At 31.7% G+C, this 72,089-nt stretch overlaps 1 long non-coding RNA gene across 2 annotated transcripts; it reads left to right on the plus strand.

Moving 5' to 3' along the window:
- Positions 1-30,924: 30,924 nt before the first annotated feature.
- On the plus strand, positions 30,925-55,367 carry LOC140685532 (uncharacterized). 2 transcript variants are annotated; one of them, XR_012058788.1, is made up of 5 exons: positions 30,925-30,978; positions 38,793-38,874; positions 41,482-41,589; positions 51,234-51,360; positions 55,147-55,367. It is a non-coding gene; the product is annotated as an uncharacterized lncRNA (long non-coding RNA). The 2 variants fall into 2 exon arrangements; XR_012058787.1 differs by having other exon boundaries at positions 30,929-30,978; positions 38,773-38,874.
- The last annotated feature ends 16,722 nt before the right edge of the window (positions 55,368-72,089 follow it).

Here is a 72,089-nt window from a genome sequence, read left to right on the forward strand (position 1 = left end):
TTTAATCAAACTATTGTTAAAATACTATATAATATATATATAGAAATGTTTTTCTGTTGCATCTCTGAGGGGCCTCTATTAATACGGCATTAGTAGAGAAACTAAAACAATATAGCATCTTGAGGAAGCTTTGAAGCATCAGGCTACTCTAGATTCAGAAAACAGCACTGTGGAAAGTCCTGAAAATAGTGTGGGAAGATGGAACAAAAGAAAACCTAATGAGGAAGAAAGCTGAGGGTTAAAATAATTATAGAATAATAGAAGTACAGCAATTTATGTGGGAGTGCAGTTAAGGAGTCTATTAAGTCTGTGACCTTAACTCTCAGCTATTCTGAAATTAAATGAAAGAAAGTATTTTATTTTCCTTATTGGTAAAATGAATGCATTGGACCAGTCGACCTCAAAGCATTCTTGTAACTTGAATTTTTTATGCTTCCAGGAATTGAAGTTAGTGATTATTAATTATCACATAATAAAGGGAAATGGTAAAGGATGACAAATATCAGAAACTACTTTGGCATTATTTCTGAGAAAAGTGCATATTCATCCCTCATGGTGCACTGAATAACATCAACTTCAAAAAAACCTTCAGAAGTTATGTGACTCAGACCTGTAATTCATTATTTAATGTCTGGAAATATCATTCCACTTGTAAATGCCTCACTGCTCCCAATGAATTATACATATCTTAGGTAAGGATTGCATTTTTCTTATAGCTTGGTTTGCTATCAAGAAATGTTTATTGATTAGTCAGTCACACACATGTTTTTTTCATTAATCTGACTTTCTCCCTCCACAACAGATATAGATTATGGATATCTAGATATTGGCACAGATATTGAGAGAGAGAGTCAAACTAATGGCTAATGAAAAATAATGGCCTTATGTTGGAAAAAGTGGGAGACAGTAATGCTACTATTTTAGGTAGTAAAGGCAAATTACATAATTTAAAGTTCAAACCACACTGCCAGATGGGCTTGTTTATCCCCAATTAATCTGAGGGGCACGCTACTACTACTCCTGAAGTTTAACTAATTGATTCAAAGCCTATTTTATTCCCTCAGTAAAACAGGGAATTGTATTATTTCAAATCAAATTCATAATTATTGCACAAACTTAAATAAATATGCTTTCACTGTATTTTTATTTTATGTGGGGCACCCTGTCTCCTTAAGCATCCAACAAATATATGCATATACTCTATTTCACTATCAGAAATGCATCAAAACAGTTAAAATAAGTGAGTCACTATTGTCATTGAGCAAAGGTGTGAGTGAAAGGAGTACTGGGAGAATTTTTGCTGGAATTGGGATTGGATTTGGGAATATCAACTTGCTCTACTGCTGTGGTTCTAGGAAGAAGAGCCTCCTTATTGACAGGAGTGAATTTGAAGATGAAAATACAATTCCAATATTTGCTACTGTTGGCAAATGTTAATTCTGAAAGGATTTCACTTTTATGACAAGTTACATGTAGTTAAGAGTCAGGAAATAATATCTAATGTTAATGCCAATTTAAAACTTTCTTTCTTCATATCAGCAAATTAGACTGTTTCGCTTTCATTGCATTTGTGTGTTCACTGGAATAGCAACTTTAATTTCTGTCAAGAACCTTTCCTTTCCATTCCTAACTTGGCTAACTATTTGGCATAAAATGCCTAGCTTTCAGCCTGTCTTGGCTTTCTACATGCCTTCTTCACTAAGATTAATCATTTCTAGCTTTTTTATTTAAAGTGAGAAGCATACTACTCTTCCTTTTACTTGAACATCGAGAAGTCATTTTAGGGTTATTAGTTGGCCTTATTTCAATATTTTTGTGTCTCAGGGAATAGTGATGTCCAAGGAGAGACAGAAAGACATGATAAGGGCCATTTGGTAGTGCTGTCAGAACATACACATTTATTGATTAAGTTTGCTATCTTACATGGGGGTGGTTCATGGCACCTCTGAAAATTACAATAATAACATCAAAGATCACTGTTTACAGGTCATAACAAATATAATAATGATGAAAAGTTTGAAACTCTGTAAGAATTACCAAAACATGGCACAAAGACATGATGTGAGCAAATATCGTTGGAAAAATGGTGTCCATAGAGTTGCTTGGCTCAGAGTTGCAACAAACCTTCACTTTGTAAAAAAACAATTTGTGAAGCACGACAAAGTGAAGCTCCAGAAACCATGATATGTGTGTACTTAATTTTATTATATTAAGTTTTTGTGTCTTTAAAACTTTCTAAACATTTGACATTTTCCTATTACTGTAACTTTTCCTATTATACAAATTATTAAAACATACTACTGTGGGAGTGGAGGAGGGGAGAATTGGATGAAAGCAATCAAAAAGTACCACAAACTTGCAGTCATAGGATAAAAAAGCACTAGGGATGCAATGTACAACATGAAAAATATAATTAACACTGCTGTATGTTATATGTGAAAGTTGTTAAAAGAGTAAATCCTAGAATTCTCATCACACACACAAATCTATTTATTTAATTTTGTATCTATATGAGATGGAGTCCAGTCTGTCTAAAAGTGAATTGAGAGCTCATATTATTTTTGAGAATCCAAAGATTACATTAGGTGGACATTATGTAACAGTCAAATACAACTTCAAGGTCTAAGTACCTATGAAACCCACATAGACCATAAGAAATTTTATCCCAATGCAGCATTATGTCATCTCTTCCATTTTTAGCTCCCTCAAATATGTCCCGATCACACACCCATCATATGGCAGATGGATGGAGAAAGAGAAAAACTACCAGGGAAGTTTAAAAGATTCAGTGTGCTTTTCTACCAACTTAAAGATAGTTGTTTTTTTATTTTCCTTTTCTGTTTTTTCTTGTGAATTCTCCTTGTCTTATGATAGTTATCATTCAGTTTCAAAAAATAAAGATGTTATTTTGTAGAGATATCAGTGTCAAAGATATGAATTGGATTGTTCCTTTCCCCAGCAATTAAGATGCATATATTATACAGGGGGAAATACCAAATCATTCCATGATCTTAAAGTAGTGACCCTAATTAATGCTAGACTGAATCATCAAAGGCAGACGGTGGGCTTACACAATGTCTCAATTTTTGTAAAATGGGGAAGAGAGAGAAAAATAGCAAACAGTTATCATCTGGGCATTGACATATGGCTCCTTTTTTGGATTGCGAATGTTGGCACCAGGAAGTTTATGGTTTTATTAAGATAATTAGCCTCAATCATTCTTTCCCAAGATTTAAAAAGTGGTATATTTCTGTATTTTTATAATTAAAAAGAAAATAGCATTTTTCTATTTTAGGTTTGTATTTTAAAATAACAGTTACTTGCCTCTGATTAGCAAGAATTATTAGTTTTCACTTATCAGTTTTTTTGAATATTAATGAGGTAAAATTGTGTTTAACAGACGAACCTAATGTAATCAGTAGAAAAGGAGTTTGGCATTTCTAAAACAAGAAAACATTTTAAATTTATGTTTCTGTAGGTTATTTCACTGTATTTGTAAAGATAGGTGACAGTATATGAATTGAGGAAGAGAATATTGGGTGATCTTGACATGTACTTTGAAGATAATGATACATCCATAATTTATAATTATAGAGATCTTAAATTATAATTACATGTAAAAGACTTTTTTACTATAATTTTCTGAAAACCATTCTAAGCTTGAAAATACACAATCATTTTCATTTTAAAGCCAGCTCTTTAAAGATTATTCTAGAAATACAATTTACTTAAGTAGTATTGAATGTAATTTATAAAAATATACAAATGATGAAATTAAGAGAATGAACAAAGACCCAATTTTGGAATTATAACCTCAGTAACTTAATAAAATTCAATTTATCCAATAATTAATGTAATGATAAGGGAATATCTTGAACTTAGGGGGTTTTTTGTGTGTTTTGTTTTGTTTTATTTTATTTTTAAGCCCTGTTTATTGGATTTTAAATCATCTGATATAAAAAGTTCCTCCCTCGAATAGTCCCCTAGACAAGATGTTATCTGTTTCTAACAAAGGGGCCCTTTATACTGAGCCTAGTCAAGACACATGGGAAACTGAGCAAGACAGCAATATGGTATCACTCTATGTTAGTATTCCTTAAGCATTTGTTCACCTTTTATTCAATGGAAAAAATTTTTATATTTAAATTTTCTACTTTTTACATTCAAAATATGAGATTTATTTAATGTATGCATATTAACTTCTGTTTCTTCCCCCAGTGTCTTCCACCAAGCCTTTCTGTGATAGATTAAATATGACCACATTTTTTTTTGCAGGAAGTGGAATCTATTTTTCAGTTGTTTGAATCTGAGTTGCTTGGAACATTAGAATGAGGCAAAAATGATCTGTGTGACTTCTAAGCTTCAGTTCACTTGCAGTTTCCATGCTCACCGTCTGGAACACAGTTACCCCAAGAAGAAGCCCAGCTAGCCTTCTTGAGGATGATGACCTTCATGCAGTGAGAAATCACATGGAAAGAGAAGCCCAGCCATCCCATCCATTCCAGCTCTCTCAGCTGACACCTTGGACATATGAATGAGGTCATCCAGGACCAGCTGACCCCAGCACAAGTGAGTATAGTCAACTCCATGTGCAGCAGAAGTGAGCCATCCCAGATGAGCCCTGCCCAAGTTAATAATTTACAGAATGATGAGCAAATAGATAACTGTAATTTAAAGCCACTAAGTTTTGTATCTGCTATGTAAAAACAGCTGAGACACATCCCATTTGACATATGAGGCTAAAATTAAGCAGCCCAAACCTATTAATTCTCACATGAAATCAAGAGAATTGGAGTAAGGTAGGACTTGACCAAACACGACTAGAAACAGAATCACTCATTCTTTTTCATTGCTGACATCACCTAGCTCCTGACATGACAACTCTGATTCTTTGGATTTCAATTCCATGCATCTTACCTCTCCCAGGACAGCCAAGGAACTGGGCAATTCTCTCACTCACCAATGATTACTAACATGCCAGGACTCTGCTGGATGATGGTATACAACAGTGAACAAATACATACACTCTTGTCTTTACGGAACTTATCATGTAGTGGAGACTTCCTTGGACAGCTAATTATAAAGTTAATTATTTGATCACAAGTATGGTAAGTTCTGAAAAGGAAGAAAGCAGAGAATTATCTATATATGTACCTACCAGGAGTCTGACCAGACTTGGGAAATCATGGAAGGCTTTTATGGGGAACTGATCTGCAAGGTAAGATCTTAGGAATAAGCAGAATTTATGTGAAAAAAAAAGGAGGGGAAATTGTGCACAAGGTCCTGAAACAGGAAAGGGAAGTGACACATCAAAGGAACAGAAAGCCAATGTGGCAGGATTGCAGAGAGCTAGGGAGCATATAGGTGAGACAAAATTAAACTTTACACTGAGCACAAGCATTTCTTTTTGTAACTCTCTACAACTCTTTTTATAACAGTGTAACTCTGGCTTCAGGGCACATATGAGGGTAGAAGTTAAGTTTTAAATTATATGAACAGTTTAGAACAGTTCTAAAGATTCTAAAATTCTAGTTAAGAATTAATATGAAATTGACAGCTTTTCTATGGAAATCCTGTGTTATCTCATGCAATCATTTCTGTTGTCTTATGATAATGCATTAATCAGTAGCAGCTGTTCCAGGATAAAGACAGAACTACAATTTTAGTTTTCCTTTTACAAGAAAATGCTAACAATATACACAACTAATACTGCATAATGTATGCTTATTAATTCATCATCCAAAATTTAATTCATTAAGTAAAATTATCAGTCATATTAATTACATAGGGAAGAATATTCACAGCTCAAAAAGTTTCTAAACATGCAAAAGCTTTGGCTTTTTCTTAATGTTTCTACACTGAATTGACCATTCTACTTCACTTTTAAAAACTGGGTTTTTTTCCCCTTATCCATCTGTAAATGTAGTAAAATTGTAGTTGACTTTCTAGTGTGTTTAACTCATGCTTTGAGACTTTGATAGTCTAGGAAAATCTATGTCCTTTCCTCTTCAAAGATCTGAACATAATCACATAAAGTACCTCTGTTAGATTGTGAATGGATTAGAATATTTTCAAATACAGAGATGCTAAGAAAGAAACCTGGAAATCAAAATGAGAATGTCTTTGATTCCTTCTTTACTATTTCAACAAAATATGTTGTTTCTCCCTCATCCTTCTATTCTGCCTTCCCTTCCCTTCCCTCCACTCTCTTCTCTCTTCTGGTTCCTCCTCCTCCTCTCCCTCCTTGTCCTCTTCTTCTTCCTTGTTTTCCTACTCCCCACCTCCTTCTTCTGCCCTCCTTCTTTTTCTTCCACTATGTCTTCTCTAAATCAATATAGATCAAAGTTTCTAAACTCTAGCACTAGTGAAATTTTGGGCTGTATAATTCTTCATTGTGGAGCTGCCCTATGCATTGTAAAATTTCTAGCAGCATTTCTGGCCTCTACTCACTAAATGGCAGGAACATGTCTCCTGCAATAACAATCAAAATTACCTTCAGAACTGCCATTGATATAGATGCTTAATTAGCTTTGGCTTTATTGAAAGATCTTGGTAGAATATTTTGCACTTCTATATGAATTTATTATTTTAAGATGTTAACTAACTGCTAAATGCAAGTCAAAGTGCTAGATTCTTTGTGTGACAAACTGTTCCTTGGATGATCATCTGGTTTGAAAATTGTTAAGATTATATTGAAAGCTGTAGAAAAGATATAAGGATAAGTATCATTTAAGAAATACAGAAATTTAAAACTGTACTTGATTCAATCATACCTACGAATAGAAGTTTAGACCTTTGTTCAGCTGCCCCTTGAACAATTTTAGTTGTATGTGTGACCAGCATCCCAAAGTCTTTAATGTATCAGAATTACAAATAACACTTTTTTCTTCTACATCCTTGTTTTCCTTCTTGTGTCAGTTAACTATTTCTAAACATCTGTGGCATTATAATCATTTCTTAAATTGGTTCTCTCTTTTGTTTTCCAGAACATATTGGTAGAAAATATATTTTTTTCTCTGTAGAGACTTTCATAATCTTCTTTGTGTTCAATCTTTGGTCTGCATTAACTATTTGACTAACTTGATTATTGCACTTGTCAATTTTCTGGAACACAGACAGAATAAAAGATACTATTTTTTGACATAAAAAATAGCAAGAAGATAAGTATAGAGAGATACCGGCTAAGAATTTATATAATGTTGCAGGGGAAAAAAAGGAACTTTTCAGGAAGCAGAATTGAGACAGTGGGTAACAGTGACAGGGGAGGTCATTCATATGTCAAGTATAGAACAATATGTGATAATCTGTACCAGAATTCAAGAAGGATTATGTTACTCATATATAACATGAAAATATTTTCAATCATAATTATGCATAATAGAGATTTGTTCCTGCCCCTATATATTAAAAGGTTAATTTTTTATCTTTTCTAGGATAATATTTATCATTTGTAAGATCATTAGCCAGGATCCTAATTCTTTCTCTTTCCTAATTTCATAAAAAAAACAAAAAGACAAAATCCTCATTAAATTCCTGCCTTTATATAATTTGATGGAATCCAACCAAAAGCAAAAAACAAACCAAAAAAATCCAAAATAAAACCTGGACAACAACACTGTTTTTAGTGACACAGCAACATACCTGGAAGGAACATTTGTGAAGGATAAAATAAAACCCTGCTAACATCAGTGAATTGAGAGGGTTACAAAGAGACCATTAAGGAGGGAAAAAAATAAAGCTTTTTGGTGATGTCTTTCCATAGCAGAAAAAAGCACATAACAAGCAGAAAGCCAAAGCAGTAAAACTGGGAGGAAAAAAAGGATGATCTATTGAAAGATATATAAGAGGACGACCCTAAAGGATTGAAGAAATAACTTTCTTTGAACTGGATTTATTGTTCAGAGCAAGAAAGGAACATAGAAATGTGTAATTCATATCTTCAAAAAGATTAAAAAGAATAGTTTCCTTGAGAAAATAGAACTAGCCTTCACATGCAAGGACACATCTATAATAAAAAACTATTAAATATTGTCTAAAAGCAAAGTCGCCAAATTAAATGTTGAGACATGTGCTCATTACAGAAGAATGTCATAAATCAAATCAAGCAGGACCATAAAACTGAAAGGAAGCACATATACAACCACAAACAAATAAACAAGGACACACACATCCCCTATTCATAAACATACATGCATGCATATACAAATGAATACACACACATACACAGGCCCACACACACATAAACACACATATACAAAAATCCACACATGTATATGGACATATCAGATCCACAGGCACACATCACATGCTCATGTGTATACATATGCACACACAAACACATTTCACACATACCACATGTGCATACACAAATATATACATACAAACCACACACACCCCCCTACATGACCAAACAACACACAACCACACATGATCACATAATATACAGAAATACACACATAAAGTGAGATTGTAACACCAATATTTAAAATAGTCTTTAAGAAGCAAAAATCACTGCATTAAAGAAAACAGATATATATTTTTCATTACACTTTTACTGAGATATAATTGACATACACCACTGTACAAGAAGTTTAAGGCGTACAGCATAATGATTGACTCACATGTGCCATGAAAAGATTACCACAATAAGTTTAGTGAAGATCCCCTATCTCATACAGATACAAAATAAAAGAAAAAGAAAGTTAATATTTCCTCCTAATGAACACTCTTAGGATTTAAACTCTTTAGAACTTAAATAACATATATCAATGTTAGTTATATTTATCATGTTGTATGTTATATCCTTGGTACTTATTTATAACTGGAAGTTCGCACATTTTTACTACCTTCATCCAATTCCCCCTTCCTTCTTCTGCTTCTAACAACAAATTCAATCTTTACTTTCATGAGTTTGTTTGTTTCTTTCTTTTTGAAGTATAAGTGAGCTACAAAACTATGTTAGTTCCTGGTGCACAACATAGTGATTTGATATTTCTATACATTACAAAAGGATCACTAAGATAAGCCTAAATACCATAGTCACCACACAAAGAGATGATATTATTATTGACTATATTCATCACACAGTACATACTAGTGACTTATTTATTTTGTAACTGGAAGTTTGTACCTTTTAATCTCCCTCACTATTTCACTGCTTACTCACCCACCTCCCATGGGCAACCACCTGTTTGTTCTTGGTATTTATGACTCTGTGTCAGTTTTGTCACGCTTGTTCATTTGTTTTGTTTTTTAGATTCCACATACAAGTGAAATCAGTTTTTATCTTTCTCTGTCTGACTTATTTCACTTAGCATAATATCCTCTAGGGTCCATCCATGTTGCTGCAAATGGCAAGACTTCATTCTTTTTTCTGACTGAGTAATGTTCCATTTTGTATATATTTATTATAATTACTATTATATATATCATAAAAATAAAATAGCAGACTCCTCAAAGATAAATTTAATAATCTCTGATAATTATCTCTAATCAAAATACATTAAAATTAAAAATGGAAACATAAATACAAAATTTGATTTTTAAAAACCAACCACTTGGAAGTAACCTAAAATTTTGCTACTAACATTTAGGAGAAAGAGATCATCAAATGCATATTTCTGGTTTAATTTTAAAAATTAAAGAGGTCTCATTAATGGAGTAGTTAACCCTTTAACGTGCTCAAATACATATGATTTTGTAATCATTTTTGTTTAGATCTAAGACCATTTTCCTGAGGAGTATTTCTAGAATTTACTCATGGAGATGACACACCAGGCCATACATCAGACGACCTTCCTACGTACCCACCCTTGACTATAGCTTAGTTTAGACTCCTCTTTCTGAAGACAAGCAGCGATGATATAACATAGATCATCTGATAATACTTATGATAATACTGCACAAAGCCAGCCCCCTTAAAACATTATCATACATAAATTAAAATACTTTGACCCTAATAGTCTGACCATTTGTTTTCCTGAATTAAATGCTCAGTCATTAGCCTGTAAGAAACAAATGCTTTATTCTTACAGTATCTGAAGAACTATGAAGTAAAATTTTTGACACAGTATGCATAATTTCCAAGGCTGCCTTACATCAATGCTCTCCTGAGAGCATGGTGAGGACGGGGTGTAATAAGAAGGGATGAGAGGATTGGGTGAGGAAAGATACATGATTGTCATTGATATGAGGAGACAGTCCTATTGCAAATCATTACTATACTCTGAGCCATATTTCCCATTATACTTTAGCTGCTATTAATACTTTTCTCCGGGTTACTTATCTCTGCATGCAGATGGAAGAGTTTCTCAACTGTGTGTATATGCTTGCTTGTGTATTTTATTGTGTATCTGATGATTCCATAACTTTTTTTTTTCTGATTATCGTTTCTTCCAGCACTCCACTGTGGACACTTGTTTCCCCATACATTTTGAGATGTTTATTGTGTGATCATGTGTGATCAAACTTTATCTGTGGCAATTCTTGGAAAAAAGAAGTCCTCTAAAGAGAACTTTGTTTGCTTTACTAGGTACCTGGCTTACTAACAATCAAGGAATGTTTTGTAATAACTCCTTTCCTCCAGGATTGTTGGATCTCTGGTTATTTTATATTTGGATAGCAAACTCACATGTGTGCAGCTGTAAGTTTTTTAAGTTTTGTTTTGCTTTCCCCTACTTTCCAACTACTTGCTGTTTGAGACAGGTGATTTCTTGTGGTATCTCCCTGTAGGTTCAGCTTTATTCTAGTTTATGTTTTAACTAAGGATTTAGGTTTTGGATTTTGCAGCTTTATGGTTTCATCTCTTTTCATTATCTCCACATGGGAAGGGCCCTGCATCCTGCAAATTGAAAATAACTGTAGATTTCAGAGATTTTCAGTTATCCACAAGACAACTGGCAGCTTCTGAGATGCTTACTTTTCTGGATTTCAAGTTCTGTATATTTGGTGTCAGTGTCACTCTTATTTATTTCTTGTTCAGTGATATAAAGAGTCATTTTCCTACATATTTCATATTTTGCCACAGAACAGTTATTTGGACTTTCTCATTCATTGTCTTCATGCAGTGGGCCATCCTTACTTTCTATATCTAGCATGGCTGGGATGTTTTCCAGATTCTTAGTCAAAAAAGTCCATAAATTAATTCAGAAAATGTCATGCCTCATTTTAAAAAATTTTAATAGTCTATTAAGATTCAACTGTTTTATTTTAATTCTTTGCATAGGGACCCATGAAGATCAAAACATCGGACTTTAATGTCTAATGATATCCTTTCAGCTCTTGCAACATATAGATTGAGTCAATTTTTTAAAAGACTTTGCATATAAGTGCAAATTATGTTAGCTCAAACACAGGACAGAAGTAATTAAGTGCAGCCACACTGAGTGTGCTTTTGAGGACTCTTAAAGTTTACCCTCACTTTCATTCCATACTTTTTCCATGGAATATCTTCAGGGTTTTTATTCTTTTCCTACAGGAAACAGGAGAATTACTTAGAATAGTTGCAGTTATGTTTATATGGTCAATTCTCTTCTCTTTAAAAATCTTTTGATTGCTTCAGCTGTATGTTTATATAAAGAGTTGGTTTATATATTTATATAATTGTTTTGCCTGGGACTCTCTCCTTATCTCAATAAATGGTTCCACTATCTACTTGTTTACAAAACAAAAATGGGCAGCATTTTTTAATGCATCAAATATCTGCAGCTATCTACAAGATCCAAAAATAAGCTTTGCTGATTTTATTTATTTAATTTATTTTATTTATTCCAAATATATACTATTTTAGGAATCCTTATTTAATTGTTCTGGAGTGTGGCTCAAATATTTTTATTTTCATTTAAGTTATACAGAAGTATAACACTGATTTAGAACTCCTGGTATGGAAAACGTTATTCACTCACAGTTTAAATGTCACCTTGTCTATTAATTCTAAATGTAATCCACTTTATTTAATTGTTCCCAACAGCCAACTGGATACCTTAGGAGAACTTTGAATAAAACAATTCCAAATACAACACATCAACTCCTCTATCCCACCCCCCACATATTGAAAATTGTGTTTTCTACCTCTTATTGGTTGAACTAGAAGCTTACCAGTTAACAAATTTGCATTATAAGACAAAAAGAAACATGTCTCAGAGAGTTTAAATATCTTAGGCAGTGCCCATAGATAGTAAGTCAAAGGGCTAAAACTGACTTTCAAAGTCTATAGACTTCAAGATTAGGCTTTTCTTCCCAAGTCTAAGATAATCTGTGAAGTAACTGAAAGATGATGACTTTATTATGTATTTTTTTTTCCATTCAAATTCTTAGATTGTGGTTTAAGTGCCTATTTGTTTTAAAAGTTAAAGAGTCAACCAACTCCAGCAGATACAGTTCACTGACTATAGGATGAATGGGATATTTGAAGCTTTATCTAGTGCCCAAGTATTTAATTGAATAAATTAACTTTTTCCTGTTGAACTAATTTAGAGGTAAGCACTAGTATTTACTGTAACTCAAACCAAGAAGTTAAGAGATAGATAGAGATTATTAGCTAGAGAGACAGAGACAGAGTGAAAGGAAGAGCAGATTAAATCAACTGGCAGTAAAACATTTCACTGATTTACCAGTTCTCATCTAGATCTCCTTTCCAGACACCTGCCTCACTACTCAGTAATTCAATGTTTTGAATGACGTTATCCAAATAATTTGTTGATATTTTAAAATTACTTAGAGTGATTCTGTTGCTGAAGTGTTTTTGTTTGTAACAGAGAAAAAAATAATAGTGCGTGACCTTTATGCCAGCATAGTGGTGATCCAATGGAAACATGCTGCTTTTATTTTTCTACATTAAATGAAAGAAAAGAGGGGGGGATATAAGTTACCTAAATAAATATGATAACTTCAAAACAATTATAGAACACTATGGGGGACTTAACTAATGAATTTGTAATTATTAGACCATAACATTTTAATTAAGGTTATAATTTGAAAACATGGTTGGTTATTCACAGGGGTCTTTAAACTTTTTTCTTATTATAATTTAATTAATTAACCCAAAATAACATTTAAGATTCCTTTAGCAAATCAGACTAGTAATTTGAAGGAAAATAATATTATCAATGGGATCATGAGTCAACACAAAATACTATAAAAAGTACTAGTGTAGAATTCTATTAGAGTTGAAATATATCCTAATATTATGCACTAAATATGGAATACCATTCTGAAAAGAAAAGTTTTATTCTTAATCAAGTTAAAAATAATCAACTTCACTGTATTTTTACTTCTATTTAAACAAGTGTTTTCTCTCTTATTCTCTCCCACTTATTTTCATTGAATGTCTTTAGAGCTATTATTATCCATTTTGATTTGGAGAGTTCAGATTTTGGAAAAGCATGAAATTTTTGGTTTGTTTGTCCACTAAATTCCAATTATTTGTAGAATGTTCTTCATTTGTTGGTATATCCATGGAGCACATGCAAATGTAAGTAAGCAAACAAACAATAAAAAAGCTATGAGTTTAGAGTTCAATAAAAGTTGACTCCATATAAGATTTTTTTTCTGGTATATTAAAGTTCTGGGACAGGAATTTAGTTGGTACTGGGAGCTGGAAAGTTGAAACATGGCAGAGGATGAAGGAAGATGTTAGTTCAAATCATTTGAATCTCAACAGGCAGAATGTCCTCTTATCTATAATAAAGGCAAGGACCAGTAAAGTCAAGTCTTCATCATTTATTTTTCCCCTTGGCAAACTACTTCAGGACTATCATAGACATAAATTCATGGCTATGTAGACAAGACCTAGTTTACTTGTTAAACATAATTCTACTTTTGTTCACTTGCTTTAAACACAGATGACTGAAATATCAATTATGTTTTGCAAGTTAAAATAAATAGTACTTTCTCTGAAATTGTTCACTTTTGTTTAAAAACATTATACTTGCTTTATTTTTAAAATCCATTTATCACTTATTAGTTATATAATATTGTATATAACTCAGACTCATTTCAAAATCCATTCAAAAGGAAAGAACTAAATACCAGCTGAAATTACATTTTGCAATATTTCACTTCCAATAATTTTTTATTTCTCCACACTTGAAGAGGTTCAGATTAGAAATGACAACCCAATGCATATTAGAGTGGATTATTAACTGAAATCTGAAGAATATATAATGAATTTTGATTTCTTAATGGCTTTGTGTCTTCTTTTGAAAAAAGAATTTTAAAAGTGACTACAGGATAAAACATTAAGAATTAACCTCTACAATGACAGATAAATTGGCTACAAAGAAATGTGTGTGTGCTACTATATGTGTTGTTTGTATGCAATTGTTTTGGATTTATACTCCGTTTTCCATCTTTTTACCTTCTTGAGTGGAAGGACATGGCATACAAGTAGAAACTATTCAGTAAAAACCCACAAAGGTATAAATCATTTTAGATATATTCATATAGTCCTCACAGCAATTAGGCTAGTGGGTAGATTAGTGTTCCCTATATTTTTCAAATCTATATGGTCTATAAATAAATAGCATTTAGAATGAGTATAAACAATAATTGCACATATTTGTATAACATAAGTGGGCCTTATAGAGAGGTATTTTAAAATACTTCTTTTAAAGGCTAAATTTGTAGGTAAAATGACAGTGCTGAACATAGACTTAGTGAAGGTTACCCTTCTATGAAGTATATCCCAAATATCAAACAGAATTCCTCAAATTAGAATTTCATAGGGCTTAACAAGTGAACATCCACCCCGACACTCCACACACAGAGCAGTGCTATCAACAGTGAGTGAAGTTTTTTGTGAATTAAGACCAGGTTCAATTAAGGGGTCAGAGGCCCTCAGCCTAAGGATTGGGGCTCCTGGATTGACAGTGTATTTAACAAGAATCCAGCTACAGAAAGCATGAGTGGGCAGTTTATATGAAGTAGAATTGGGAAGGTGAAGGTCTGAAATAGAATTTTCAGTTTGCACTTTGAATAACAGAGAATTGGTGACATTCTCTAGTACAGGATATACTTGAGTAGTCAATATTTATGAGGTATCATATGCTTGAGAAATTCAAACACAAGAAAGTTCTCAACAGTTAAGAGTGAAATAAAGGCATATAAGTTAATTGAAAATAGTAAACATGAGTATTAAATATGTATTAAGGGACCAACTAGGTTCTAATAACTGCTTTCTGAAACACTTTCTGGTTCTCAGCTGATAGAATTGTCTCCTTCTATATTCTTTCTATGCCCCAATAATGCATTATGTTAAGTTTGATTTTGAGAAATGTATTTATCAGTCCATTCATTAATAACTGCTGAGAAATTATTATGCATCAAGCACTATTCTAAGTTCTGGAGTGACAGCAGTGAAAAAAAAAGGTAAAAATTGCTTTCCTCATGGAGCTTATTTCTAGCGAGAGCTGTTAAGACAGAAAAATAAATCTGTATGAAATAGAGAAAGTCTTTGAGAAGACTTCACCCATTTTGGGCACAGATGGGCTTATGTACATTCTGAAGGGAATGTTTCTGTGTGCTTATGCATGAGAGAAACCCATGAGCGTAACAACTGTATCACAAACTCTGTGAGCTTAGCTAGATTAAATTGGGTCTTTGATTCTATGGATTCATATAGATCTCTCTCCTCTACCTTGGGGAAATTTTCTCTGGCTTAACAATTAGGCTTAGAGCTGCAGTGAGGGGTACGCAACATTTAGGACAAGAAAAAAATTGAGCAAGAGTGCCCCTTTTGAGTTCAGAGGCTGTTCTTGCTTCTGGCTAACACTTGAAGAAATCCTTCTAGCACAAGGACTAGTACTGCTGAATAGAAACAAAACACAAATATATACATTTTTTTCTCATATGCATTTAATACAGACTTTCTAAGACAGAATTTTTTATTTACAACAAGCAATAAATTACTATATGGTTATGGATATTTATCAGATAAATTTACTTTGACATAGCTTATTTAGGATCCTGATTCAGTAGAAATTTGGAGGATGTTGGAAAGTTGGAAAAAAGTAGTCTGTCATTTGTCAAGTGTCTGTGTTTAACAAGGGGAAAAATATTGACATGTCTTCACAGCTCAGCCAAATTTACTTTGTATAAAACATGTATGGCACTGAAATATACTTATCCACGTATTTTTCTTGTTTATGAGTATTTAAAATTTTTTTCTTAACTTTAATTTAACCTGTAGATTAATCATTGGACAAATATGAAAAGAATATACCTCTTGAATACATATTATCTGTACCTTGCTTTTAGTTTCCAAAGAACTCATATCTTTTATATCATTTTTCCTTTAAAAAAACAGTAATATGTATGGGATAGGTATTATCATTCTTATTTGGAAGATGAAGAATTTAAGCTATGAAATTAAATAACTTTTTAAAGTTAAAAATAATTTAATGTAAGATTTTAGACTCAAATTCACTTTCCCAAACTAGATTTTTAATTAAAAATAAAGAATGCAAGCTCAGTAATAGATAGTATTGATTTAAAAATATATCATCTATACTTTAGAAAACACTTTAGTAAATATTTGACCTATACATGTTTAAGGGTGATAAGCCAATTTATTATATTATTTTTTTATTCTACCTTGTTGGTATATGAAAAAACAAAACAGAACAAAATTTTGCACAAGTTATTGCAGAAGAACTTAGCTGACATAACTTAGAACAAACACACTAAGTTGTTCCCATCAGCACATCAATTTGCTTTAACTCTGTTACTTTTACCTGTTCCTTTGATGCTGTTTCTCTTTTTTATAACCACGTTTTCTTTTATATCTTTTTAGCAAATTTCTCCAAAGATTCCTCTCTACTAGTTTCTCCATTCTTCACATTTTTTTTTCTGCCATAAACCCACTGTAATCAGCCATTTGTCTCTACTGACAATACTTTTGTCAAGGTCAACATCAACAATTACTTGGTAAGTCCAGTCATCCCTTGTCAGCAGTCTTTCATACAGTTGACTTCCCCATCTCTCTGGCTGTTTGCTGCCAATACAAAATAGTTGAGTTTTTCCTGCACCACAGGCAGTCCTTCTTGTTCTTTACTGTTGTAGTTTTATCCTCTTCTTCCTGACTTGTATGGCCTGGAATGCCCCCAATCTCAGTCCTTTAACACTTCTTACTGTGTCTGTTCTCTATCTCCCCAAGATTTCAATCAGTATCAGTATACTGTAGTCTACTTACATGATGATAGACTCAAATTTATATCACTTTTTCACTTAAACTTTAGACTTTGCCTATGTTAACCCTGATATATCTCAAACTGTGTATACAAAAAAAAAACCCAAAACAAACAAAAAAAACCAAACACATTCTTTTCCTTCCCAAACCTGCCTTCCTCATGTATTTCCCTTTCAGTCAATAGTGACTGTATCTTTTCAATTATGCAGATTAAAAATATAGTGGCTGTTCTTGAATCCTTTCTCTCTCAAGTCACATGTACTATTTCAGGAAATTTTCCATTCTTCCTTAAAAGTTATCCTGATCTGAACAACTTCTCACTATTTCTATGGCTACTGTCCTGATTATTTCTGGACTAGATTCTGTTAAGTGCTTCCTAATTGATTTCCCTGTTTCTACCTTTAACCTTCTATCCTGTTGTAAATATAACAGCCAGAATAATTCTAAAGCTAAATTCAGAAAATGTCATTTCTTTATTCACCCTGCAGTGGCTCTGCATTTCACTTAGAACCAAGAGTCTTAACAATGTCTTGCCTGTCTCCATTGCATCTTGCCCTCCTCCTTTACCTTCCTGGTCTCACACTCTTTCACACTCTGAATTTTACTCTGGTTCATGACACCAGGCTTTTCTCTGTTCTTTTTACTTTCTATGCTTGCTCTTGTGCGGCTGTTTCCTCTTCCTGAAACTCTCTTCTTTCATAAATCATCCACTACCACGAAAGATGACCTAAACCCCAGATTTGTGAGTTTTTTGTCTTACATGGTCAAGGTATCCTAAGTTTGTAAGTGGAACTGATATTGCTAATTAGCTGAGATGGGTAGTTGGACTGGATTACTATAATCTATAGTAGCTACTATAATCTATAGTAACAACTATAATCATTAGGTCCTATAAGTGAAAGAGGGAGGAAACAGTCAGAGTTAGAGGAGAAGTGATGGAAGCAGAGGTCAGAGTAATGTATTCTCTGATTTCAAAGGAGCACAGGGGGCTATGGTCCAAGAAATGTGGGCAGCCTTGAAACTGGAAAAGGCAAACAGATGGGTTCTCTCCTAGAACCCCCAGAAAAGAATGCACACCTGCCAACACTGATTTAATCCAGTCAAGACCCACTGCAGACTTTTGATCTCTATAAAGGTAACGTAAAATTGTGTTGTTTAAAGCCATACATTTGTTGTAATTTGTTACAGCAGAAATAGGAAACTAATACAATAGCTTTTGCTCTTGATTATGTCAACTTTTTGATTAGAGAATATATATATATATTTATATATAAATTTATATATATATAAATTAAAATGGGAAATATTTATTTCTTTATCTTAGACAATATTCTTGCTCCAGTTTATTCCATTGTGTCATTTATCATGTATCTACCTATCTAACATTGCCAGCAGGACATCTTTCTAACTTTCCAAACTTAAGACAATTCTGTATCTTTCTGTCTAGATCTAGACAGATAAATTCAAAAGAAAATTCAGAGAATTTTACTCTATATGACTATTTTATTGAGTAAGAAACAAACTCATGAACAGGGAGATTTCAAGCCCAAAAGTGTATGAAGCTCAGAGGCATGGCATTGTGGGATGATAGTTTTAAAGTAGAAAAGAGGAAACTATTTAACTTTTACAATGATCAGTTATTGCAATGGGGATTTCCAGTAATCAGGAGATGGGTTAAAGTGTTATATGGGTTAAAACTTATTTTTCCATTGTAAGTTATGCCATGAATAAACTGAAAGTTCTTACTGATATTACTAATGTATTAGAACAACTGTAAGCCACCTTAACATTCAGATATCAGCATTTTAACATTCGGAACAAAATGACTTTACTAAAATAGGTCAACAAGCAAACCTCTAATTTTTGTGGTAAAAATAGAATGTTTAGATTAGTCACCATTTGCTCCCACTCTCTCATATTGGTCCACAAGAAACATAAATGTCCCTCTCCTGACATTTAAAGAAAATAGTCCATCCTACTGAGTACTTTCCCTTTTCAATCAGCATTCCTCTGCAGACTTCCTTCCTTTATCAGATTAGTCAGCAGTGGTCTCCTGATGAGGAATTGCAGATATTAGTTTTCTTTTATTTGAGCTCACCAGGAAAATAATACATTTGGGTAGCTGTTCTTAGGTACAGGTAGCTCACTGTGGGTGATCATAAAAAGGTTCGTTATTATTATTTGATATAATAATTTGGCAAGCTGGGCTCATGAACTTTCTTGCAAGACTATTTCAATATCCATAAAAGGTGAAAAAAGTTCTTTTAGGAAACCAGGACACCATTTTATGCTTGAGAATAAAAGTTAGCATCTTGAAAAATTAAAATTAGATTATGTCTCTGTGCATGGGTGAATAATTTTGACAGATTAAAAAAAGACATATTGACTTTAAAATTTTATGCAACTAATACACAGCATAAAAGAGAATAACCACATTGCTCTTCTCAATTTTGACTGTATTTTAGTTGTAGTAAAAGATGATTTTAAGCAGATGGTCTTTAGCATGCAGACTGATGCTGACAGGTGCATAATGTACATGCATTTTGAAAGAGTGGAATAGGAGAACCAAATATAAGTATTTGTATTTTAAAATTATTTTGATTTTATTGTTATTTCTCTGATCCATTTGTAATAATTTTCCATACATTTACCGAACAGCTTTTTGACATATATTTTGTTCTTCTGAGTTTATCTAATCATCAAAGAATGTGTCCTCCACATTCTTTTATGCAAACATAAATTAAAATATGATAAACTACTCATGGGCATTCACTCTCCTCCCCAGTGTTCTATAATTCGAGGGTTGGTGAAACACTGAGGTTCTGGATTTGCTTGGATGAAAAAGAGATGATGGGGTACATGGTGACTGTGGTAGCTCTTGTACCAAAATGTCCCCTAATGGACAACATCTCCTAGTATTCACCTTCTGTGGTCTCTTGCCACAATGAAGTTGATCTGGCCTTGAGACTCACTGTAAACCACAGAGACTATACAGTGTCAACTTTGGGACTAAATCTTAAGGAGGCACTGGCAGGCAGCTTCTGCTTTCCTACCTTGAGCTGCTCAATCCTGCATTGGAGCCAAGCAAATAAGTAAAATCTTCTTGGAGATCCCAGTCACCGTCTGGTTACAACTGCATGAAAGACCCCAGGCAAAAACAACATAACTTCCCATTTGAGTTTAGATAATAATTCATTATTGTTTTAAGTCACTAGGTTTTGTGGTGGACTCAGCAACCAATAGCTAAAGCAGTGATCCATGAATAATGCCACATCACAGGAAGTCTAGTAATATCCACTTTGACTCATTTACATGGTTAATATCATATTGTCATGTAAATAGTCCTATCACAGAGCCACTAATAATATCACATCCCTATCAGCGATAAAGAAACTGAAGTTTATGGATTTTTGGTAACATATATTAGATATGCTGAACCTACACTGCATTTTCAAGACACAGTTGAAGTCATTCACATATGCATAAAGCAGAAGAGATCATGTCACATTTCTGCTTAAAATTTCCTAATGGCTTTCCTTAACACTCAAAGCTAAATCCAAATCCTTCCCCTGGTTTGCAAGACTCTGGATGATCTGCTTCTCTGCAAGCACTGTGATTTCATTCCTAGTCTCTCCCTAGTCCCAACCCCTTTTCCATTACCATTTTTTTGGCACTAGTTTTCTGCCACTACTGGAAGAATACATTCCTGCTTTAAGGTGTTGGCTCTTGCTGTTTCCTCTCTCAATAACAAATTAAATCTTAGTACTTAGTAGGTGATAGACTCTGAACTTTAAGTTATTAATCCATTAATACTCTAAGCAACCCACTAGATGTACTGCCCATTATGAGAAACTGATGCAGAGAAACTTATGAACCTTGCCAAAACAACATAGCAAATGTAAGAATCAAAAAAACATCTGTCTGGTCAAGAGTATCAGTGCTTAAGTTATTATAGTGTGGCTGTCTAAAACACTCTTCTACCAGATATGTACATAGCTAGTTTCTCAACCTTCTTCAGGTCTTTGCCCAAATGTCCTTATCAGAGTGGTCTCTTCCCTAACTTTATATAAAATAGAATATTGCCACCTTTGTACACATACCTTGCTTTATCTTTCTTCATGGCACCAACTGTCACTTGGTATATTACATATTTATTTGTTCATTGTCCATCTCTCCTCCCACTGGAAAGAAAAGAGCAGGAGATTTTTCTGTGCTAGTCACTTCTTCTGACTTCTAGTGCCAATAAAAGTGCCTGGCAAGTAATTGCTACCGGATAATAGTTATCAAGTGGAAAAAAAAATGAATAGAAGAGCCAGGATTTGAATCCACTTTGCAGTCTAATCTAATTTGGTGATACTCTACTCCTACATTTATCTTCGATCACTTCTGCAAATTATTAGTCAAATATTAATTTACATTTATATTTTTAGTTGCACACATTTATCTTTCGTGACTCAGATTTGAAGACCATTGGTATAGAAAATTCTTGTTTCTATGTCTATATATCATGCTTTATGAGCAAATGAATTTCTTAACTATGTTTGATTCTCTTTAATGAACTCTAAATTAAACTGAATTTTAGTAAAGTAAATAGAATCACATAGCCAGGTAGGTCTAAATCCCAGTTCTAACATTATACACTTATAACATTAGCTAGTATCTCTACCATCAATTTCCTTATTGTAAAATGGCCATAGTGGTATTAATGTCTGTATCATATGCCTGCATACCAGTCATGGTAGGTTATATCATGGTTCAGTGATTCACACACACACACACACACACACACGTTTTTCCTCTACTATTAGAACAATGACTTTGGATCTAGCTCACCCTCTAGTGCCACGTTCTTCATATGCTGGCTTAAAATTCTGGCAGTTTCAATTTCATGGAACTTTCATAGTGACATATGGTTCATGGTGGCACACAAGAGGGAGATGAAAAATAACAATACTCAGAGAAATAATAAAACCAAACATGGCAAATGTTAGAGATAAGTATACATCAGACCCAAGGAAAGAATTACTATAAAAGCAAAATAATACAGAACTACTTTTAAAAAAATAAAAAAATTAACTTAAAAAAACTCACTACAATAGATAATTTATTGACTTAAATTAGAAAATAAAGAAGACTAAAATTGAAAAATTTCTAAGTGAGAATGGGAAAACGTCTAAAATATCCAGGATCAAAATATTTTATTAGAAAATACTTCTTATTTAAAAATAGAGATGAATTTGGTGATTTTCTAGGGGAAAAAATGCTGAAAATTAACATTAGAAGAAGCAGAAATCAAAATAGGAAAACTTCTATGCAAGTAATTGAGAAAGTTCTGTAAGAAACAGTCCCAGATATTTTCACACATGAACTCTATTGAACTTTAAAGCAACACAAAATCAGAATGGTATTTGGTCTAGTTCAAAAGAAAAAGAGACTGAAAATATATATTTTTTAGGTTTTCCCTAATTTATTTAATAAACTCAGCATAATTTTAGTAATTAAATCTAAACAAAAGGAGATACTACAAACAGATCTTAATAATGCATTTTTATGTGGTATTCAAAAACACTAACAGCTATTTTACAATGTTCAATTTCAAAATATACACTTTGTTGGACATATGTACATTTCCATTGGGTATATAATTAGCAGTGGAATTTCACAGTTATAGAATATGCATATCTTTTATAGAATGCATTATATCATTTTACAGGTTCTCCCAAAATATTTTCCAATAAAATTTATTGTATTTTCACACAGTGGGTTCCACAGTGAATTACTACATAGTGAGGCATTATACATGTGAGAACAGATAAATCACAAGAGCATGAAATGTCATACACACAGATAGAAGAGACAGGAGAGGTTATAGTATCATTTTTAATAATATAAGCATTATCAAAACCACTCTCTGCTATTAGACAACAGGATTGGTGGGGTGACTATTGTCCAGAAGAGGCCAAAGGGGGACTTCTGAGGTACTAGTACTATAACAATATTCTGTTTCATGATCTGGTTGCAAGATAATGTATTTTTTGTTTGTGAAAATTAATGAGCTATTTTCTTACATCTATAACTTCAATAAAAAGTTTAAAATGTAAATGCCTATACACATATACATATATTTGTATATAAATACATCAATTAGAAAGTTCAAAAAATTCTAGTCAAGTTTTTGATTTGCTTTAGTAATGAATAAAATAGTTTGTATTTTAAAATATTTTATACTTACTAACATACATATTAAGTAAAAAAATAAATAAAATTAAAATCTGTATCAATGTCCAATAAGTACTTTATAAAGTTAATATTTATTTCTGACTTCTAATAGGCTTAATTCTCTTTTCTGAACTCATACTAGCGAAATGTGCTTTAGAATTTAAAAATTGTTTTGATGGGTAGGCTTTAGAAAAATCATACATACAGTCCCCAGCAAGGTTCACAGTATCATGTATTAAAGAAACACAGTTATATTTCTACATTAAAATCCATGAATACTTATAAAAAGTAGGATATTTAAGCATTTCAAGCAAACAGCCTTAGGACAGTTCACAACTTGTCATGTTTTGAGTGCCAAATGAGTTATAATAAAACTTTTATTTTTCAGAGCTTCCACAAATGAGTCAGAAGGAAAAATGAACAGAAAAAAAATGACCAAAATGCATAAAATTTAATTTCATCCTGTAAACACTCCTCATAGAAACTTCTCAGCAACTAGAAAGTATGGTACATTTATTTTAAAACATGATGTAACCCACTGGGATATATGGCAATATTAGTGCACAAAAATTAATTTCCTTATATTGTATAGAAGCTGAAAGGAAACGAATAAGAAAATACTCACTGGCATTGTTCAGCAATAATTATATAAAATAGAAGAGTTAATATAATGTAAAAATGAATGTAAGAAAGAAGTAAAATTTTCAAGATATTTTTTAAAGTTCAACTCAACGGAGAGGGTCATACTTTCTCATGGCAAAGTGAATCCATGTAGTATTGTGTAGTGTTAAGTTGAATTATACTTTTTAAAATACCTTATAGTAATTACAAGCAGAAAATTGTAATGCTTTTATTTTAAGAAGGTGATCGTCAGTTTGTTAGAAGTTTTGAGTTTTGTGAAGTGGAACTCTGAGAAAAATTGATTCAAAGTAGTCATGCCATCCAGTGGCTTTGAAGAATTAAGCAAGAGCACACGAAGCCTGACTAGAACTTTGAACATTAAATATCAAATATCAAAGAAAATAATTTAATTACCAATTGCTCTAACTTCTTAGAGCAAAGAGCCTTCAAAGAGAATATCTCGACAAGAATAAACAACCCCAGTGTTGAGGTAAGGAGGGCAATCCAAGAGGTGAAATGTCTTTTGAAGAGCTTTCTTTCATGACAATAAAGTAGATATAAAAGTAGATATGAGTACATAACCAAAGAAGAATAAAAAAGAATGATATATGCACCTTTTTAAACAATCTCATAAGGACTCACTCAGAATAACTGATAATTTTCAGTACATAATAAGTACATTAAATGTCTACTAAGTATAAATAAGGATGTCATTTAACATATTTTAAAGAAGTACATTATACTAAAGTACGCTAGACAATGTAAGCCTACTGAGCTATTTTACTTCTCTACTTCTACCAAGATAATAGATTTTTGATTGGCTAGTGTGTAAGAAACAGCCTAAATAAGTTACTGTTATAGCTGGAGAGAAAGTAGGGTGAAGAACAAAATAGAAAGAGAAACACTATTTGTTTCAAACATAAAGGCAGTTGTTTTTGGCAGAGCCTGACAAAAGTTTCTGAAGGACTGATGGGAACAAATTACTTGCAGTATAAAGTTGCAGTTTATGCTGTCACTTTTGAAAACAAGTCATTTGGGATTATACCTTGCCTATGTCAGTTGCCCACTATATAACCATGTGTCTTCTCAAAAGTCTGTCAACTCTGAATTACTATTTCAAATAGTTTTTCAAATTCTTCATTAAGATTAAAATTATCATGATTATTTTTATGGCATTCTATCTACTAAAAGTTATAAAAGTGATTACCACTTAAGCAAATTAAGAATTTTAATTATTTCTAAGCTACACTGCATCAGTTTCTCTTAAAGCAAAGAGAGTCAAGAAATCAAGTAAGATAATTGAAACTGTCACTTTGATTTCACAGCACAATTAGTTTTCATTTGTCTGTCAAGCAGTAAAAACACAAGCTAATAAACTTGCAGGAAAGGAAGGCCAATGAGTTTCTTATTTATGTACCTGTTTATATGCTCATTATTGATTTTATTTTTTCAAAATAACTTCTAGCTATTAAAAGCATTAATGAACAAATAATATTCTTGACTTGCTACAGGTTATTCCTTTATTTTAGTTTTCTTGGGTTTATAGACAATGGACAATTAATTATTCATAATTTCTCTCTGTGACTTGTACCAACTTCATGGTCTACATAATTCAATTCAAAACATTATTACAAATTATATACAAGGATATCTCACCTAGAATCTCTAGAATACTCAAAAGAATCAAAAAGGAAGGGGAGGAATGTTAAATTCTCAAATACCTAATATCTAGGATATAAAACTGTGTTGATATTATTGTGCTTAAATCCAATATAAATATGTTTAGGTAATTAACTATGACAGGGGATATAATGATTTTGAAAATTGTAAGGGAAAGTAGAATAGAACCCAGTTTGTATATGAAAGTGGTGATTCAGTAAATATAAATGAAAAATTGACATTTCTGAGCATGAGATAATTTTTTTTAAAAAGAAAGAAGGATACAATCAAATTAACCTCTGACCTGCAGAAACTGAGTAAAATTACTCCTTATATAACATTCTGAATCTTGAATATATATTTAAAGACAGTTAGATATGGCTTTTAATAAATCTCTCCTAAACCACATATTCTGGAGGAGGGGCATCTTGCTTAACCTATTTTATTAAATTTGATGACACAAATTGCTATTAATAGAAAATAAATCAAAGAAACTATAGTGTAAAGTAAATCTAAAGTCCTGTGAAGCACAAAATTAACTGTGTGTGTTATTGAACCTGCCGTTTTAATGCAAATATTAATCATTCAAATGTGTGAAAATCAGTGCTGTTCTCAGGGAGTGAGTCATCAATACAGCTTACACCTATTAGAAAACTGTCCTATCACATCAACCAGAGAGTATAAGTGAAAAATTCATCTCATATTCTTACGTATTTCAAATCACAATCCCTGACTTAGTATTTTAATTTATATTGTATCTAACTCATTTGTTTTTGACAGAAATGTGGTTTTGTTTTCTATTTTTTTTTTCCCAATATTTAGACCCTGGGTTCTAAAGCAAAGTAACATTGAAGAAAGTGAAGTTTACAAAATGATTTTGTAAAATTTTAATTTCAAATGTAAAGAAAACTTGCAAGTTTATCCCCAAATTTATACTCCTTATCCAGATTATCTAACTGTTAAATTTTGATGTTTCCTTTATCATTTTGTCTCTACATAAAGGCATGTACTTCAGAACTATGTAAATATTCTTCTTCTCATTAATCTTTAACCATAATTTTCACATCCATAAGTAACTAATGTGCAAATACATAATTATTAGTCATTTCAAAAAAAGTTGTTTTTAATATATTTCTTTCTTAGTCTTTTAATAATGGATATTCTACTATAATGGAGAGCTGTTCTTTCTCTCTTATGTATGAATACATATGTGCATGTCTATCGTCCATTTATTATTTTTTCCCACTTATTTATTATTTGAATGGACACAAGGGTTTCTTTTTTAATCAATGGGTTATAATCCTAAACTGCTACTATCTGTTTTGAAGTTCAGTTTGTCCTAGATTTGACTAAGTGGAGCTCCTTAAATCTAGCTCATGTGTCATTATGACAATATCCCATTATTTTTTGACAACTCCCTTACTTTCTGGCACAACAAGATGTGGCACCTGCAGCTTGTACTTTCTCTGCCTGAGATCTAAATTCATCCATCTCTCCAAGATATTTTGGTTATTTTTATTAAGGAATAGTATATAGAAATCAAAGCTGTGTCATGGTGTGCTCAGTGCTATTGATAGTAGTGGAAATCATTTTTTCTAGGCCCTTTCAGCAAACAGTTATGAAATATATGTATGCATATGCATAAACTATACAAAAACATACACATATGTTTATACGTGTGTGTATTAAAATAGTGAATTTATACTGAAATTCCCATTTCCAGTACAGGATCTCAGCTTCTTTCTAGCCTTTCGAGATTCTATATCTGGGTCACTCTCCTCCTTCATTGAGAAAATTATTCACTATCATCATCTTATAATATTTTGAAAGCTTTTTTAGAAATGGTAAACTAATGCCAGTGTGAAACACAATCTTACTGAGTAAAGTTTATTTTTTATACTCCTTTATCTCTTTAGATTGAAGGTATATGCTTTTTTCCAATGAATAGCTTCTTGGTTTTCATATTCTATTAGTTTATATATGTATGTTACATATTTATATATAAACTTCCTTTTTCCATTTTTTCTTTTTTCTTTTTTAAAACAATCATATAGTAGAACATTGTATGGATATAACTTTTTTTCCCCAATAATCTGCTACACATTAGAATTTAGTTATTTTTAATCTTTTGCAATTATAAAACATACTGTAGTGAATCACATGTATATTTTAGTATTGTTAGAGCATAAGAGAAACATCTTAAGGGTAAATTCCCACAAAGGGGGATGAGAGTTTTATTTCAGTTACTGTCAAATATCATAAAGTACTATTTTGGATAATCATGACATGACATGTATACATGACATTCACCCTACTGCATATATCCTTTTGTTTCAGCCCAGTGCCTGTTACTAAATCTAGAAAAATAGTTATAAAACAAATCAAATCTAGGCACTGAACAAACTTAAGTGATCTGGAAAAAAATAGATGCATTTCCCAAATATAACCATGAGGAAAAGAAGCTGAGCACAAAGAGTACACACTATATCATTATATGTATCTAAAACATAAAAACAAGTAGACCTAATCTGCAGTGTTAAGACAGCTGACTGGCTGTTATCTCTGGGAGCTGACAGTGACAGCAGGTAGAACAAGAGAGCCCTGAGATGCTGAATATGTTCTGGATCAAGTCCGGAGTGCTTATGACATGACAGTGCCCAGTGGAGCAAATTTATTAAGCAAACAATGTATGGAGTACATACTTTTATGTATAAAATAAGAAATTATTTAATAAAACATTTGAATGACAAACTATCTCTGTTTTTCATTCATTTTTTTCCAAGTATAAATGGCAATAAAGTTTAAAAACATTCATAAATGTAAATGTAGCAAAAATTTTTAAATATATGTAAAAATTTAGAAAAAATATGCACATTGTATAAAGATAATACTCTTGGTAACCTTAAGTTGCAATCAAAGTTTTATATTTTTTATAAATGTGGACACATTTGGGGCATTTTTTTTTAGGTTCAATACTTTAAAGGTTCATATTAGTCAGGATAATTAATGTTATATTCTTTAAGAGACAAACACTAAGATTTCAGTGGTATAACAAAACCAAAGTATACTTCTCATTAGAGAAAACTAGTTTAGACTTGGTGACTCTACAAAGCATCTTTATTTTATGCAGTAACTGTTCTTTCAGAATGTTTCACAATTATGGTTCCACTGTGTCATGGCCACCAAAGGCACCGCAAAGGAAAGAAGATAAAGACCAGACATACTGCCTCAACCTGTAAGTAACACACTCGCCAACTTTCAGCCACATGAATTCAGGTAGCTTTAAACTAACTACAGTAAATGTTGGGAAATGTAAAGCACTGAAATATTTGGTGAGCACTCAGTGTCTCTACAGTAACCTGGCAGTCTAGGTACTAAATACGTCTTTGTTCCCATTCCCCGCTGCCCACACAAATGATCCCTTCTGGAAAAAAAAAAAAAAAAAAGTCTGCACTTACTGTGTCCAAGTAATTTGTTACATAGCTATAGTAACTAAACACCTAGTATGCAATTTTAATTGAATGAAAATACAGAAATATTAGGGAGTCTTAAAACATTAGCAAAGCCAATTTTCAATTCAAAATTAGCTTGTAAACAAACAATGGTTGCACCTTTAATTCCTTTCCTTTTTTCCCCTTTATCCTAAATTACCTCCATTGCATTTCCCTTAATTAAAAAATAGATGAAGTGGATTAGACTTCATGATCATGAGAGCTTTACCAGATATTCTGGAAAGCCCAATGAGTACTGAGAGCTAAATGGTATTATGTAGTCAAAGAAGGTATAATCTGTACCAACTTCAGAGTGGTAGTGGCCGGCAATTTGCCAGTTCTTATCAATCGGTGCTTACAACTTCTTGATAGATCTCTTTTTGAACATAGTTCTACTATGTTCCTTAAGAAAGGCTGCAAAATGGATATAAAATAAAGTTCTGAAATATTATTTCAAAAACCAAGTGATTCCTCTGCTAAAATGATTGGCACCTACAGAAATTGAAACAGGTGCACTTCACATGTCTCCATTATGTCTACTGATACGTTTTGACTGAAGTTCAGGATACCTGAGATGACAATTCTAAAAATATTATATACAATTTTGGTTATGATATATTTTATGGTCTGGCTGAATATAGTTTTAGGTCTGGGTCATGTTCTGCTTCTTTAGTCTGATGATTCATCTATATTCCCAGATCCATTATCTTTTTAAATCATTCCACCCCCATTCTACTGATTCATTATTTTTTTAATCATTATTAGATGTGTTAGATATTCTCATTCTTTCTTATAACCTCCATTTGGCTGATTCCTAAAGATCTAACATTAACTTGAACAGTTCTTTCCTCCACTGTATCTAATCTATTGTTTAATCAAATCATTGAGACATATTATCCATTATTTGTAGTTCATTTATACAACTTTGCTCCTTTTCTAATTTGCTTTTTTTGCTTCTTTCCAAATTCTACTTTTTCTTATTCTTCATGTTTTCTTTTTATTCCTTTCCTAAATCTTATTGCATATTAATAAAAATACTTTCAGATTTTTGTATATTTCTAGTTCTTTTGGCTTTTAATTACCTCTTAAGAGAATTGACTTTCTCTATTGCATGCATTTTTTTCATAAAGATTTTATTTTGTTGAGAATATTTTGTTTAAAGATAATTGTTACTATTTAAAATGTATTATTTAGTGACTATATTTTAGCCATTAGTTAACATATTGATTCATTAAAGGGACAGAACAAGTTTTACAGATAATACAACTTCTTGGTTGTTACAATGAGACAGTAATGTTGGCTTATTTATTTTTTTATTTTATTTTAGAGAATTTTAATTTATTTTATAGAATTATATGCTACTTAATTATAACTAATTCTTCAAGTTCAGATCAATTTCTATGTCCTTCATAAAGTTTTCACTCTACTCTTGGTATGATCTTTCTTTTTTGCTAGATTGTGCCAGAAACTACTGGGTCTGCAAGCATCATTATTCTTATTTAAAGTGAAATGCAGTTTTTATTTTCTCAATAGCTCAAAAGGGTCCAAACCGACCACCATTTATCTGTTCTTCTTGATTTGAAGAGTGATAACTAGAAATTAATCTAATCCTATGCTTTGGTAGATGGGTATGTGGAATCCAATGCTACTGACCTAGGAATTACCACACCCAAATCACAAGGGTGAAATAGCAGTAGAGAATTACAAAGAGAATTAGAATTTGGAATGTCTGAGAAGCCACCAATAAATGTCCACTAGAGCCCTCTAGATGGCAGTAACCAAAAGGGAGTTCTTCCACCACAGGTACTTCCCTGAGACTCTTGATTAAGTGTTGCTACATTGTAAACTGAATTCAATTAAAAAAAAAAAAAGTGTTACTTATATCACATGCTAAATAGGCCATTATCCAATTCATTTGCTTATATGTTTTTTCCCAGCTAGTTTCTAAGGTGTTTGAGGACAGCATTTCATTTTAAATATTCAAACATGTATCACGTTTTTCTGCATACTGCTGGACATACTATATCTACTTTTTTACTCTATAAGAATTTGATTAAATGGAAATTTTAAGACACTTTTACAATCAGAATAGTCACAGAATAGTCAGATGTAAAAGACTTTGCTTCTACATTTTCTGTGTATATTTAGTTATAAGTGCATATGTTTAAATATCAATCATTTAAAAAAGATAAGTTATGAGAAATTCAGACTGGTTTAGTGTAAAATATTAATAACCAGTATCCACTTTGGTGGAAATTACAGTAATTAGACAATAAAATATTATGCAATATATTCATATGAGTACAATTTTACAATTGTAACAGAAATAATATAATTGAGTTATTTTGATAAAATTAATATTATTTTCTATGGCAATCTTGGTTTCCAGCATAATTGTTATCAGTACAAATAATTATTGGCATGTTAACATTCTTAGTATTTAAAATATTCACAAAAGATCATTAAATTTGCTTCAGATGTAAAGTTTTGTTCTTCTGTATTGGATAATTGAATGCAAAACCATATAAATGTGTTCACAATGTTGTAGACATATGCAACCAAGAATATTGACTTACTCTTTTAAAATAACTGGTGAATATTCAGATTTTTAAATTATTTTTAATGTAATATCATTTTGATAATTTTATCTTGTATTATCTTGTATTTGAATTTTATCTTGTAATATTATCTTATATAATGTTCCTAGTACTAAATTTTTTATTATTGATTTTAAAAAGGTCACAAACAAAATTTTCATATCCTTATTTCAAGGAGAACATATTTAAAATTAAACTATTTATAAAAGTCCCGTGTACTATTTTTTGGCAACTCAGTATGAAACATGATTTTCTTCTGTTACACTGTCACATTTGAGAATTCAGTAACTTTGCATTTCTGATAGCAGGATGGTTTAAAGTGACTCTTAAGAAATTTTTAACATCAAGACTGTTTATTTCCTATTGTTTCTTTAAACATTTACCTTAGAGTCTATTGAGTTTATTTTGTTTTTTATGTCAGAACAATCATAAGTTTTCTTACTACATTTTCTCAATTCATAATTACAGTGTGTATTAATGAGCATGCTACACAGGCTCTAAGTGTATGAAACACTTTAAACTGTATTCCAAGATCACATCAACAATATTTGATAAGCTTTTCTGCCATCTAGTAATTTTCATTTTAGAAAGAATTTGCAAAAATATTTATTTGTTATAATTTTTTGTTCATTTAGATTTCTAATCTGTATTTTGCCTCAAACCAAGTAGGTATATTAGAATAAAACAACACTAAAAATTAATCTGGTTTTGTTTTGTTTAAATAGCTGGCTACTTGACTACCATCTCAGGTTTCAGTAATATTCCACTTTGACCCATATCATGTCATTTTGGCCTCTCATTTTTCATTTTGTTTCCTTGCTCAAGAGTGCTACAGGAAATTTAATTTTCCTGGCCTTCATCTCATAGGCCTCAATATGATATTAATATCAGAATAGGTAATACTAATCACAATCATGCCAATAAAAAAATCACTGTCATATTTACTGGTCTCACAACCACTTTAGGGTCTTTTTGTGTGGACCGCCTACAGTGTCTGAAGAAACTACACAGAGATTAATACATGGAATAATTCCTAAGACCAATAAACAGGATTATATAATAATAATGTTACTGTAATGCATTTACTTAAGCAATAAAAATAATGCTTCTTCAAGTTAAACTGCACCTTTGCTATTATTATTATTATTATTATTATTATTATTATTATTATTTGTCTCAGGCTACTCATATGGCTTTCCTTTAACAGTAAGGAGAAATTACATGGAAGGAAAATGGCAGCACAAAGAGAGCGGCCAGAAAAGCAGAACAGTGGGATCAGAAAAGAGGCAAGAAGCAGCAGAGGAATTAACAAGGAAGAAAGAGAATGCCCATAATTAAGAGTGTGGGGAACTGTGGTTCAGGAGCATTAGAAAAGATGAAGAGATTTCTTCAATTTACACTGCAGGAAGTTGTAATAAATCTCCCGACTGCAAGGGCTAAAAGTTCCTACACACCTTCATCTCCAGGTTTATGTTCCCTGCATCTCTGGGATTAGCATTTGAATCTAACTGCTACTTTCAGTCATTTTTTAATTGTACAAGTTCTATCTCCTTCCTTAAAAGTGGCTGCAAGGTTTTGGAATATTAGATGAGAAATTCCAATATTGGCAGAATTTTCATTTGCTCAATGAATGGTATCAGATAAGAGAAACAAAGGAAACTGAAATAGGAATCTAAGTTATTTACCAAAGACTATGGTTTATTATTGGCTTCTGTTTAATTCCTTTTTCAATTATGTTGATAGCAATGGAAATGAAAATATACCACACAGACTAAAGAGACAGATGTCTATAATAAAGACCAAATACACATCAAATGGCATATTCAAACACAATAACCAAAAATATTTTTCTAATCACTAATTAATTAATGAACATTTCCATTATGAGACCATCTTTATTTGTATTACATAGGAAACTGCACTAAGAACAAAGTTCTAAAATGTACTTTAGAGGGTTTTGAATATCTAGCTAATTTAGGGAAAGAAAGCTGCCTGAAAAAGAAACCTAATCTTAGCAACCTTTTATCTCTTTTAGAACAGCTAAAAATAGAAATTATGTAGGTATCTAAGGAGCTTGCCCATCATTTTGACATTTATTCTTTTTTTAGACTCTTACATTGTTCTTTATTGAACCTAAATGCTGCTGATTATTTGTGAAAGACTTTCTCTTTGGAATTTTTCTGAAACTGTAATTTACTACTTGACTTTCAAAATCCATCATTGTTCTAAGAACATGGTAATTTGACTACACTTTGGCAGAGTAACATACTTAGAACTTTTGTTAAAAGATATAGCTAAAATAGGCTCCTATAATATTTACTATGATCATACATGTAACTAAAATGATTTGAAAATTTTTGTGGCATTATATTTTCAAGATATTACAAATTTTATATGTATTTGAAAGGAAAATCATCAGTGTATTATTAACAGCAACTGTTTGACAATAAAGCTTGAGTTAATATATAATTTATGACTGTGTATATTGTTATGTTAAATCTTAGAGCCAAATTAATATGAGCCTAATAAGTCATAATGCCTTCGCTTTTTAACTGTTATCTAAAGATAGCTTGGATTTCTCTGCTTTATAGTCCAAGTTAAATTATTTAAACAAAACACTTCTTGCTTTATATTAACATGACTAAGGATTCTTCTTGTACTTTGGACAACAGCATAAGCGAATCTTTGTTCACCCACTATGCACAAAGCATTAAGCAAAAGCATACTTTTTAAAATTAATTGAACAGTTTCTATTCATTGCAAAAAGTACTTTTAGAAGCAAATAGAATTTTTACTATAAATTATTTCAATACAAAAGTGATGTTACTCACTTTAAGTTACCATTTTGTTTTTATTGCCAATAATAAATCGGCAGTAGAAGGTTTAAAATAATTTAAACATAAGTAGGAAGATAATTCCTGAGACATATAAAGTTTTTAAATTAACACATATGATTATCACAAGGAAACTATCAAATGAATTAAGATATATGTATAATTTGTGCAAGCACTTTAATTATATAATAGTTCACAGATTCAATTTTATTGATATATAACATATATATGTTTTATATACATATATTTATTAGTCAGATATATATAGTGAGATAAATATATATATTCCACAGTTTGGAATTAAGGGTATGTAAATTTTAAAAAAACTATAAATAATTACAGTTCTTGTTTAAAATGATAAATTTCAACTTGATTTAAATATTATTTTACAAATAGTTTTAACATAAAAATTCAGAGAATGTGAATGAAAATCCCATTTCTAAAGTTCAGGTTTATTGCTTTTCTGTGGATACAGAGTCTCAGGCTACTGTCTGCAGTAGCTGGATCTCAGGCAACTCTTAAAGTAGACAGCCTCAGGCCACAGTAGTAGCAAGAGGGTTCAAAAATGCCAGATGCCTCTGAATGCAGGCTTGTTCTTCCTAACAATAAGCATGATCTAAGGAATCTGCTAGCACAGCCAAGGAACACAGAATGAAATAAAACAGACAAGATAGGGAAAAAAACCTAAATATAAATCAATTCAATTATTAAATAGCATATAAGGAGGAGACTCCCACACAAATATAAGAAGAAAATAGCCTTGAAAGGTATTCATTGTTGAAAATGACAATAAATACTACATATTCATTTTAAGAAAGTCTATTTCTGTGAAATAATACAGAAAAGTTAAGACTTTGAAAAAACACATTAAAACTAAAATTAGGGTAGAAATATTCAGTTAAACATGGCAGGCAGTTATATGTTTTATTGTCTTTGTCTCTTCAAACAAATAATAACAACAGAAAAAAGTCAACGAGAAGTGGAAAAATGTAATTCAAGAGCAAATTACCCAGAAAGGAAATAATAATTGATACAGTAGAATTCTAAAAAAAAAAAATAAAGAAAGTGTATGTTGGAGTGGTAATAGACTTAATATAGTAGAGCATGTAGACTCAAAGGTCTAAAGCTACTGATAACATGGGATACATTTGCCTGTCACAGGATGAGATTTCTAGAAGCATACATGGAGCATGGATTAAGGTATTACATGTTGATTAGAGATTAGGGACCAACATCTGAAAAGAGGAAGGGTGAACCATGATGGAGGTCCAATAAAACTTTGTCCTGTCTCACAGGGAGTTCTAAATCATACATGGTCTGTTAGAGATTTTACTTGGTAGGTCAAAATGACATGATGCTTATTCCTTTGGGGGATCCCTTAATGGGTTGGGTTGAATGGGGAAGAGTGGTCTTTGTGAGAAATGGTTCTTGTGTTAGGACAATACTCCTTAAGTCTCTCACATTTCTCGAAGTCTTATAAGTAAAGGGACTAACAGTCTTGATCTTTCCAAGGATGACTGCATAGCAAACAGCCTTGGAGGTTAGAGTTTTTTTTTTTTTTTCTGGAGTTGACTGATTCAGGTAGAAATCAGATTTGTTTGCCATCTAGTATAATAAAGACAGTGTCTCCCTTCATGGCAAAGAGTGGGCAAGTTTGCCTGCAACGCCTTATAAAATATTGGGGCTTCTGCAGTTTAGGATTCTTTTTGTTATTTATTGTATAGCATCCACCTAGGCCACCATTCAGGAGCAAGAGATACCACTCTGAATACAGTCTTTGTCTCTGATGTAGGAGTCTTGAGTAATCATCTACATTCATGAAACCATGATGGCCTAATGCTAGCTTGAAAGTAGGGTAAAATTTGCAATCCATTACAGTTCTTGAGAGTTTTTTTGTGATGAGGATGGGATGCTGGCAGAGCCACGGCTTCCAAAATTGAAAATGCAAAGACTCTCCACAGGTCAGGTTAGGGCATCATAAGAAGATCCACTGGGGTTTTATATTAAATGGCCTAATTCTTTCGGTGAATGATGAGGCCTCACACTGAAAGGTAAGCATCCTATCTGTTAGTATAGGTTTAAAGGCTAAGTGAAAATAGGGAAAATTGAAATAAACTTCCCAATTCTTTTGGGTAAACACCCTGAAGTGGAACTGCTAGATCATGTGGTAGTTTTATTTTAATATTTTGAGGAACTATTATACCATATTCTCATCAACTGTGCTCTGTGATTTATCCAAAAGAATTGAAATCAGGATCTCAAAGTGATATTAGCATTCTCATGATCATTGCAGCACCATTCACAATAACTAAGATGTGGAAACAACATAAATGTCCATTAGCAGATGAATTAACGAAGAAACATGGCATATACATCCTACTTTCTTCACCACTTAATCTACACAATTTAGTAAGGCAGATGGATGTTTCAATGTAACCATTCTTAGAAAAGATTATCTATTTGAGGCTATCTCTTGTGTAAGACAGACAAAAGTAGTGGTGTATACAGACCAATTTTGAAAATTCAAGATCCATTTTAACTAATTCTTGGCATGACATTTCTCTCCCCTGAGAGCAAGTCCAGACCAGTCTAGTTGATATACTCATTACATGGAACCTCACTCAAAGGGAGCCTAGGGAATTCAAACTTAATTGAAAATACTAACAAACTAAAACAATTGAAAAATCAATAGCACCAAAAAAGAAAACATAATAAATCAAGCAAATATGTATGAGATGCACATGCCAAATAATAAAAAAATTGCTCACAGAAATCAAAGGTCTAAATAAATGGAAAAATACGCTGTGTGCAATTATAATCAAACTCAGTATTGGTAAGATGTTAATGTTCCCCAATTTTATCTGTGGATTCATTGCAATCCGAATTCAAATCCCAGAAAGCTTTTTTATAGATATTGACAATCTGATACAAAAATTTATATGGAAAGGGATTAAAATAGAAACTACTTTAAAATAAAAGACCAAAATGAGTGAACTTCCACTACCCAATTCCAAGACTCTATATAAACCTACAGTAATCAAGACTTACATATTAGTAAAAACACAGAAACACTGATCTATGGAACAGATTATAGAATTTCAAAATAGATAAACACAAATGTAAAGAACTGATTTTTCACTAAGGTACAATAGCAAATCAGTGGAAAAATCGTAGTCTTTTTATCATTTTCATGCTGCTGGAAAAACCTGATGTCTATATCAAAATAATTAAATTCACATTATAGGTAACATCTGATATAAATATTAACTGAAATGGATTTTAAAACTAAATATAAATGGTATAGATATAAGATATTCAGAAGGAAATATAATCAAAAACTTATGTCACTCTGGATTTGACAAAGACTTTTTAGGTATAACACCAAATCATGAATCATAAAAGAAAGTAATTAATACAGCAAATTGTATCAATAATGGTAATTTTTTCTCTGTGAAAGAAACTTTTAAGAGATATAAAGATAAGTTACACATTAGGAGAATCATATTTGCAAATCACATCTGATAAAGAATTTGTGTCCAGAATATATAAAAGTCTCTTAAAGCTACATAATCATAAAATAATTTTAAAATTTTCAAAATGGACAAAGATCTATACAGACATTTTATCCAAAAGTGTATGGATAGCACATATGTATATAAAAACGTCCAGCATTGTTAGCTATTAGGGAAGTGCAACGCAAAACCAAATTCAGTTACCATTACATACTTACTAATTTGATAGAATAGTAATAAATCCTGTGGGGTTCTGGTTTGAAACTACAGATATTACAGATATGAGTATGAACACCTAGATTCAGAAATATCAGATACATATGTGTATATATTTATATAATTCTCATTGTTCAAAAGTGAAAAAACTTGAGCTACAAATAAATAATGATAGATAATGGTAGTTTTGATTATAACCCAAAGGACAAAATAGATAATAAATATGAATGAGTTCATACTAATATAAATAAATGTTTGAATAAATAAACAGGGAAAAAAGACAACTTCTCTATAGAAAAGTTTTAATTAACAAAAATAGAAGAAATGAGATTAAATATAAATAACCATTAGAACAGCCAATGATAATTTCTGCCAGCAACATAACAGATGAATTGTAAAATTTGTAAATAAGTGTTTATAAATGATATACTTTCACAGCTTAAATGTGATTCCTCCAGAATATCTGTTGAATACTAAAGAAGAAAACGGTGACTTTGTATTGAAGAACCTTGCATACATCACCTTAAACATGGAATCAAGGTTAGTACCAGTGGTCATGAGACATCTCAATATCATGTGTCTTCTGATACATGTGTTATAAAAGGTATAGTGACTGTGAGGTATTCTCCTTCAACCAAATCCATGGCCTCTATCACAATAAACATAAGACAAACCCAAACTGAGTGACATTTTTACAAGGCATCTGACAATACTCAAATGTATCAAGGTCATGAAAAATAACAGACTAAAGAACTACCACTCATTGGGGATAAAAATCTTTACCAAAAAATGCAATACATGATCTGAGATAGGATCTATAATAGAGAAAAATTATTGGTTTAAACACTGGTGAAATCAAACTATGATCAGTAGTTTCCTAGTTTTGATAGTCTTACCATAGTTATATGAAATATTAATATCAGACAATACGAAGGGAATCAATCCATATCTGAATCAACTCAATCCATATTATCTATTTCTTTATATTTCTCCATCTATCTGTCATCTATCTCTAAAACATCAGTATCAAAGACTGATTTAGATCTTAGTAAAAAAAAAAGCACAACCATTATTTTTCCATATGGCTAACAAATAGGAAAATTATAATTTACAGTATTACTATATACATTTATATTCCTGAAAATTCTGTTGACTGGTAGTTGGTTTTTCATTTCCAGAGCTTTGTTTCTATTAAACTTGCATAATTCATTTTTGGTAAAACAACAATGAAAATATGTCTAAACATAGTTCCTATTTTCCCAGGTTCAGCTATCTTTTTTTAGATACCACACTATTTGTGCTTTACAGAGTCTGTAGATGTCCCTTATTTGTTTCAGAGCACTTCTTTCCAATTTCTCTGAATGGTTATGGGCAGTTTCCCTTGAGTAGGTTCTTCATAATAATTATCTATTCCTTCTACAGAGATAGTAACCACACATATATTCTAAAAAGTGTTGGATATTTTCTTACAAGTTAAATTGAAACTTTATATATTGTTTGATTTGCTCTGGAGCCCTCCCTAATTTAATCCATCTTTCCTTCTGGTGTTCTCCCCAGTGTCTATGTCTTGGCTATTCTCATAAATTACAGATTATATATAGTCTTTTTTCCTAAGCAAAAATACTATCTTCCGAAATTGGTAACAGAATGTCTATTGCAGAGTCCCATGAAAACCAATGCTGTCATTTAATACATTCTTGGAATCTATGGCTCAGAGTATTTACAAGCTGCTTATGCATTTTATACATTATATAGGGCTGTGTAAGTATAGTATTGAATATGTACTAGCTGCTTAATATATTAACATGGATTGAGCACTTAAGTAGTGATAGTCATGTAATACCAATCTTTATTTCCAAGCATACAGTAGATAGTGGGGTTGCCATTTGGTAGCTAAGTAAGAGCAGAGTCTGGGCATAGTCTTAAAGAAGTCTTAAAGAAAATTTAATCCACAGAAGTACTATATATGTGCTTTCCAACTGATACTATATATGTGCTTTCCAACTGATACTCTTTGTGACTTCACTACCAAGATTCCAGGAGACTATAATCTTGTAATAATTTACAGACCTTATATAAGACTTTTTAGTGAATTTATAGATAGGAAGTTTATTGAATGATTACTAAAATTAGTTTACTTGGAATAACAATGGTGAGTTAAAAGTATCCTTAGAAAACTGTTACGTTTGCTTTTTTTTAGTAGGAAAGAATACATATCATGTGATCTGGAAGATATTTTTTGTTGTGTGTGTGTGTTTTACAGATTTATTGAGGTTATAATTGATATTTTTAAAACTGCACATATTAAGGTATACAATTTGGTGAGTTTGGCCATGTACATATACTTATGAGGCCATCACCACAATCTAAGTAATAAATATATCCATCACCACCAGAACTATCCTCCCTTAGATTTCTGTTTTTTTGTTTCTGTTTGTTTGCTTGGTTTGATTTTGTTTTGTGATAAGAATACATACCATGAGATTTACCTTTAATTTTTTTTTAAGATGCAACTTTTAAAAATAAGAATGTTGGGGGAGAGTATAGCTCAGTCGTAGAGTGCATGCTTAGCATTTGTGAGGTCCTGGGTTCAATCCCCAGTACCTCCACTAAAATAAACAGATAAACCTAATTATCTCCCCAAAGAAATAATACAACATTGTAAACCACTATATTTCAATTAAAATAATAAAAAAAGAATTGTGTATATTTAAGGTATACAAGTAATGATATTCATATATCTAGTGAAATGATTACTGTAATGAAGTGAATTGACATATCTTCTCATATACCTTCTTAGATTTTAAAGTGCACAAAGTCTGTATTGTTAACTATTGATACTATGTTTTACAGAAGAATTTTATAATTGATTTATTATGTGTAACCGTTACTTTACATCTATTGAACAACAACTCTCCATCTCCTCCTTCCCCTCATTCTCTGGAAACCACCATTCTTTTTTTCTGCATTGATGTTTCTCAGTTCAAAACTTAACTAAAGCTGCAGTAAGAGATGGTCTTCCACTGGGGAAAAAAAAAAAAAACTGTATCTCCCTCTTGGCCCAAATATAAGTGGCAAAATACTTGATTTGACATTTCCTATGTATTGTATTATATTTCTCAATTTCATCTACTGTGTGTATTATAGGAAAATCTAAATGGTCTGAAGAAATACATCGTATCATTGTGTCTGGTTTCCGCATTTGGCTGCTTCAAGAATTATGTAAACTAATCCATGTTGCATGCTTAAAAGAAGGTCTGGTATATATTATATATTCAATAGATATTATGTTCTGTTTACTTCTCAGTTATAACTATCATCGTGATTTTTATTGACAGATTTAAAATTGAAGTAAGGATTTTCTGACATAAATTCTCTGATTTAGTTCCATCAAGATGATTATTTGTAATAGTATTATCATTGCTATTTTCCTGATAATCTACTTTTCTTTTTGTCTCTTCCTTTCATTTTCAAATTTCTAAAGGAGAGAGAGAAAAAGAGAGACAGAGAGACCCAGAATATTTTATTAAATGTTGATCATTAAATAAGTGTAATATGTTTCCATTCCCATTAGCAGATTCTGAGATGAGAATAATAAAAAACTGATTGGTGGGGGGGGCAAATACACGAGTTTAAACATATTATGTTAGAGATGTCTATTAAATATTCAACATGCAATTCTTGTCCAAGTTTGGATTCTAGGCACATATCAAAGCCACATAAAAGCATATAAATAAGATCACTTAGGAAGTTAGTATAGACAGAGAATAAAAGAATCACACAGACTGAGCTCTGACTTCCTCTAGTGTTTAAAGGCTTTAATGGGGAAGAAGACCTAGCAAATAGAACTGAGGCAAAGCAGCTAAAGGTTAACATGGAGAGCAGGATTATGTGTTGCCCTAAAGTCAAGTGAAGAACATTTTTCAAGATGAAGAGAAAAATAAAAAGGGCTGAGAAATAGCCATTGAATTTGGAAAAACAGAAGCTGTAGATGACCTTAAAAAGCATGATTCATTTATGTTTTAGAGTCAAAAGACTTACTATAATGGACTCGAGGGAGAAGGGGAAAAAGGGTTGTAAAAATTGATAGTATAGACAGTGCTAAAGATTGTAGCCAGTGAAATTGAATATACTGTTTAGTATATTTGTAAATTCAGGTTATACAATTTGCCTATAAGCATAGCTGTTGCTATATATTTAATCATTTTGTTAATTAAAATTGTCAACTTGTAGAAAAATGAAAACATTCTTATCTAATATTTAATTGATAGCAGTCATTGTGATTAGTGCAATTAGAGACTCAACTTTCATAAACATGCTCCCGAAGAGTTTATTTACTATTAACCAGCATGGTTATCTATTATTAATCTAAGATCATTAATTTGGCATGCATATAGGGATTTATTATTGTCAACCAATACACAGAAAACACAGAACACATGAGAAGATACCATGGAATATATATATATATATATACATACACACACATACACACACACACACATGTAATGTATATATATATATACATATAGCACATATAATTCTGTTTCTGTTCTTAAGTAGCAGATACAAGTCTTTCTAATAATTATTTCTATGTCAAAAGAAAAAGATGAAGCATAAAATAATCACCCAGAGAGTATCATTTACCTCAAGAAATATATGTACTGATACTTTAAATATTTCAATTGCATTGACTTTCTTTTCACGTTGTATCAATGATCACACCATATTTTATACTGATTTTAATTGGATAATATTTATTAGAGTATTTAAATGATTTATTGATTAACTGAAAGTGCTTTCTTAAAAAATTATACTACATCATAAGATCAGACACAGAAAATAAATCACCATATAGCTTAACTGTATTTTTCCCACAGGGTTATCTTTTTTGAGAAATTCTGAAAAGTACATTTCTCTTTTCTGACAGGGAATAGTATTATTTTATTGTAGAGGGGAAAAAGGCTTGCTTGAGGAAGGCAAACATCTTGGAATTCTACTGTAAACATGCATGAATCACTTCCTTTCACCATCACAGCATCCCTTAATTTATATAACAATGGTTGCTTAAATTGCTGTGGGTGCATTACAGGTCAGACACACCCCATCACAGTAAAAATATTTCATATTCAACAACAAAATTATGACAAAAAGAAGAATTAGTTCACAATGCATTAGAGGTTTATGTTGTTGCTTTTGAATCATTTTCTCTTTTTGTTGAAATTGTTATTGTGAAAGACTCATACCAAACCTTGAAATTTTAAGGTATCTGTCTTTCTTTAATGATTAGCTTCATCTTAAGGCACCTTTGTGAATAAGTTGTGAATAAGTTCTTTTCACAGAACAGAATGTGTTATGTTACAATATTTGAGAAAAAGTTAAGTGGGATTTCAAAATTCTATTAAAAATTTCCTAGAGATCAAAGGAAAAAAATATAGGAATTTTAACATTAAGTACTGGACAGAAAAGTACTGAAAAGAAAAAAAAAACTAAATATAAAAATAGACATTGGTCACCTATTATTTACAAAGTCCTTAAGTAAGCTGTCCCTAAAACAGCATTATAGAGAACAGTATACTGTATCCTTAGCAATAAAAATTTATAATTTGATGATGCCTTAATCTGATTTCAGTCATGTGAGGAGAATATAAGAGTAAAATAATCAACTTTTGTATAGCAGAGTGTGATGTGAACTAAGAAGAATAAACAATATCACATAGCTGGAGGCTTAGGTAAATTAAGGTGATGCTGGAAGAATATCTATACATCATAGAGATATAAAGAGAGAAATATTCAATCAAAAGAAACCGAATGAGGAAATAAATTTCAAGAAAGCCAAAGGCAAATGAAACAGGAGTGGTATTTTTTGGACGAAACACAAAATGTAAGCATTCTGGCAGAAAAAAATATACCATGTTGGAAAGTTAAATTGATCTCCCTCAGAAAACAATCACACAAGCCCATCTGATGCTCAGATCATTGCTACTTGGGGGCTGAGGATATAAATTGTATCTTTTTATTTCTTCTTGCACAAAATATTAAAATATTTTCATCTCTGAATTCCCATACAAACTTAAAACAAATTCCAAGCATATACTTAAAGGGCATATTCCTGTTAAAGTATTTTTCAAATTATAATTCTTTTTCTGCCTTTTACATATTGCTGATATCCGCATGTTCTATTAAACTGAATTTAGCAAGATAATATAGGTTTTTAAGGTAACTGAGGTATTAAGGAAAGATATATCTAAATCTGCATGCAATTGAAAAGACAGTGATTATGTAGTAACAACTATTCAAATTTAGATGAAAATAGTAAAATTCAAGAAAGCTATTGTTTAACACGTCTATCTCAAAAGTTAACCAAACAAAAATTTCCAAAACTGCAAATAAACGGAATGAGACTTTAAAAATTTTCAATTAAGAAAGGACAAGATAAAGATATACTTAAAGGGAAAAATATGCAATCTAAAAACAGATTATCTCAAATGTTCATAAACTGTTGTACATGTGGGGAAAATATTTTTTCAGGAAAAAGGTATAAACTGTCAATGACACTATGAAGCTATGCACAAATAGCTTAGACAAAATATTAGGAGAACAAATCAAACAATGTAAAAATATAGCATATGTGGATCGGTTTATTTTGCTAGAAAAATCTTACTTTCCTTGCTATAAAATACTTATAAATATTCACCCTTTACTGTTCTGTCATGACACTGTCTGAGCTTGCACAGTAAATGCACCAGAAAGCAATTTTTACATCAGTATGACCAGCAATAATGCAACTATACAAGCTAGAAACTACAGAGCATATGAATACTTATGGAGGTGAGATATTTCTCACCAGGGGTATTTCAGATGTGTGATATATTTTTCCTTTTAAACTATGAGAAATAGTGTCTTTCTTATTTTAACCACATGATCAATTATTCCATAATTTGGTCCTATAATTACAAAACTGGTGACTAGTCACTTGGATCTCTATTTTATGTTATAGAAGCATCAGAAAAAAATGATTTAAAAATAATTAAAATATCAAAATATATTTACATATATTTTCACCAGATATTAAAGAATACATTTTAATTTGTGTATTTATTATATTTGTCTAAAATTTATATATATATATATATATATATATATACAGTTTAGTATGATTATAAATTTTTAAATTAAAAACACCTCACAAAAACCAAGAGAGAATAAAAGCAGAGACTGAAGGAAAGTGTTTAAAAAGGCATATAACATATTTAAAAGATTAATTTACAAGCAGTGGTATGCTGGTAAATGTTTAATAACCTTCTCTAGATGGAAAAATCAAACACTGATCTGGGGCATTTGCTATTTCCATGGTAAAAATACCCCAAACAAACCAAACTGCAAGCAACCAATACAAAATTAACTGGCTCACAGAGGCCGCAGATATTTAACAATGGTCTTTCACATGCAGTAGTATAAGACAGCTCTAACATACCTTTGGAATTTACATGTTTTTAAAAATAAAATTATACTAAATATTTATACTTCAGCACTGCAGTCTCAGTGTACATTTAAAGTGTAATAAAGTTGGTCCATTCAAGTTCCTCCACGACCAGGAAGTCCTCTGTTTCTGCATATTCCCTACATTCTATAAAATGTTTTAAGATATTTTAAAAAACAGATAGCACAGACATATAGTGTAACTAATTTTCATTGTTAGTTTAAAAATATGATTCACCATGAGATTATTCATAATTGTGTCATATATCTCTTCTAATTTTTTTCATATTTAAGTGATTCTACTCATTAAAATTTTCACATGGGTTTGCTGGTCTGTGAAAACTGTGGCTTGATTAAATTATAATATTCAAATATAGTTAAGATCTAAATTTAGGGATTACACATGAATTCATTTACACTTGTAATTCCCTTTCCCAATTTCTAAGATAATTGGCAGATAACCACAGAGGCAGTCAGAATATTCACCTTTTTAATCACAAAGATAATAATGCCAACAGCAGTTTTAGAATCTCTTCATATCAAGTATTACATATGTTGAGCAAAAAGACTCTGTTGTCACTCCAGTATTATCTCATCAGTGCCCTTGAATTCCTCAGCAGGCATGCCATCTGCCATCAGACTTTGAGTCTTTACAATTTAAAGGCTCTAATGCAATGCAGACCTTGATCATCTCTTAGTTTAGGAGAAACCCTGTATCTGTTATCAGATAGGAAGCCAAGAATAGGATGCTTTTTGAGTAGACATTATATTCATCATAATACCAGTCTGCTAGTATCATAATACATTTTTCAGACTTTTAAAATATTTTTAAATAATTTGCTTATTCAGTATGCAGGGTACTGGTAACTGCAAACAAGTAATGATCAATTAAATGCGTGAGGTAACCAAATTGTGGTAAAAACTAAGACCTACATATAAATTATGAATCAACTGATATTCAAATAAAATATGCATTTTTTTCTAGGAGTGAAAAGATTCCCAAAACACATGTACTCTGTGTAGGAGACTCAAGAATCTGATTGACTATAAACCATCAACTCAGAAAATGAATATTCATTAAAAATTTTTACCTTACTCCACAAGAATTTTACTAAGACCCAGATCTATCTATGAACATTAAATTAAAAACAACTGCACAGAGTTTACCACTATACTACAGATTTAGATTAAAATATTACTATCTACTTTCCTTATAATTAGGATGTATTGTCATTAGGGACAAATTAATAATTTTTACATAACATTTTGGTATGAAGACAATATGAGAAATATTTTTACAATTTTAAAAATTGATTTAATTTAAATTCTAATATTTTTTTAAAAATTCAATCTAATTTTGTTGACATGCTATAAGAAAGTAATTGGTCAAGAAAAGCAGCTTAAGACAGGATGTGGTATACTGTGAAAATAACCATAAATTCCTATCCACATGTAACCATTTTCATGTAATTCTCCCTTTAACAGGAGAAATTTAGTTCCCCATTCCTAAAATCTGGTCTGGCATTGTGACTTTATTTTGGACATTAAAACATAGTGGAAGCAACATTTTACTAGATGAGCTTGGGCTATAAGAGGCCTTTCATGCCTTTGCTTTCCTCTTGTAACCTGGCTAGTACACCATCTGAACAATAATAACAAAAGATAATCTCCTGGAGGATGAGATACTGCAGTAAGCAGAGATGAATCATCTCAGCAGAACCATCATTGATAAGCCAGCCTCCAGATGGCCCAGCAGTGAGCCCAGCCAAGGTCAGTCATGCTTCAGAATGATCCAATTCATTCCAGCCCATCATCCAGCCTTAAAACCATGAATTAAATAGATGGTTGCCGTTCTAGATTTCGGAATTGTTTTTAACTTATTGAAAGCTAACTTTAAAGCCAAATAAAAGTAAAAACCAAAGTTTTCATTGAATCTCTTAGGAAAAAACACATGCCCAAGTGAAATATGAGCCAGCAGGTAATTTCAATGACCACTAGCATATACTGTGTTTCTATCTCCCACACAAGTTACACCCCAATATTTTTTCCACTGACATATTTCTTTTGGTCATATCCCTCTTTACTGCACATATCCAGGAGATATTATTTCCATAGATGTAATACTGCTTGAAACAGGACAGGTGTCTGTATATGCTTCTTCATATAGAGATCTTGTGTACTCAGGAAGCAGAGGAAAAAGAAAGGATTTTCAGTGTTTATATAAGGATTAAATTTGTGAATAATCTTTGTGGATTGAATTTTAAGAAGGAAAAAAGGAAGGTAAAAAGGAAGAAGAGAGGGAAGGGAGGGAAGCCTTCTGAATCTCTCTTTCCAAACTCATCTCTTGTTGTTTTGGTAACTTGGTGGCAAATGGCCAGGCTGAATTTCCCAATTCCATCCCCAAATGACAGATTTATATTTCTTTGATCTATTTATGCTGGTAAGAGGTTTAGATATATTATCAATTATAGATTCTTCAAATATAAATTTAAGAATTTAAATTAACTCTATAATCTCAAAAGAAAATACAGCAAAGGGAAAATATATAGTCTGTATAAATAAAGCATTTACTTCTTACAATCTGCATTTTTCACATCATGAGCTCCCCATGGATAATATGCAAGTCACTTAATCTAAAACTTATCTGTAGTTATTTTTAGAAAATAATTTTTATAATAAATGTGAAAACATAGAAACTGGTACTATATTATTTGGGGAAATATTGTTTAAAATAGTGACATGAATAAATATTTAAAATTATATAATGTAATAGCCTGGAATGCAATAAAGGAGGAGTAGAAGGAAGCCTGAAATAAGAACAGAATGAAAAATGTAAGTAAACTGAAAGCCCCTTTTTACCCACAGAGATTTGAGCATATACAAAATGCAAGCAATATTATAGGTAATCTATACGAAAATAATAGTGAGGAGTGCAGAGTAAAAGAAAAAAAAAGATTAAATTGGTGAAATGAAAGAATATACACCCACAGAAGAGAATGTTGGCTTGAATACTAAAAATGAACAAATTAGGCAGAAGTAGTAAGTAAAGATATAACAAAACAAAAGTGGTTTGTATTGAAAGAAGCTGATTTGCACATTATTTTCAAGGCAAATTAATGAAAATATATCAACATTTAGTCATATCCTAGAGGATACTGAGCCAACAATAAGGGAAAAGTGTTACTGTAGTGGTAGGCTGAGGTGGGCAGGTAGAACATGAAATAATTACTGGAAAAATATATGAAATAGCATCTTGGGCTTACAAGTTATAGAAAAGTTATAGAAAACTAGAACTATGGCAGATATGCATTTTTATGTACCTATTAACCAATTATTTCTTTTTTGTATTTGTTTTTCTTACTTTATAATATAGTTTGCACTCATCAGCTATACCAACTATAAAATACTGATAAACAAGCTTGCCTTGGGTGTTGCCAGGGGAGTTTTTAACTTTAAATAGCTCATTACATACCATTAATTAGCCAATTGGTCCTTATCTTGACTAAGACTCATAAGTGATATTTGAAGAATCACTAGAGATAAGCAGGACACTGTCCCAGTCCACCTGGAAATTAACCTGCCTTACAAAATCCATCTTGCTGACTCTGTTTCTAAATTTCTTGCTATTATTTTTTCTACAACCTTTGCACTATTTAGAGAACAAAATAAACAAAAGGACGCATACTAATTATTTGCATCTTCCAATGAGGTGTAGCTATTTCTTTAAAGATATGCTTAACATTTACCATATAAATGTTCTAGATCAAGTGTTCTGATAATCATGCCCCAGACTGACTACTTTTACTTCCTTCAACTATAGAAATTTGAACTTTATGAAAAGTTGATTCAAAGTAAGAATTAAATGATTGTTAACTAACTTTACTTCCTGGTTTGGCCAGTCAGCTTTCATTAGAAGAATATCCTGTGGAGATTTTTATTTAATCTCCCAACATATTTGATGACCAGAGAATTGTACATTTTGTTAAATCAATCAAATTAATTGCATCAATTACAACATAAATATACACCAAATAGCAGTTACATTCTGAGTTGGACAAAAATCACTACAAACACATTACATTTGAATCACATTAGTATTTTATTGGCCTTCCAAACTAGAGTGGCCCTTGCTTATTCAGATATTGTCCTGGACTGGGGAATAAATCAAGGGCAAAACTCAGTTAAATCTCTATCTCAAGTCTCTTGTGGGTGTAGCCACATGTGTGGCTATTTATGCTGCCTGATTGTAGTGAATGTATTTTTCTATGGGCCTCCTGCTAGCTGTGGTCTGACCAATTGACTATCAACTATTTGCATTGCAATTGCTTTTTAGACCAAGGACCACTTACCTGCCTTTGATTTACCTTCTGTAAACCATGTACACTATTTGGCATCTTTCAATAACTGATCATGAGAAGCGAACCCTTTGGCCATAGGATTTGGTAAATCCTGAGGGGTATCTAATGCTGGTACAGACAAAAAGTAAGGTACCCACCAGCTCATATAGTCCCTGATACTCCAGTGGTCACGAACGTCATGTTTTTTGAACGCGTATTCAGTTAACAAAGGAAATTTGTGCATTTTCATTCTTTTGGGAATGGAATTTGTCATAGCCCAAGACATGAAGGTTATTTCGGTTCACAATATGTTATATTCTTCCAGAATAGAGAAAGTTTCAATGAAAATTCAATGACAAGCCCTTTCAAATAGGATGTACCTTGAATCTGCATCAAATGACAGCAGTGGATGGTGATTGGCTGTCACGGGCCTTTCCCAGAGGCTCCAGTCAATGAAGTGTTTGTTACAGACATTTCTTGTAATTAGTTCTGGTTAATTAGTTAGTCAAAATTTCCCAATTGTCCCTCACCTCTGGGCAAATTGTTTTAAATTAGCTACTTGAGTGGGTTTAAATAATTCTAAAGGCTCACCATTTTGCATGCTATATTGAACAGGATGAAGGACAGATTTACACTATTTTCCTTTTCCCAATTGTTTGTTTAAAGGGATTCAGACCCCATTCAGACATGCCATACATTTCAATAATACATTTTTTAATGAGGGTCAGGTAACATTTGTGTAGCTTTCCCTCAAAATCCCCACTTTGAGAGATATTTTCACCTTTATCTGCAGTTGCACTACTACATCCTCCTAATTAAGTTAAATCAATCTCCTATTTGATTTAATTTAATTTGGTTATGTTGTCTTTTAATATTCATGAGCAGGTTTAGAAGTAGTTTTTCTTTAGTTTAAACCTGCTTGGAATTCTTTGGTCTTCTTGATTTGTGTTTTTTAACAACTCTGAAATATATACACCCTTTTATTTATTTATTTTTTTGAATACCACCTCCTCCCAATGATCTATTTACTTCTCCAGCAATATGATTAGATATTTAAAATCCTCTTCCTCTAATCTCTAGATTAAAAACTGGAAGTGCTTGAGTGCTAGGCTTCATCTGGTATCCCACACAAGACCACAACATCGTCTGTGTAATGCATTAACTGCAGGTTCAAAGGCAGAAGAGATCTGCAGATACCCCAGGTCCAGTAAGTATTCACATCTCTGAACTTGCAATTCATTTTGGTTATTTTTTTTTTTTGAGTGCAGAGGTAATTATGTTTGTTTGTTTGTTTGCTGGTTTGTTTATTTATTTATTCTTAGAGGAGGTACTGGGGTTTGAACCCAGGACCTCATGCATGTTAAGCATGTGCTCTAGTGCTTCAGCTATATCCTCCCCCCTGAACTTGCAATTCATTTTGGTTTTTCTTTGTTTCCAGTAAGTTCTCATATTTTTCTGCCATTTGGTCAAGAATTTCTAAAATATGTAATTATCTACTATTTCCTTTTGGAATATTTTTGTGACACTTCATGTATCATATGCTAAAATGTATGCAGCACTTAATATCATTCCTGGAAGAAACACTTTTCAGAATACAGTTTAGCAAGTGCCATTTAAAATTACGTGCATGTGCAATTAAATTATAGGGCATTTTACAATAATGTACTTGTTTGAATTATGAACACAGTCAAGTAGTAGAAAACGTGGTCAGATATGATCAGGAAACTCTGAAAACAATGTTATCATTTATTCAGGAATTTCAAAAATGTATTTCCTGCTTTATGGCATGTACTTCTTTGCATCTTTACAAATGGAAGTCAAAGTAAAACCTAAAACCTATGACACTTCTTTTGGAAGGTCTTCCATGACCATCAAGAGAAAAATGAAACAAATTATGTCTTCTTTACAGCAATATTGTTTCTTGTACATATAGAAGTCATCCTACACTACATGTATAAATACTCTTTTTCCTTTTTTAAATTCTTAAGCACCAAGCATGGTGCTTGGCACATGAACGTATGTACCTTGCACCTCTCTAGTTATAAGCCTTAGAAGATACCATATTATGAACTATAAGAAAAGTATAGGTCCTTAAAACTATCAAAATCATATTTGCTAATGATTTTTCCATTATATATTTGCTTAGTGGTGTGCTAAAATATTGAAGAATAATTGGTCCCATATATGAAATATAAAGTAGTAAAACGGCAACGATTTTTACAATATTAATTAAATTTATAAATCCCCCATAAAAGAAAAGTTCTCCCACAACTTTTAGATATTGCTGACAAATTAACATGCAAAATGCTAATGCTCTGAAATCAAGCTATACAGAATATGTGCTATTCATAGGCTTTTAAAATCTACTCAGATCTTTATTATAAATGAGGAAATACAAAATTAATTTTGTTTTAGGAGATGATTTATAGCAATATGTTATTTTTCTGGTGACTAACATACACACTTTTTACTAAACAAATTGAAGAAAGAAAACTGTAGATAAAATTGTCATTTAGATAAAGTGTGTGTAATGAGTTTTTGTGTGTACTAGAAAACTGTTTTATATATGCCTGTCATAATGCTGTGTTTGCAATTCAGTAAATATATGGCTTAAGCCAAATAACTGTGTCAGCAGTTGATTACCGATCAATATGTTCACAGCACTGTTGAGTGCTGAACTATCAGAGGAAAAATTTCTGTTTCCGAGACAAACAGCATTAATGACTGAAAAACTTGTTTTATTAAAGATCTGCTTCTGATATACTACTACTTTTGTATAAAACAGTGTAGCATATACCACATAATAAGTCTATTTTAAAATCACTGCTCATTCAAATAACTAATCATTTGTAAAAATTTATTTGATTGAACTGTTACATAAAATCCATTTAAATGTAGTTTTACATGACATCTTAAGTTACAATCATCCATCAAAGATGTAGTTTAGGATGTCATTTCTTAACAGCGTTACTTAAGATATTATAATTTGTTAACAATTTTGAGGTTTTCAATGCCAATACAGTTGACCCTTGAGCAAAGAGGGGGTTAATTTAGTATAATTATAGTCAACCCTTTGTATCTGTGGTTCCCCTGAATCCATGGATTCAAACCACGAATTGTATATTACCATAGTATTTACTATTGAAAAATATCTGTGTTTAAGTGGACCTTGGCAGTTCAAAAACTCATTGTTCAAGGGTCAACTGTATACATAATATAGAAATTCAGTGAATTTACCAACTGGTGTAAACTGTTTCTTGTATTACATTGTATCCTTGTAGTTCAATTAGATGGGCTCCTTAAATTTTTCATGAAATGAGAACAAATTTCTTTTGCAATTTTACTCTATTGAAGTTTCATCTTAATGTTTTATGTGAATCATCATATCAATAAAACTCAAAATGCTAAATTAATTTTGGAATCATAATACATTTAAATAAATACTATCCACATTTTAATTTAAATGGCATGTACTATATTAGTAATTAAGTATTTCTTCATAAATCATTTACATCTGTGAGTATAGTTTCTTTTCCCTAATGATTTTATAGGAAAATTTCTCTTAGAACAATAGGTCTTTAATTACTGAAATTCTCTATGACTTTATATGGCTTCTTGATGATTTATAATAACCTTTTGAAATTAATAGATTATTCACTAAATCATTTGATTCTCAAAACACATAAGAGACTTTGGAATCATTATCATAATTTTTATGAGTAGAGAAACTGGTCTGAGACGATCAATAACTTGTATAAGGCATGATAAAAGCAACAGAGACAAGATTTAAGATGTCTTCTAACTCCAAATCCTATGTATGCTCTTTTCACTAAATTTAAGTAACAAAAGTACTTGAATTTGCATTTTTGCCATAAAATGCTGTTAGAGTTAGCCTATATAAAATAAATTATACATAAATTAATGGCATGGACAACTTGAAACATTCATCTCTCATGCTTTTTTTTTTAAATTAGCATACAAAGACATAACTTTTGAGAAGGCAGTTGTGTTCAGGCATGGGGCAGGAAGCAGCACAGTACCTGGTGTACTAAATTAAGAATATGCAGATTATGACCTTCTGAAAGAGGAGGCACAAGTGCTCACACAGGGTTGACAGGTAGCTCCCTTAGCATCCAACTTCTCACTTTGGGGAAGTGAAACCACTGGGGTCATTTTGATCGAAGGCTCAGTTTCAATATATTCAACAAAGGAGGTAAAGTCACAAGATTTATTACTTACAGATTCCAGAAGGGGACAGCTGTCACAATAAAATGGAAGAAGGGCAGTCCTCTGACCCAGATCATCAGCGAGCAGGAGATGGAGAGCAGGGTTGCAAGCACCTATTGTAATAATAAAGTGGTTAGGGTTGAGGTCACTAACTTTTTGAGGATCAACTCTAACTGGTTATTTTAAAAGGTGCCCCAAGAAAAGCAAAGTGGGACCTTGCAGCAGGAATCCTAAGTTTACATTCTTACCTAAATGTCCAAACTCTGGGTGTGAGCAGGGCTGTCATGCGTAGGCAGTAACTCAAAATAGCAAAATAGCTTTTTCCCCCCTCATCACAACGGTGTATAGTAAGGATCTAAGGCTTATAAAGTATTAAAGAATGAGTGAGTTTGGTGGATGGGAAGTGTTCCTTTATCTCCAGTCCTCTGTATCTTCCATTATTTCTATCCTCTTTAGAACTGGCAAATTTCCACTGCTTTTATAGCATGTTTGAAACACTGAATTTTTTTCTCAAGGTTGTAATGGCTGAAATCCAGGACATTAACTACCTAGCTGAACCATATTACCATTCTCTTCTTAGAACCTTGTCATCTGCACTTGGATGTGGCCATGTAAGGCAAGTAGTATCCAGGAACTTTGGGTCCTGGGTCCCAGAGAACTCTTTTTCCAAACCAGTAGAAACCTCTTTTAAGTTAACCATTGCTTTTTTAGATTTTTCAAAGCAAATGTATCATTTCTGCATTCTAATGTTTCTCTTCTATCACAGGTGGAATCTGGAAATGTTAATTAGGATTCACAGAGGCGATTTCTGCTTTTAGCCCTCCCACATACCTTCCCTGAGACAAGAAAACACAAAGACTAATAGTGCTGGGTTACTGGCAAGTGAGAATGGGGACTGGGTAGGAAATGGTTAAATATAAGAAGGAAAGAAAAGGAACACATTACCTCAAAGTGATTTCCAGTCATAATTTAAATGATAGAACCAATGTGTTTTAATAAATACAAGTAAATTTCTACTAAATGCATTTAATAATATTTTATTATTATAAAATGTGTTTATATCTTTCTGATTCTAAGTTATATATGATATACGCCAAGATGTTTATATTATTAATGGATACATGTTGTCATGAAATATGTGATTCTTGCAATTTAATCACAAATGAATGAAATTTCCCCAACAATTTCTATTTTTATCACCTCAGATCTGTTAAATATCCGTTCACAAATTAAAGTGTCCAAAGATATTAAAACTAAAGGTTGTGCTCTATGAGGAATTTATTAAATGATGATAATAATTTTGTGAAAATACTCAGCCAATGTCATTTATAAATTGGGGTACAAGGTATAATGTAAGTAATACATCTGGATACTTACATAGAAAATAACATACATTTTACAGTCCTTAACACATTAAAATATTCATGAGTAATATGTTTATGCTAAAAGTACAAAAGATGAAAAAACAAAGAAAACATATTGAACAGTAATATTTTGCTCAAATACAGTGTTAAAACTATGATTATGTTTAATGAGAGCAGTGAATGATTACAGATGGTAATTTCTTCAGGCTAACTATTTTGTTGCTGAGGCTTATGTTATTTGTGAATACCTGACAGCCAGAGAGGTTTCACTCATAGCCTTCGAGAATTTATGAAAACCTAGCAGAAATGGAATATACATCCTTTGCTATAAGAAACAAAGGTCCACTTATACAACAAGTATGGCTGAGTAAGAGAAACCAAATCTACCTGGAAAATCCTAAAAATAATAATGTTTTATTATTATAAAAACTGACTGCTTTATTGTTTTGAGGTGGCTTCTTCCTCAGATTAAACAGTTCAACTTCCCAACAAAATAAAAATTTTAAATGCGTGCTTAGAAAAAGTAAAAGCACACACTCATAGTGCTACAAATTTCTGTGAAATTTCATATCATCAAAGAGAAACAGATGCTCAAGATAGAAAAAGAGGTAACTTAAATAATAATAAACATGATACTAGCCTTGGGCTTCTCATAATAAATGCAGAGTCCTCAAGAATAATAAAGTAATGCCTTAAAATTCAGATAGACAATTATTTTAAATTCAAAATCCTGTTTTCCACCAAACTATCAGTCACATGTGAAAATGATTGCTAGCTTAGTGGAAAACAGATATTTTTGGACAATGCTTATGTTCCCGTTGGAATGTCACTTGAAGGGATGTTTAATTAGAATGTGGGAGTTAACTATGAAAGGTTAATGCACAGAATATAGAAAACAGAGGATCAAATCAGGTAGAGTAATGAAGGGCAGCCTTGATATAACAGCAGTGTTCTGGAATGAAAACAAAGAATCTAGGATGGAGGAGCATAGTAATGTACTTCCAGGAACACTATATTATAAATTTTTAAAGCATTGTTCTTGCAATATCAAGAAAAATATTAAAGAGGACTGTACTTAATATAAAAATACAGAAAAATATTATAAATCTACTTCAAAATAATTTTGAATCATAAGATAATGCTTAACAAAATGAATCACTGGACAGATGGTTCTCTTCAGTGTTAAAAGAGAAATAAGGTATTGGTTACTAGTTAAACAAATAAGTGTCACTTTCAAACTGTGTTACAACATCATGTACTCTATACAAATACCTTGCCTACAAAATTAAGCAGTTGTTCTTCTTTTGCATTGAGCATGACAAATTTCATTAAGGTATACCAATTAGAAAGGAAGATAACACCAAGCAATCACAAGCAAGTAAATACTTCTAGGTATTTACCTAACTGATTTAAAATACGTCATGCAAAAAACTGCACAGAAATCTTTATAGCAGTTTCATTCATACTTAAAAAAAAAAACAGAAACAACTAAGATATTTTTGAACAGGTGAATAGATAAACAAGCTAAGGCACAGCCATACAATTAAATATTGAACAACAACAACAAAAAAATTCATTCTCAGGCCATTAAAAGGCATGCATAAATATTAAATTAGTATTGCTAAGTGAACGTAACCAGTCTGTGAAGGCTCCATATGTATGATACTGGTTATAGAACATTCTATAAAAGACAAAACTATATCAAAGATAAAAATGTCATTAGTTACCATGGGGTTGCGGGTTGTTATGGGCTGAATTGTGCACTTGAAAATTCATATATTGAATTTTCACAGTACCTCAGAATATAACTGTATTTGGAGATAGGGTCTTAAAAAGGTAAATAAGTTAACATAAAGTCTTTATAGTAGGCCCCAATCCAATTTGCCTGGTGTCCTTATAGGAAGAGGAGATAAGGACAAAGAGAAACCAGGAGTGTGCATGCTCAGAGAGATGACCATTTAAAGAGGCAGCAAGAGGATGCAATCTGCAAGTCAAGGGGAGAGGCCTCAGTGGAAAGCAACCCTGCTGGGACCTTGGTCTTAGACTTCCAACCTTCAGAGTTATGAGAAAATAAATTTCCTTTTTTTTTAAGCCATCCTAGGCATAGCATCTTTTTATGGCAGCCTTAGCAAACTAATTAAGGGGAAGTAGGACAACACTGATTTGTTGAGGCAGAGGAAATATTTTAGAGTGGTGAAACATATGATATTGCAATGGTGGATACAGGATATTATGCCTTGTCAGAACCCATAGATCTTTATAGCATAAAAGGGAAGCTTTATGTATGCAAATGTAAGAAATTTTTAAGGAGATCGTGGAATCCTAAGATGGAATGCAGGCTGTGACCTAACAGTCTAATTTGGGTTAATAATTATAACACTGTACATGAACACTGCAACTGAACAATTAATTAAATTGAAGGTCAATATTAGGACCAATGTTTCTTGTTATTAGAAGAGGGGCTTACAGAAAAGTAAGGACAGAACACTAGAATGCCCAAGTGGTAAGAAGAGTTGGAGACATCAGTATAAAGTTATTTTAGCTTAATATAGATACAGAGAATTATATGTGTATATATATAAATATTTGTGAATATGTGTACATTCACATATGTAGAGGTTTGTTTATCGTTACATATAGAAACATTTATAGATATTTGTGTATATACATGTTAGTATACAATTTAAAAATTTCATTAAACAATGTGATCAAGTGATCATAAGTTTTGATTCAATCATATCATGTACAAGTTTCTAGATAAATATGAAGTGCTATGCCAATATACTTGTTTGAAATGAGAAGATACATATGATCAAGACATCCTTAACGGTCCTTTCAGTTTGACAAATTTTAGGCAGGTTTCTCCTGTCTTTAGGTCCCTGTCTTCTCTTTTATTGAAGTATTTGCTTTAGAAAAGTAGCAATTGTAAACCGTTTCTCTTCCCCTTTGAGATGTAAATATTTTTAAAGCCTCTTGGCAGTCTTAAAACCCAGGACTATCTTTCTCAAGGACTTGGGAAACATCTCTTTGAAATGCAATCATTAAGGATGGAAGCACCACTATGTCTAGTTTCTGTGGGAAGATAGAAGCCTAACTAAGTAGTTAATCTCTTCTAAAAAAAATATAATGGCTACCATTAAGTATAAAATTTATGTTATTTACCACATTCTACTTTCAAATAATTTATAAATGATAACCTTTTTATTTTACTATTACTTCATATATAGTTAAAATACCTCTCTATCCTCCTCTGCAATATTACCAATCATTTTATTTTTCATGTATTTATAAATAACAGTGCACATTTATTATTTTCACTTTAGGCAGCCAATTATCTTTCCGCAATTAAATTTTTAAAAATTATATTTACCTCCTTTATTATTATCTTCAGCACTCTTCATGTCTGGTAGACAGATGCAATTGTCTCATGCCAAACTTCTGTCTGAAATGTTTCCTTTAAATTTTCCTATGTCACTGATATGCTAGAATTGTATTCTCTCACATTTTACATTTCTGACAATGTTTTTTGTCCATTTCTTTTTTTGTAGTATATTTTTGCTTATGATAGAATTCTAGACAGACAGGATTTTTTCTTTTCAGCACTTCAAAGAAGTTATTTGTATGATTTCTACTTTGACTGTTTTCTGTTAGAAAATCTGCTTATATTTCTTCTTTATTTTCTGTCATCAGCTTTCTTTATTTTTGGCTGTCATATATTGAGATTTCAGAAGTTTGGCTATGATGTGTTTTCCTGTGGTGTGTTGGTATTATTATTAACAATAACTGAAATTAATAATAAATAATGATAATATATATTTAATCAGCTCACTTGGAATTCTCTGATACTCTATGATTTGAAATATTTTATTATTTTTTAATAGACAAACTCATAGTTAGAAACAATGTGTAGAATATTAAACATTCTGAAAAACAGTAACTTAGTAAGAATAAGTCAATTTCAAATTGATTAACTGATACATTTATTCATACATTCATAACTTTATCAAGTGCTTATTATGTACATGCTACTCTGCTTATTGATATGACAAGTAGGAATGACTTGAAAAATGAATCAAAAATTTCACAGATACATGAATGAAGGCACAAAATAAATAGAACTAACTAGAGAAACTGAGTATCAAAGAACTTACACTTTGCATTTATTTTGACTGTGTGTTTTACATATTTTAATTAAACTTCAACACTTCCGGTATTCTTACCATTTGTGAAGCACAGTTCCTGGGGTTTTACCTGCATGAACTCTTAAAATATAAATAAATACTGTTCTTTGAATATATATATATATATATATATATATGTGTGTGTGTGTCTGTAGCATAACGAAGTGTTTTGATCAGTATTTTGAAGGAAGATTTGACATTCCTGTTTTGTTTCAGAGCTGCAAAATGCCAATCATTGTGTGAAAAAAATAACCATTTTTTGGATATATTTCAATTACATATAAAGACAGGATACACTAATAAAGGATTTTTTTTCACATGGTCAAATTACCCCAATTATGATAATTTTATTACAAACACGAAAGGCATGTTTATGCCAATGAAATTTGGTCAATTCGGGAAACAGCTACATCTACTTGAAAATGTCATATTTTTATATCTTGCATTTGTTAATAACAAAGTAATTCTGTATTGTATTTAAAGAGCACATCTCCCATATATAACAAGATACACACCTTGTATTTAGCATTTTTTAAATGCACGTATTTCTATAAAATATTTTTGTAAATATGCAGATTTATATAAATTTGAAATAGTACCATACAAATAGATATTTCATGATTATTAGGTATCTACACTATATCAATTAAAATGATACAATTAGATCTAATAATTTGTAGTCTTTGTTTACTGACCTGAGAAAATGGGATAGAGAGTAGATGAGGCTTTTTCCCCCTGAATATTTTGTACTCAGTGTTGTATCTGTTTAATATACTTTAATCTGTGGTAATTACCTAGTGCTCTGTAACAACTTATTCCCATATTTAGTGCTTTGACGCAATTAACATTTGTTTTCTTGGTTTTCATGGAGCAGGACTTTAGAAAGATATCCTCTGCATAGCTCTACCTCAATCTCTCTCAGAGGCTGCAATGACAGTATTGGCCAAGGTTAGAATCATTTAAAAGGTTAACAGGGGCTGGAAGTTTGAGCTTAAGTGTGATTCAATCTCATGCCTGGATAATGGGGCCAGTGTTTGGGAAGAAGGCTCAGTTCTACCACACATTGGCTTCTCTACCAGCTGCTTGAGAATCCTCATAATACCATATTCTTCTTGCATTAGTCCTTAATCTGGAACTGTCCAACTCCATTTCATACTGTCTCCACCCTTCCCCTTTTGGTCATAACATTGTTGATTTTCTTATAGAATATTCTGAAATTCAGATTTTTCTGGTTGTTTTTATTCATTTGGGGGATATTCCAATGATCTGAAATTCCCATTCCATAACATCAATTGAAAAAAATAAGTTATTAGAAACAGTTATAAAGTGGGACATTCAGCCTTACTAAATGATAGAGCTGCAGGAAATGAACAGAAATTAAATAGGGAATAGGATACATTAGCATTCATCCAATGAGGTTTGGACAGGATTATCAGAAATAATTAAAAAATACCAGTTTATTATAAAAAATAACCTGAAAGTACTGAATTCAGTCATTAAAATTCAGTGATAGTCCAAATTTCAATAATGATATCTTAAATATTAAATTACTAAGAATGCTTCAAATGATAAGAGATGTTTATATTTCCTTTTCAGATATTAGTTATACCTGGTGTACTACGAAGAACAAAATTTTAGTGTAGCTATACATATATTTTCCAACTATTCTGATGCTTTTTAAAAACAATTTAAATAATAGCTTTTTTCCATAAAAGGCCTGCTGTTATTGATATATATTTAATGTGGGATAATTCCATTTCTATAATGAAGTCAAAATGACTCAGCTTCCTGTCTATTGTATCAAAGTCTCATAGATTTAGATTAGAGACTACCACAGGCAGTTTGTGTATCCATCTCAGAATGTCTTGGCACTTGACAGATTATATATAGTTTCTGCCTTGCAAATGGGTATTACAATTCAATTTTATCCATGGGGCTACTTAACTGGAAAGATTAAAATTATTATGTTATCAAAAGTTACCCAAAGAGTCTTCATTAAAAGATTTTCTCTAGATTAGAGCACAATAAACTATCAAAATTCTGTCTGAGGACTTCCCTCTCTATTTTCCCCTAATTGCCAATTTCAAGATCACCTAAAAATGCTTTGTTCCAGGCCAAAATGTTTTTATGCTTCATTCTTAAAAGACTTTGTAAGAAACCATCTAGAGATAATTGGTCGATGTCATGGTATTGTTTACAGTATGATCTGACACATTTGACAATGTTTTTGCTTTGACATACACAGTAATAAGTAGTAAGTCTCCTTATTTATAAACAGTTTCTTATTTTGAACTTGAAGAGATAGAAAAAGAATGAAAAGTAAGAACATTCCTCCTTTTTTGGAAAAGGGAGAAATGAGGAGTGAAAATCCTCAAACACAAGTATTTTAAATTTTGAAAGTGATAAATGAAAATGAAAATGATAAATGATAAATGACAAACAGGAGATTGTAAGTGATAGAACATTTATTCTATGTTCTCATTATATGAATAATGCCTTATTTGTATTTCAGACACAGCCGTGTATGACATTTCCAGAACAGACTAATTTCTATTTGTAGTAGGAAATATAGATATATTTTAGCAGGTTTTAAAATACGATAATTGCATTGCAAAAAACAAACACATGCAAAAAAATAATATTTGGCACTGGAAAGTGACATCTGGGATAATTACTGCAACTGGCTTCTAGGACAGTACTTGACAGGGCTATCTGGCAACAATCTGTTAAACAATTTGACCAACAAAAACAAATTGGATACAAACAGTACACTATCAGTGTAGAAACTAACTGGACAATGAAGCTGGCAGAAAGACATGACGTTACAGAATGGCAGTGCCTCTGAATTGGAAACAGCAGTGAGAAGAGCTGAAGAAGTCATAAGAAAGTCTAAAGAGATTTATATTTTAATAATTCAACCATTTGATCCATTTTTAAATATTCAAAGTTATATGAACACTCTCTTTAGGCAAGGGGGCTCAGGCTAAAATGTCAGAGTCTACCCAGGCGATTTTCTAAATTCCCCAGGCTCACTATCGGCCATCTGTGAGTATGCATTTACATCACTGTCACTGGGATTCTACTGCCCTATTATATACTAGGAAAACGCATGTTGCTCCTTTAAAACTCATCCAAAGGATTATCTCTATTGTTCTGCATTTTTATAAACCACCTATTTTCTTTCATTAGATTTCTTACTATAACACCTTGACTTTTAAATGAACATTTATTTCTCCACAAATTTTGAAATAATTGAGGGTAGGGCTCTGTCTTATTTACTATTGTTTGCCTAGTATCTGAAATATTATCAGCTGTACTACAGGCTCTCAATTTGGAATGGATACTTATTGTGCAAATAATCTTATTTACTCATCATTACTTTTTTTTGAGTGCATGGCATAAACCTTGAAACATATCGTATGAATGACTGTATAAAGTGGATTTTTAATCTATATGAATATGCACTGAGGATTCTGTTGATTTTAAATCTGGCTCTGTTGGCTATTCTTAAGTGTACTGCTTAGTATCCTCAACATCTCTCAGTTCTGAGATTCTGCTCCCATTTTATGTTCAAATTTCTTTTACTTCTTAAACATCATCTAACCTTGTAGGGAGTTAAACAACCTTGAGAACATTCTCTTAAAAACTTTCTCAAAACAATTTACAGAAATATTCCTGCATCTCCACCAAATAACTGTAACTCCTTTGAAGAAATGAGTTCAGCATCCTGTCCAATGATTAAGAAAACTCAGTGCTATTATGCATCGATTCATTCTCAGAAAGCCATGCTTTCCTTTAATCTTACATTAATGAATATACAAGGATCTGCTGACAAACTCTTCGGATTAGAGGCTTAGGAAAAATAAAAAGAAATAATCTCCAAGTCACAATTCCTTACGGGAAAAGTTCCTTTAGCCTTGATTTAAAAGACTTGTATCCATTCCCAAATTTCTCTTTCTATGGCTTCCTTGCTGCAAAGCTGACACATTAAAATGTAGTCACATCAAAAAATTATTTTCCAATTTCACATCTCCATTAGCTATGTGACTAAGCACATTACCTATCCCCTCTGTGCAACAGTTTTCTCAAATTTAGAACGAATGGTTTTGACATAAATGATATACATTATCCTTTTTCCAACTTTAAAATTTTATTTCTGAAGTTGAAAAAAATATTTTTAAATATCCCAGAGTGACATTTAGCAGTAACTTGTCAAAATGAAATTGGATTATTGCAACCTGCTTTAAAACAAATTTCCATCAGGAACTCCAACATCAATGCATATCCAAATGTATTATTCTGAGCCTGCATGAAATTGTATCCGGTTTCACTTAATAAGATTTATTGTAAATGAATGAAATATTATTCACTAAGATTTGATATGAACAGATCAAAATAGTGAAATCTCTACAATAAGGGATAAAAATTAAATGTAAACAGAGATATAGTTCTAAATTTTACATTTATATTACTCTATTATAGATTTTTCCCCAATAGTTTTCCAATTTTCCCTAATAGTTTATGGTATATGTATAGTATGGCACAGAGTGAGTTGCAAATAACTAGGAGTTTCAGAATCATTTTATTTTGTATTTATGCTGCTCAAAAAGACTCAACAAAATAACTGTCTTCTTATAGAGCACAATATAATTTAGATGTTCATTTCTACTTCTTTTTTATTTATTTTGGATATGCTTTATTATCAATGATGAAATACCTTTTAAAAATGCAGGATTTTAGTTGTGACAGTTATATCACATAGCTGAGTGCTTCAAATGCATATGCTGGAAAATAGGGTAATATGGATATGATGTACTTATATATTAAAAAAATGCCTATCCGGCCAATATCACTGATGAACATAGACGCCAAAATCCTCACCAAAATTTTAGCAAATAGAATCCAACAACACATAAAAAAGATTATACATCATGACCAAGTGGGGTTCATCCCAGGGACACAAGGCTGGTTCAACATACACAAATCAATCAATGTAATACATCACATCAACAAGAGAAAGGACAAAAACCACATGATCATCTCAATTGATGCAGAAAAAGCATCTGATAAAATTCAACACCCATTTATGATAAAAACTCTCGCCAAAGTGGGTATAGAGGGAACATATCTCAACATAATAAAAGCTATATATGACAAACCTACAGCCAGCATAGTTCTCAATGGTGAAAAACTCAAAAGCTTCCCACTAAAATCTGGGACAAGACAAGGATGCCCACTATCACCCCTCCTATTCAACATAGTCCTGGAAGTCCTAGCCACAGCAATCAGGCAAGAGAAAGAAATAAAAGGGATCCAAATTGGAAAAGAAGAGGTAAAAGTGTCATTATATGCTGATGACATGTTACTATATATAGAAAACCCTAAAAGGGCCACACAAAAGCTACTAGAGCTGATTGAAGAATTCAGCAAGGTAGCAGGTTACAAAATTAATGTTCAAAAATCAGTTGCCTTTCTTTACACTAACGATAAATCAACAGAAAAAGAAAGTAAAGAAACAATCCCCTTTAAAATAGCACCCAAAGTAATAAAATATCTGGGAATAAATCTAACCAAGGAGGTGAAAGAACTATACACAGAAAACTATAAACCATTGATGAAGGAAATTAAAGAAGACTTTAAAAAATGGAAGGATATTCCATGCTCTTGGATTGGAAGAATCAATATTGTTAAAATGGTCACACTGCCCAAGGCAATCTACAGATTTAATGCAATCCCTATCCAATTCCCCAGGACATATTTCACAGAACTAGAACAAATCATAATAAAATTTATATGGAACCATCAAAGACCTAGAATTGCTAAAGCATTACTGAAGAGAAAGAAAGAGGCTGGAGGAATAACTCTCCCAGACTTCAGACAATACTATAGAGCTACAGTCATCAAGACAGCATGGTATTGGTACCAAAACAGACATATGGACCAATGGAACAGAATAGAGAGCCCAGAAATGAACCCACAAACCTTTGGTCAACTCATCTTCAACAAAGGAGGCAAGAATATACAATGGAATAAAAACAGTCTCTTCAGCAAATGGTGTTGGGAAAACTGGACAGCAGCATGTAAAACAATGAAGCTAGAACACACCCTTACACCATATACAAAAATCAACTCAAAATGGATTAAAGACTTAAACATAAGACAAGATACAATAAACCTCCTAGAGGAAAACATAGGCAAAACATTATCTGACATACATTTCAAAAATTTTCTCCTAGAAGAAATAAAAGCAAGAATAAACAAATGGGACCTAATGAAACTTACAAGCTTCTGCAGAGCAAAGGAAACCAGAAATAAAACAAGAAGAAAACCTACGGAATGGGAGAAAATTTTTGCAAGTGAAACCGACAAAGGCTTGATCTCCAAAATATATAAGCAGCTCATACGACTCAATAAGAAAAAAATAAACAACCCAATCCAAAAATGGGCAGAAGACCTAAACAAGCAATTCTCCAAGGAAGACATACAAATGATCAAAAAACACATGAAAAAATGCTCAATATCACTAATTATCAGAGAAATGCAAATCAAAACTACAGTGAGGTATCACCTCACACCAGTCTGAATGGCCGTCATTCAAAAATCTAAAAATGACAAATGCTGGAGAGGCTGTGGAGAAAGGGGAACCCTCCTACACTGCTGGTGGGAATGCAGTTTGGTGCAGCCACTATGGAAAACAGTGTGGAGATTCCTCAAAAGACTAGGCATAGACTTACCGTATGACCCAGGAATCCCACTCCTGGGCTTGTATCCAGAAGGAAATCTACTTCAGGATGACACCTGCACTCATAGCAGCACTATTTACAATAGCCAAAACATGGAAACAGCCTAAATGTCCATCAACAGGTGACTGGATAAAGAAGAAGTGGTATATTTATACAATGGAATACTACTCAGCCATAAAAACCGACAACATAACGCCATTTGCAGCAACATGGATGCTCCTAGAGAATGTCATTCTAAGTGAAGTAAGCCAGAAAGAGAAAGAAAAATACCATATGAGATCGCTCATATGTGGAATCTAAAGACTCATGTACAGAGAATACAGACTTGTGGTTACCAGGGGGGTAGAGGGTGGGAAGGGATAGACTGGGATTTCAAAATTGTAGAATAGATAAACAAGATTACACTGTATAGCACAGGGAAATATATACAAAATGTTACGATAAATCACAGAGAAAAGAATGTGACAATGAGTGTGTATATGTCCATGAATGACTGAAGGATTGTGCTGAACACTGGAATTTGACACAACATTGTAAAATGATTATAAATCAATAAAAAATGTTAAAAAAAATGCCTATCCATAGTTCATCAAGGCTTCTATAAAACAGAACAGAAATAAACAAAAGACTTTTTGCAAAATTATATACTAAATAAGCCAAACCTCAGTAAATAAAATCTAGCATGAAATGGCACTAAGGAACTGAACCATAAAATTTAGTAGCCTAATCCACTCAATTTAATAATCATTTATTTACTACTTACTTTGTAAATACCATTGCATTATTACCAGAAATCTCCTCTGCACAGTATACTGAAAGTTCATTCAAAAAGAAACGTTAAGCTAATAGATGTCATACAATGCTCAAATATAATTGATATAAAACACTCTAATGAATATTGAATAACCAGTGATAATAATATCCATTGTGTACATGCATCAGGGTCTTACTACTCTAGATTTTTAAGTGTTCACTGAGGATAATTAGAATGAAGACAATTTGAAAATTACATGTAAGTCATACAACACAGAAATCAAGAGTAAAAGGAACTTGAAAATAAAATAATTTTCTAGCTGGACAATAACTGCTAAGAGACTGTAAAATGTAAAAAAAATCAGATGTGGTGATACTGGAATTTCAAAGTGATGGTCTGGGTTCTTCTTAACAAGAGTTATTTTAGAAGCATATAGAGATCGATGTTTTATTAGTGTGAATTGAGGAGCAAATGGGAGCTTAGAAAGTGGAGCTGTCAGTTATATAAATAAAGCAAAATTAATCAGGATAATAAACATAATTATGGTGTGTAAACTTAAAAAAATCAGTAGACATGTTAAATTATTATAGTATTTTGCAGCAACTCCATGAAATATTTTCTAAATAATAATTGGCTATTTCTAATTGAACAGTTTTAGGTTAATGTAATTCATACCATCATAATTCTGAAAAAGCTGAATTAGGTCTCATGAGTTACTGAGAACATATTACCCCAGAAATAAATATTAGTTTTCATTTATTTTCATTTAATTCTCTAATCTTATTAATTTTAACCAAGTTTCATCAGTCCTTTGCATGGATCTTCAAGACAAAAGTTAAAATCTGCTTTAGATTTAGGTATTACACTTATGTCCAAAATTATCCAGGGGTCCTGGATGGTTTTCTTAAAGACTATTTTTCAGAGCAGCTTTAGATTCACAGTAACGTTGAGGGGAAGATACAGAGATTTCTCATATTCTCCTATCCCTACATGTGCATAACATCCCCCATTATGAATATCCCCTATAAGAGTGGTACATTTGTTATAACTGATGAACCCTAAGCTAACACATTGTTATCATTTCAAGTCCATAGTTTTCATTACAGGTAACTCTTGGTGTTTTACATTCTATGGGGTTGGACAAATGTATAATGACATGTGCCCATCATTATATTATTATACAGAGTATTTTCACTGCAGTAAAAATCCTCTGTGCTCTTCCAATTCATCCTTCCCTCAGTCCCAACATTTACTCTCTCCATTGCCTTTTTCAGAATGTCATGAATTTGGAATTATACAGCATATAGCTTTTTCAGATTGTCTTCTTTCACTTAGTAATATGCAGTTAAGTTTCCTCCATGTCTTTACATGGCTTGACAGCTCATCTCTTTTTAGTGTGAATTCTACTGCTGGGATGTACGACAGTTTATTTACACGTTCACCTACTGAAGGGCATCTTGGTTGCAAGATCTTTATTTTCTATGTGTGTTTTGCTGTGAATAAGTGTCATAACTTGTGTAACTAATAAAAAAATTAGTTTAACAAAGGTTTTGAATGCCTAATGGCATTGCATAGGATTTTAAATTTCCTGAATAGAAGGTATAATGGCAAGGTGAGAAATATTTTTCTAATTCTCTGGTCTCAGGCCTTTTTAGTAAAACATTTTTACTGTTTTGCTTTCTTTCCTTTAATTTATTTTTTTTGGTAATACTCAAAATATGACTAGAAGATCAGATCTTATGATTAATGATAAAAAGACTATTCTATTCTGTGTCATGATCAAATTTAGAAAAAAGAACACAATACATATTTTACAAAAAAATAAACAAATGATGCAGACAGGTACATATTCATTTCCAGTCTTAAATTCCTTATTCACTAATTTAAATTTTTAAAATATTTCTTGATAATTATATTTAATTTTCCTTTAATATATAAATAAAAATTAAGTGTCACGTGCGTGCGCACACACACACACACACACACACACTGCAGATCCTGCCTGTATATTTGGAAGAAGATATTCTAAATGTTTAGCATTTCTCTGTTTCATACACTTTCCATTCTTCTAGATAAGATATAATTTTACTTCTCAATAAATGCCCAAACACGACCCAATAAAGTGATATTTTATGTATTTTAAAACTAGTATAAGTGGAATTTATTTGCACAGAATCATTCCAATTATTTAATATATATGAAAATAAATCTTTTACTCAGTGTAAAATGCTCCTGGAGAACAGAAAATGATATGCTAGAGAAATCTTCTATTATTCTATTTTAATGTGTATCACTTCAGGAATAACAGCTTCCCAATATGATTAAAGAAAATATATCCAGTTTAAAAATGTTTTAATTTATTATATTCAGTAAACAACTGCATATATATAAATGTAATGATTATTAATGACACTTAAATAGTAGTAACATAAATAATATATTATAGAATTGTATTTATTTGGTTAGTTTCTGAAACTACCTCTAGTTTAGGGGGTACAATTTCAGATTACCAATGAAAAAAATGCTAAATTGTTATGCTACATTAATTTTCTGAGAATAATACAAAAATACAAAAATGTAACTTTAAAATAGATATTATTTAAAAATAGGTCATAATAGTAAGATTACTGATTGTTTCAAAAAGAAATATATCTACTGCTTTTATTACAGTTAAGCAGCAAATCTGTAAAAATTTGTGATTTGATGCAATGTCAAATACATTTATTTGAAATAAATATGCAAATCCATTAAGGAAATAAGTTTCTCAGGCATACCATAATTCCTAAATTAATTCTGAGAAAGGTTTGAATGACAACTAGAAAGCTTTCTTTTTCCAGTTCTAAAGCTATTTCATAAAGCCTAAGAATGAGAAAGACAAATCCAACTGCTCTCTTAAAAATAAATGTCAGCAAATCAAATGACATGAATATTATTCTATATTTGCAAATATATTTATAGTTTGCATTTGTTTGAACATACATGTTACTATGACATTAATAAGGTATAGCATTTGCATATTTTATAAAAATATGAATATTATCTTAGCATTACAGTGTAGTAAAATTAACATATTTGATTTCTGCTGTGTCTTAGAGATGCTTGAGGAGGTTACATGCATAGATTCATTTATTCATCACAACATTCTTATGTAGTGAATATTGTTATCTATGCCCCAAAATATGATGTAAATGAGGTACATAAAAATAGTACATCTTAAAAGCACAGAGTTCTCCGTTTAGCAGTTTGAAACCTGGTTTACCACACACTGAAACCTGAACTCTGCAAACCTGACCCTATTAATTTCTCCCCCACAGTATTTGTTTCTGTTTCATTCTCTGAAGGCTGTTCTCCACTACAGATCAGACAGGTTTCAATATAATTCTTTATAATATATTATATCCTGCTGTTGAGAAGTCATGCTTATCTGAAGTTATATTTTAAAAGACTTTACTTCTGTTCAACAAATATTTTTTTTTCATCCACTCTGTGTTCCGGATAGTACACTTGATATATAAATAGGCCTAGTTCCTTCCTCCTAAGATATGACTGTCTGGTAGACAAGACAGACATTCAAAATATGATTTCAATATAGTATGTAAGATCAGTAAAAAAGAAATGACTGAAATAAGATTATTGTAAAGAAAAACTAGGAATTTTTTCCTACCTAAACTGAACTAAACTCCTGAGGTTTGGGATTATTATTTCACCATAGTTCTTCCTAACCTGATAGCATAAATGCAGTACTTTTAAGAGTCTTATTCTCTACCAACTGAGCTAGACTGGCAGAGATAAAATCTTTTTTAAAATGTAATTCAGATATCAGCAAATGTTTTCTATAAAGGGCCGGAAGATAAACATTTTAGGCTTTCGAGGAGAAATATGTTCCATGTCTCATGTTTCTTTTATTACCAATGTTAATAGACTTTATTTTTTAGAATTGTTTTAGATTTACAGAAAATTTGGGCAGATAGTACAAAGTTCTGACATGCCCTCTATACAACTGTTCCAATTATTAGCATTTTACATTAATATGGTATGTTTGTTATAAATAATGAACCAATATTGATACATTATTATTGACTAAAGCCCATAATTTGTTCACATTTTCTTAGTCTTTTCCTAATGTCCTTTTTCTGTCCCATGATCCCATCCAGAATATGACATCACATTCTCCTGCCACATCTTATTCAGCTCTTCTTGTCTGTGACAGTTTCTCACACTGTCCTTGTGTTTCATGATTTTGAAAGTTTTGAAGTATTTTGAAATATGTGCTCCAGTGGAATTTGTCTAATCTTTTTCTCACTATTAGACTAGGGATATAGGTTTGGGGATGGAAGATCACAAGAGGTAAGGTGCCATTTTCATCATGCCATTTCAAAGGTCACACACTATCACCATGATTTATGGGTGTTGATGTTCACCTTGATCACCTAGCTGAGGTAGTGTTTGTAAGCTTCCTCTACTGTGTGGTTACTTTTTTCCTCATTTCCATACTGTACCCTTTAGAGGGAAGTCAGAGTGCACAGTTTATACTCTGCTCTGACTCTTTTTTTTTAAATAATATTTTAAAATGTAAAAAGCATTCTTAGTTCTTAGGTAATACATAAACAAGCAATAGACTGGGAGTCACCTGCAGACCATGGTTTGCTAACTCGATCTAGTTTGTT

The sequence above is a fragment of the Vicugna pacos genome, chromosome 14 (genome assembly GCF_048564905.1).
Source record: "Vicugna pacos chromosome 14, VicPac4, whole genome shotgun sequence".
Taxonomy (NCBI): domain Eukaryota; kingdom Metazoa; phylum Chordata; class Mammalia; order Artiodactyla; family Camelidae; genus Vicugna; species Vicugna pacos.